Below are 72,089 nucleotides of genomic sequence, written 5' to 3'. Positions count from 1 at the left end.
TCCCACTGATGAGTACCTTAAATCTTAATGCGTATGGGGAGAGGGGAGCTTATGAATCTACAGAGCAAGATACAGACACTTCTTTCGCAGGATGGATTTTATACAATTAAAAATCAGCTTTTCTGGGAGCAGCAGCGGGGATTATTTTTAGTTTCAAATAGATGTGTCTCTGTTTGAGGTCTAATAATATGCAAAGTCTGAAACTTTTCCTGCCATTGAGAGGTGTGCATTCTCTAGTGACTAAGAGAGTGAGTGGCCTTTGTGGCATCTCTCTCATCACAGAGCTAACAGGGTCTTTTTCTTCTGTCCAGGCAGCTGTTTTCATGAAGATTGCAGGGACTTAGCAACTTTGAAATTGCTATGTTTCTACCAATTCTTGTTGGTGGGCACAAAAGTTCCTGGGAGGGGAAGGAAGGATGGGCAAACAGGGATAATCACTATGTAAGATCTATTTCCTTAGGAGAGCAGCTTAAAAAACATTTGTAAAGTGAAAATATCCCCCTTAAAAAAGCAAAACAAAACAACAACAAAAAAACCAAACCAAAAACAAACAGAAAGAGCAATGGAAATGGAAATCAGTGCTAATGATCTGACTCATAGGGGTCTCATCATTAACAGGAACTGACTCATTGCATTTGTTACAAATTGCCATAATGCTATTTTATCTGTCCTTTGTGTCTGGGGAGCAGAGCTGAGAAGGCCAGAAGAGGCTTATTCCAAGCATATATGGTAGTAGGCCTGGCTGGTCCCTTATAACATGACGTGGTTCCAGTGAAAAAGCTGTATGTGGCTTTTTGCATACTTGATTTAAACTAGTCCCTGATCTGAATACATATTACTGTGAGAGATAAGTCATATAGAAAGTCCTGGAGGTTACCACTAATACTTATATCAGTTCAAGGATAGTTGTGACCATACAAGAGATTGCCATGCCAGAGGAAACAAAATGTACATCTCAGGTTTTATTGGTTTTGCTGTGTGGGGCAGAGCCTGCAATATGCATCTGAGCTGTGTGATGGGCTATAGGTACATGGTACACAATACTGGCACATGGTACCTGGAAGGTTGTCACAGTTAAGGAGCATACCTTAGAGCAAGGCAAGGCACCTCCTAGAGTGAGGTGCCACCAGTACCTTGCACACAACCAAGGTATCAGTGCAAAAATATGGAGGCTGGAGGTGAGGACAGCATTATTTCTGATCCCCCTCACTCCGAGTGCAGAAGTAGAGCTCGAGTCATGGTTAGTCATTTTTTTTTCTAGTCCATTTTACCATCTGCTAGTCTGTCCTTTGCAACAGCTGACAACAGTGCAAGGACATGAGAGCTTCCATGTGATGGTTGTTTAAAAACAAACATACACTGTACTCTGTTGCCAAGAAGAAGTTAGAAGCCATGGCTGAGAATTCATTGTTTCAGATGCTACAAGAGCGGAAGAAAAGCATGGTGTCTAATTAATAATGAAACAAAAGGCCTAAATATAAGTCCAAAGAAAAGATGAGGGAGTAAAAGAACACAGTAAGACAACATATTTAACTTTATATGCATAGCAGAAGTCACCTAAGTTGTCAAGTCTTTTTGCAGTTATCACCACAAAGAATGGTTTTAATCTGGAGCTGGAGAAAGATGAAGAATTAATTAATATGGATAATTAAAGGGTGTTCCCTGGGGACTAAGGCTTTGTGGGACCACAGGAGGAGCGTGGGAAAAGACAAGGTAAAGATGGCGGCATCATGGACTGACCAGAGTAGAAAGTCCACCTCACTGGTTGCAGTTGGCTGGCAGCTACGCTGAAGCCGGTGAAAATCATGGAATATCTCCCTTATCTGACAGCCTGTGAAGTCACTCAACACCATGAAAGTGCAAGTTTTGGTACTGCATTCAGCTCACCTGCTGGGTAGTGGGCACTAACTCAGCAGCCTCTAGGGAAAGGGGAAGCGTCAAGTAAAAAAGTGGAAAATTAACTACTTTTCCCATCTCTGGAGGTAATCCTGGCAGATCAAAGCTGAAGCACCACAGAAGGCAGCTTGAGGAAATTTAAACTCCTTTACTACTTATCCTTTACTTCTGCAGCTGAGATCTGGGCGGCTGGCGGAGAATTCCCCATGAATACCACTTCCCTTTGAAATGCGTGCCCCCACTTAATCTGAGGGAGTCTAGATCTGCAGACATTCTTAAAAGGTCCACCTTTTGAAAGGATATCTTTAGAATGGCAATGCTGCCTGAAAACGGAAAGCTAATAAAGGAATAAACCTTCCTTCAGCTTTTTGCTGCAGTTACAGAAGAATGATCTTCCACCTAACGCGAGGTCTTGTACAATTTCTAGCTCTACCACCAATTTCCCACATGCTTTAGGCAAAGCACAATTTTTGTTCATAGATTCCATTACATAGGTATGATTATCTAATCTATATTGTATTATTTCTATACATTACATTTATGAGATATATGTTTTATTCAGTTCATGCATTTAATATATATATTCATATACATTCCTCTCACCTACTGTCTTATCCGTGGAGCCCTCAGTTTCATAAGGATGAAGTTTATAAAGACACCCTTTACCATAAGGGTTTTCAAATTTCATTTGCTCTGGAATTGCCACTAAACACGACAGCAGCTGCTCCTGGCTCTACGCTGTGACATGCCTCAAATCCCACCCTATCTATAGCTGTAACACAGAGTATTTAATCTCTCCGAACTTTATGCTGAAGAAGAGGCATCCATGACTAATTCTACTCCTCCTTTCCCCCACAGAAACTGACCTCCTTAACCTGTAGCTCCACAGCCAGGACTGATTAGCTGACCAAGAGGGAGGTCCTAGCCAGCAAACTGCAGAATCTGTGCCTGCTGTGTGACACACTAGTACAACTGCCAGGTTATTCACTTTATCCCATTCAAATACCTGCCTGCCTCCAGACAGGTAACTGTGCAAATGAGCAAGTGCCAGACTCCAAGTCTGTGTACACAAAAATGGTAGGGATTCTGTCTTTTCCCATTTATTCTTGTAGGTTTTATGCATGGCCAGGAGCAATAAACCTCTATGAGGTACCCATTCGGGGTTGATAAGTTAAAGAAAATCAGTCCTATAAATAAAGCCAATTTTTTTTTCCAAACGCCTAGGATTTTCAAGTGCATTTTAACAGTACAGCTAAAGGTTACACAAACAAGATTATTTTGAAAACTGTTGTGCGGGACCGAGAACGAAGACACTTCCCAAAGCCTTCAAGTGGAGTTCACCCTAACAAAGCACCCATTTCAGAGACCTTCAAAGGGTCCATTCATAGGCAATAATTTTATGGTAAGTAGTATGTAAATTCAAGTTTTTTCACTCTTGTCATTCTACTTCATTACAAAATAAAAGGGACCAAACAGAAAAAGTCACACCTTTAGTGAGAAGATGTAGTGACTTGGGACACACAGACAGGAGGTTGCTCAAGGCTTTGTTGCCCTTCTGTGGACTGGCACCAGAGACTGACAGTTAACCAAGTTGGTACACCTCTGGTACAGCCTGCTTCTGTTTGGTGAAATCTGGTCTCAAATGAATACAACCTGACAGCCAGAAAAGCAGATGCTTCTAGTAGAGGACTCCTAGTGATGAATAAAATAACCTTCAGCAGGTATCTACTAGTGTCTTCCTTCATATTTTCTTGAAATTAAGTCCCAGACGGGTAAGAATATCCTAATATTTCAGAGGCAAAACAATTTTGAAAAGTTCTTTTGAATTCCAAAATACTGATGGCACTGCCCATTTCAGCAGTTTAATAGCCAAGAGAGACATCACAAAGTGCCTACTGTGTGCCACTGCGTGCCTGACTACAAGGTAGCTGCTGGACAACACTTTTTACAGTAAAATAGGTCTAAAGAGAACATCTTCTGAGAACAGAGAACGACAGAGTTAGAGCAGTAGCAAGATACAAGGTTTCTTGCATTTGTGTTAGTTGTCCAGATTAGCCAATAAAGCCTGAATCCTCAAAAGCATTTAGGTGTTAACTTCCACCAGTTTATGGACACAAAGATATTTTACTTCTTGGTACATGTGTAAGCTTCATCTCCATTTCTTGAAAATTTTGTTTTCCTTTTTGTAGGAAATCTACAAACATTCTGTCATAGGTTATTGCATCTAAAAATGTCTTGAGGGAGTTTTGGGTGGTTTTTTTTTTCATTGTAGACTTGCTGATGTACAGAACTATCAGGAAGGGTAAGCAAAGTAACAAGCAAAATCCCAGTCCTTTAAACCAGCAAAACACAGTTTACAGTAGTGTCCATCTCCAAATAAAATTTCTGCTCTCTTTGCTCCCATCATACTGTACTGTTACACACACCATGATTACCACCTGGAGGATTGTTAGGCTGACACCTCACAGAAATGGTAAACCACTAAAAAAGAAAAACACTCACCCAAACACCATAAAACTCAAAAGATTAAATTTCCTTTCAAGGAACAAGGTGGAGTGAACCTGCTAGTTGCTTTACATTCAGTTTGCACCTATTTTATGTGACAAAGGATGACTCTCTGAGAGTCAGCTGTAGCCATTGTAGTTGTGTATCCACCTGAGTATCAAATCAAATAAGAATTCTGAATAACACTAAAGTGTCACACTAAATGATTCATTTTTATCTATAAATGTACTTAAGGATGGGCTACCTTTTAGAAAAATGCTGAACTAAATACTTTAAAAGATGGTAATCCCAATTTGTATAAATATTTTTCTTCTGATGTCCTTTTTCTTATAGCAGGTAGTCTTATTTAAATCACTCTCTTGTTTCAGGGCTTAAAATCATTTGATGATGAAACATTTAGATAGAATTCTAGGATAGTGGATATATTGCATTCCTGAAAAGGGTAGATTTTCATTTCACCTGCACTTATACCATGTGTATTGGTATTTTTGCTACCTCTATCTTCATCTTACTTGCTAAAACCTTCCCTTTGACATCTCAAGCAATAATATGTCCTCACAGTCCAATAAAATTAATAAAATTAATAAATATATCCTCCTGATGTTAAGGATATGGGAAGTGAGGCACGTGAAATTGAAGGCCTTCTTTCTTTCCAAAAACACTTGCATGTATTCAATATATAATACTTATATGTATTATAGTACTCTTATTGAAGTGAGTTGGGCCATCCAGAAAGCATGTGTTCAACAGCTTGCAAGAGGGAAGGAACTTCTATGAGGACACAGAGAAAATTAATAGCAGTATGGGGAATGGAATAATTTTTTTTCCATTTTAATCATCCATGCCATTTTCTGAAACACTTCTTTGTTCTGTACAACGTAAATAATGACACAGCCATTTTTTAGATATGCTGTATAATGTGTCCAAGTCCTTGAAAAACTGGATACGGTGCCTTAGTATCCATCACCTTTCCTAGGATAGGGATTACTGATGAGTACGTTAAAAAACAGAGGCACTACTCTCTTTGTGTATGCAGAATCTCTGTTTACCTCTGCATCTTTTTCTCCCAAATGACTTAAGTAAAATTAAATCAGGAAAAAAAAGATAGTTAAATGTTAACTAGTTCTACTGTTAATGAGCAGTAAAATTTTAAAGTACAAATCTGAACTAGGAGAAAAATATATTCATAGAAAAGGAGATTTCAGATGTAAATGCTGAAAATAATGCATTACAGAAGATGACTACAACTCTATTTTTTTTTCCCTTTTTCCAGTCTGAATTAGCATTTTGTTCTTGGCTGCAAAGACACCATAGTGTCACAAATACCTTCCCCTTGAGAGATACGTGGTCAGATCTCTGGATACATGAATTGGTTTATTCTTCTTAATACCTCTAAAAGTGCTAATTCTTCAGGTTCAGTGTAATTGTTAGCCTTCAGAAGGTTCTTCTAAGCTCTTGTCATGGACTGAATTGCTTGGAAAAAATGTGAACTGGTTCACTGGTTCGGGCTGAAGTAGATTCCCATGAGTACTCTGTCAGCCTTTTTGCAAGCTTCAGTTTTGAGAGCTGTTGGCAGACACTTTGGACAATATTCTGTCCTGCAACAATCCCATGAATTCCCGTTCTTCTGCTGAACGTGTAGTGGTTTGAATAAAAGCGACTGCATCCTGGAGGGCAGAAGCACAGTTGTAGCATGTAACGCTGACCTTCACATCATGTAGTGCTAACTGTGGCACTTGTATGTAAATCTTTTACACATGGCTATGGAAAATTGTTGCTGGTAGTGCATTTAATGTTATTTTTCCACTGATCTTGCCTGCCATGAGATTAAATGTCATGCAACCATGTACCAAATCTTATGTGGTTTAAAATAAGCATACTGGTAGTCCACAGATATGTAAGTGGAGTGTCTTCATTCATTGTGTCTAAGCACGAGTCCCAGCAAGCTCTGATGACAGGATAAAATTTAGCTAGGGGTTACGCACCCTTTACATCTTTGTCTTTTGAGACTAACACATCCCTTGCAAACACACTGGGGATCCCTACTTGGTGAAAACACTTACGTGGTGTTTTCGTATGTCATAGTTTAGTCTCTTTCACTGTACATACCATCAAAAGGCCTTTCCTGTAACAGTCTCTCTGCATTCACTTCAGAAATTATTTGCCAGCTATGCCATGCTGCACACACACGTGCATGCACACTACTAAAGGTGCTCCTTTAGATCTGCCAGGAGACCTCATTGCACCCTTTCAGTACTTAAAGGGTGAAGAAAGATGTAAGAAAGATGGGGACAGACTTCTTAGTAGGGCCCAATGTGGTAGGACAAGGGGTAATGTCTTTAAAAAAACATTACAATGGGCTAAAAGAGGGTAGATTCAGACTAGACATAGAGAAGAAATTTTTTACAGTGAGGGTGGGACAACACTGGCACACATTCCCAGACATGTTGTCCCATCCCTGGAAACGTTCAAGGCCAGGTTGGATGGGGCTCTGTGCAACCTGGTCTAGTGGAAGGTGTCCCTGTTCATTGCAGGGGGAGTTGGACTAGTTGATCTTTAATGGTCCCTTCTAACCCAAACTATTCTATGATTCTAAAGCAACCTCTTTGGTTTTGGCTTTGTAAAACCCAACCGTGCGGTCAGAGTCCCAGAGAAAAAGACCTGGAGAGATATGTATGAATATACTGGAAGCAAAATCTAGTCCATCAGCTTACCAAAGAGAGGATCAAATATACCTAAAAGATGAAAAAGCTTGATTTTCCTAATACCTTCACTCCACGGAGAAGTTGTATCTCTTTGGCTGCTCTCATATGGGAGAAGGAACACATGGGCTGGCAGAAGCGTATTTATATTATTTATATGCTGCTAGCACTGAGCTAGAGGAAAGCTAGAGTGCAACAGACACTTTTTCATTTGGAAAAAGCATAAAAAGCAAATGAGACATGGAGCGAAGCAGCAGAAAGAATAGGGACCACTACCACCACCAACTCCTCGGGCACGGAGAAGTACAGGAACAGCAAGCGAACCATATGGCTTCAAGGCTTTCCCTGAGGAGCGACGTAGCAAATGCTGGAACTGGGGCACTGACGGGTACCCTGAGGAGGTAAAGAATGCTAACATTCTCCTCGTGTAAATAGAAGTTGTGACAAATCAGCAAGAAATGTCCTTCTGTCTTTTCCCGTCTTGTCTGCTAATTCAGGCTGTTAGTCCTAGGTGCAAACGGCGGACTTCACGTGAAGTGATACTCCCGTTTTAACAAGTGGCAAAATGGGTGGAGTCACCATTTGAAACCCACCAGGCACAACCATCCATCCATCCATTAGCCCAGCGACCGTGTTGCCCAGAGTCCCACGCTGGGCACGGAGAGCCAGGGGGGAGAGGCTAGGGTAACACCACGCGAGGGCTTCTACACCAGGGCTCTGCATGGCGCCCACCTCCCCTCACACGCATCACTGTGGGGGTACGGTCGGGTCCTCAACTCCTGTTGCCTACCAGCAGTATTTGCAACAGCCTCCCCCTGCTTCAGAGGACAAGCTGTCTTGTTTCCTTCACCCGTTCTCAAATGGGTGAGCTAGGATCACTCACTTTTTATTTCCTAGTGTCAGATCTTGCAGGTGCATCTGGGCACAAGTGCTAATAAATTCAGATGCTGGGAAAAGTGCTGTCTTCCAGTTGCATTTGCACGGCATCTAGAGAAACAAGGCTTTATCCCTGGCAAAGCCTCCGAGCAGCATCACAAGACAAAGTAAGACTGTCTTTAAAAATAAATACATCGTGGCTGAAATGCACTTGCACTTTCAATTTTTAAAGATTAACAGGTGTGACAAAAGATCACAGAATTTCCCCTACTTCATTCCATTAAGAAGTCCTCACATTTAACTCAATGCTTCTGTGTATTCTCAACATGTTTATTCTCCATGCCAGTACTTTCTTCCAAGGGACACAAATCTAAAAATATGAACATTTTCCTAACAAGCCCTACTGCTTTTTATACTCGTAAACCAAAGCATGTAGTATGTCTACTAATATCTTACCTAATTATTATCTTACCTAATAATATCTTACCTACTTATGCTATTAATTCCATGACATAAATACTGCAAAACAGAGACAGACATTGCTGAAGAGGAAAAAATAATTATACAGTGACATTCAAATTTTATAGTATGATGTCAATGTGAGTAAGTTTGCCTTGTCTGTGTAACCTTTCTATGTAACTCTACTTATGACATCTTCTTGGAAAAATGAGAACTTTTTAAAGGAAGCATAGTAAACCACTAGCACCTAAACCCACATTTGTATATATTTTGGAGTGTTCTTTTAGATGGAAGACTAGCTTTAGTCTACCTTACTAGTAAAAGCTACAGTCCCCAGTCTTCTGATTTAAGGAGGAGACTACAGTTTTGAGCAGTGACGTACCAGTTTTCTAGACACTGAACTACTGGGGTTGCTGGGCATCTAGTAATCCTCAACAATAAATGTGCATGGCCAGTGGCAAAAGCATGGCTGACCTACTGTACACTTGAGTCATAGTTTGTGAAAATGAGTATCTTGTAGTCACTGATTAGGAATATAAACCTGTCATTATGGACAAGTCATATGTGGATTTGAGGCAAGAAATTTAAAAAAAGAAAAATAAATCAAAACCAACCAGAATCCACAGGTATGTTTTCAAACCCACAATACAACAGCTCTTAAACATCTCTAGAAACATTCAGATCCCTGTCTGGATATATTTGGGAAGAACAGGCTGTTGTTTGTAAGCCTTTTTGTGCGTTTTCCGTAAGAGCTCTCTTTGGTTTTCACTTATTTTTTCTGTTTATTTCAAATCCTCTTCTTCGTTTTTTGCCCTCAAAGTCTTGTATAATGGTCGATTTGCTGGAAGAGGTATGCTGCTTGCAGTTTCCCATAAGAACAATTCTTTTTGCCTCCTTGACTCCATAAACCTGTATCTATCCATATTGCCCTCACATGCTTCATAGCCCAATCAATTGGCAGCACAGGTTAACTGCACGAGCGGCGTTAGGAAGACTGCAGCCAGCAGGTCAAAAGAAGTGGTTATTCCCATCTGCTTGGTATTTGTGAGACAACTGGAATATGGTGTCTACTTTTGGATATGAACAAACTGGAGAGAATCAGCAGAGGACCACCACAATGGTCAGGGGCTGGAGAGTACCTGCCCTGTGAGGAGAGGCTGAGGGAGCTGGGCTGGTTCAACCTGGAGAGGAGATGGCTTTGGGGGTCCTAATAGCAGCCTGGCTGGTCCTAGGGGGGGGTTACAAAGAAGACTGAGCCGGCCTTGTCCCAGAGATGCTCAGAGAAAGAATGAGAAGCAATGGATAACAAGTTGCAGCAGAGGAAACTCTGAGTGGACTAAATGAAAAAGAAAAATGCACCTTCTGAGGGTGGTACAGAACTGGAAAGAGAGCGGAGGAGCTGAAGGAGCTCCTTGGAGATTTTCAAAACTTAAATACATCCCTGAAATCCTGACAAACTGGCCCAACATTGAGCAGGAGGTTAGACTAAATGACCTCCAGTGGTCCTTATGACCCAAACTGTTCGGATTCTGACTCTAATCTGCCCCAAGAAACCCTGTCCTGATTTCCACCCTGCCAGCAGGCAACAGTTCCTTCCCCCTAGGCACTGCTTCTTTCTGTCTTACTAGTATGTGGCAGATGAACGGCATCAAACGAACCGAGACACCTCTAGAAATTACCAGGCACTTGTCACAGCATTATTAGTGCTATTTCAGAGCCACTGCATCTGCGTGCATTGAAACATAACTCCCCTGCTCCTCTGAGTTGATTTCAGTCTTTGTTCAGAATGAAGTTACCAGGTGAGATGGAAGATAGGAATAGGAGAGGGGAGAGTCTCTTCCCAGGTGACTGCAGGTGGAGGTGTCTCTGTTTTAAATAACTCTAGGATGGATAGTTAAAGCATATAAGCACGAGGGGTAGTCAGAGGTAGATTCGGCAACTGGTTATTCTAACCTGAATCAAACTAAAAGGGAGTCACAAATAGCCATTGTGTTTCTGGAACTTGAGGAAATGCCCTTCATTTTTCTCAGGTAAGTTAAATTCCTTGATGCACAGGGGGGAAAAAGCCAGTCTTGATTGAGTCAAGTCGATTTTACTTTTACCAAATACAAAGAGTCAGCTGAAGAGAAAGGATGACCTTTGTTTGATGAAAAAAACTTCGATACCTGTTATTCGCTAACAGCAGGTGTCTTGATGCAAGCTTTTAAAACAGAAATCCTATTGTCATTTCCACTGGCTTTAATGATGACATTTTATTTCTAAGCTTCAGAGTTTAGTCCCAGGCTATGGAAGTTCAGTACCTCCCCAAAATTTCATACTGTGTCTTTCCTTGTGGGCCCTAATGGTAAAAAGACAATATTACACTGCAAAGGGAGGAAAAAGCCAGAGGCCTAGTTCACTAAGTGCATGAATCAAAACCAATACAACATCCTTAAATGTAACAGCCCAGCAGCCCTGAGTTTGTGTGTAGCTGTGATTCTGAGAGCCTGACTAACTATAAATTATATCCATCCCTATTCAAACAAGTCCTCTTCCTCTGTTTAGGAGAAAGAGGGACGCTGCTGTATGGGACATACCATATTGAGCATAACAGAGCTTTTCATTCCAGGAGGGCTATCCGATTTTGGTTTTACAGTTTTATTTTACAGGTTAGACCACAGCAGATGAAGTGCTTTTCTACCTTGACTGAGTTGCAGCATTCGTGCATCACAGTATCAATGCATGGTGTGCCACAGGAGGCTCCCACAGGCTTGCTGGTCATCAGATAACGTATAAAAATATTTCCTCTGCATCCCTCTTACCCCAGCACACTTGGCAACCCCGAGAGCTGCTTCTGCTTTGGCTGGAGCGTGGCAGGGATGTGACACACTCTGGTTCTGCTGGTACTACAAATAGCAGATTCCTGACAGGAAAATTGAGTTACATTATCCGTAATTACAGTCTCTGGAATTCCATGCCAGGCAAATGAGCTCTCAATGAGGGCGGCTGCTGTTGCATGTGAGGGATCTGTTTCCCAGTCACCCAAATAGGAGTCAGACACCACACGGTTTCTTGTCAGTGCTCGTAAACAAGCAAATACCTGACTCGACTCAAGGACAGCAAGGCCGCCTTGCCTATCATGGCTCTCCTTTGTTGCCTGGCTGGGGATTTATTGCAGAAATTTTCTAGGCTTGTGATTGCCAGCCCTTAAACTACATTGCTTCTCTATGTCTACACAAAAAGCTTTGCATAAACATCCATCACCTGTACTGTTCCTGCATTTGCTTTGAAATGCATGAGGCTTCACATCTTCGAGTATTTTGATATCTCCTACCAAGTACATTTCTGCTATCCGCTCTCCACTACCAAATTGTCATGCACGTATTTTAACCCTTCATTCATTTGTTGTAGAATGTTTTATGTGTTTGAAGTCCAGGGATTCCCCACACTGGTATAAATCTCCCACAAAGAAAATCTAATTTGTTAATCTACAAAGGATCCGGGATGAATACATATCAGCATATGCTGACAATTTCAAGCAAGGGATGGTGAATTCTGTGTTTTGTGCTCTGTAGGTACTGTAAACACTGACAACTTCTTACTTTCTGATATTTCAGAAACTGCAATACAAATATACTGATGATACACAGAGTTTGAAATCTTGACAATCTGCATTCGGTACCATCCAAGAAATCAAAATCCATGCCTGGAAAACTGATATATACTGTTTTCTATTCTAGCACAACTTTACTGTCTTGTAGAAAATATCACAAAATTAACTGCTGTAAGTGGATTGCTCTCTTGTAATGCTACTGCTGCTAGCATCATAATGAAAGCCTACCGCTCTTTTATTGATATTTCAAAATAGCTCATTTCTTAGGACTTTAAATACCAAGTAACACCTAGATTTGTCAGATTGTGAAGGCAATTGGTGACTTTGAAGAGAAAAACTCTATGGCAGCACTGAAGTCAATATCTAAATATGCTTTAAAATCCAGGGCATTACAAAGATCAAGGACAGAAAAGGTTTGTTAGGTCCAAGATTAAAGAACAGTAAATACAGGCTTAAACTTGGCAAATCCAAAATTGTTTGAACTTTCCCAGGATTTGGATAAGGTGTCTGTTTGGCCTTTTAAGTATCAAAGTGTGAGAAAATAGATGGATACAAGGTAGGGTTTGGTTTTGTTGTTTGGTTTTGTTGTTCTTTTTGTTTGTTTGTTTGCTTGGTTTTTTTAAAACCACTTAAGCAATTTAAAAGAATTTCTATTGATTTGCATTTATTGGACATCTCTCTCACTGTCTCTTCCCCTCCTTGCTTGCTGTATTTTTGCTATACTTATATTTAAGTATCCCAGACATAAAATATCTTTAGCACAGTTATCTTAACTACCGTGAGCTTGACAGATCAGGGAACAAACGGAGGACCTTCTGAATTAAAACCAAGAGCTGTTACAACTTAATGAAAAGAGCCCTGTCTCTTTAGCTAGGGCTGCAACAACTCACTAGATCAGTACATATGGTACCCTGGGAGTTTGATTACATGAGGCTATCGTGGTGAACACCACTGTCATTTTCAAGAGATAACTCTGCACATAGACATTTTTCAGCAACATTCATATGCAACTCCTTCAGCACTTCACATCAGAGAATTTTTGCTCCTGAAGAATGTAGCAATGTAAATACAACTGTCTGAGTGCAGATGGGAATTTAGAAGATCATGAGAAAAATGTGTTTCCTTTAAACGAGTTTTACCTGCCAGGGCTCTTTAGTGAATAAATTAAAAGAAACCTTTATTCAATAATTCTTGCTCTCCCACACTCCCCCTCTGCCCCATTTTAAAGGAAAAGCTTTCTTCCCCGTTCCCCCCCAAAATGAAAAGGCTAATTTGTAAAGCAGAGTGCTAGCAATTTAAAACTTTGAGGAGCAAGGGATTAATATTTACAGCTAGTTCATCTCGCGTATTTAAACCGCAACCTATCACTAATCTAGTCTATGGGGAGGGACTTTCTTTATAATAACCCCTTTGTGTGCCCATTTTCCAGCTCCCTCTTTAAAAGGAACTTTCATGTTGTCTGGTGGTTGTATCAATTCAGATTTGATTTCCAATTTGTGTTTTCTAGAAAAATGCCTGGACCCTTTAAAAAACATCTCTCATGATCTAGTTATTTGTTCCTTTCCTAAGGACAGTAGGTTGAAACTCATACTGGTGATGTGCGTTTCACTGCTCACCACTTACAGGTGTTTTGAGTCCTAATTTGATGAATAATAGGGAAAATGTGCAGTTCCATTTTACGTTATCATGTATGGTTTTTTCAAACAAGAGATACAGTTGTTTCCTGACTGCAGAAAGTGTAAGTCAGGTTGCACAATTAGTGAACCTGAGTGCAGAAGAAATAGTAATGACTGGTGCTTACTTCTTTTGTTGCTCTTTCAGTCCATAGTATTTGAGAACGGACAAAAGAATACATTGCCCTGAATTATTTTGGAGAGGTATTTAAAAGAATTGTCTCAATATGACTGACTTTATTCTCTGATTATGATTCACTAAAGTAACTGCATTTTAGACCCATGGTCTAACACTTTACATATGCTTCTCTCTGGAATGCAGCCTATATTTTCCCTCAGAAGCAGCTCCTTACGTTCTAGCTGTACTTTTTTTTATAGAATAAAATGAAGGAACATGTCCTGACAACACAGGTCATGACTTTGCTAGTATCTGCTTCCCATTTGCAACCCAGCACAATGAATTTGTTAAAATCTGCTGTCTTTTGTGTTCCATAACGTTACCCAATGAGAATTCAGCAGTGAAGGAAAGCAAATCTTGGGCTCAGATCAATTGCTTAATAACAAGATGAACAACTCACGTTTGATGAAACTGTCCAGAAAAATGAAGAATAATGAAGGTCTATGTCAGAGTTTCTACCTGCACAGTATCTGTCATATTCACAGAATCCTTCAGCAAATGAGAAGGAAGACACAGAGAAGAAAGGTTGTACTATTTTATAATCATGAAAGATCACTCTGGCCAATGTGTACATTTTGATGATTCTATTAGTCACTTGTTAAAATGAACATTATTGATGCCTTCTTAGGATTCAGAACTGTGCTGAAACAAGGTTATTTTTTTTTCCTTTTCCAACTTCATGTTAAAATAAATGAAATAATTCCTTCAGCTGCTATCCCATTTCGTCAAAAGTGAATGACCTAAACTAGAAGCTGTTTGCTAAAATAAGACATAATGAAAACACTGTGATCTTGAATTGTAGTGCCAAGAATGGCAGCACTCAGCCACGAACTCAGTTGATAGACACAGATCAGACATGCAGTGACAACCCACAACAAAAGCATGGAAACCAAGCACAAGAAACAAAGACATGGCAGGAGGGAACATATTACTAAAATGGTCAATAAGGAGTAGCAGGTGAAAAAGAGAGTAACATTTTGACTTAAGTAGGCTTAGATTCAGAGGAGCAGAGATTTCACGCTTGGCCTAGTACTGCTACTAATTTCTTCAGAACAGCCTTCTAGCAGCCACCCCTGAAGAGCAAATCACTCTGGAGGCAGCTTACCAACCTCTTCTCACCAAAGTTTAAAAAGAGAGTGATTCTGAACCAGCTGCTACTTGGGATGGAGGAAAGCTGGAGCAACAGAAACCCTAGTAATAACAAAAATGGCAACAAAGAGGGGTGAAAATCACAGACTGATACACATAAAAGGAACAGCACAGAAATGTGAAAGTCAGATCTTCAGCAGCAGAGAACATCTCTTCTTTCTCAGGACAGCTGCTATCTCTTCTAATGAGGCCCTAAATGGCCAAAAAAAAAAAAAAGAATAGAAGGTTCAGTATTTTTAAGTTTATGTCAGCTAGTAACCAGCTATCTTAAACTTAGTTCAAACTAAACTCAGCAGCAAATATCTGATGAAAAATGCTGATGTACCCATGATTTGCATCTGGACCTTTGGTGGCAACATCCATCTGACAAGCATCGTCCATTTACATTAAATTCGGTGCTATGACCAGCACCCTTCTTCCCCTGCCTGCATTTTACAAGGAAGAGCTGAACATCAGTCATCTCCATGCAGAAAAGGGTGTAGATTCTGGCAATACAGTAGCTCACATGTAGACCTGAGCGGGCAGAGGTGCTTCCTAGAGCCCTAAGTTAGGCAGTGAGATCTTGAGAAATGTTAAGACTTCCTCCTTGCCTTTTTTTCCACACGTTTTCTCATGGTTTAGCCCTCAGAGGGCTGCACGCTGTGTGGGCTAATCTTAACTACATTTCCTCTTGGCCTTCTGGCCTGCACAGGGTCCATCTTCAACTGCTGGCTTTCTTCAGAGTTTGCACTCTGCTATAAGCCATTTCACACTGAGGCACCGCAGTGCTTAGTTTTTGGAAGAGGAAACTGGTGTACAAATTTCAAACTGTCCATTTGAATTCACCGCTGAAAAGTTGGCTAAAGATATTATTATTTTGCACAACAAAATTCCAGACTTGTTATCGATATGTAACCCACATACATCAGTCCTTCCCTCCCTTGTCAGTGCCATCAGTGACTGCATGGCTTCCCCTCCCTGCTGCCATCTGTATTTCCATGAATGGCCTCATCCCTGGTGTAACAGTGTCACTAACAGGCCAGAGCTGAGGAGGACAGTGGGATGACCAACATTTCCTCTGTTTTCTGTAGCTCTTTCTGCTCATATTAATGGATAAATAGCTTTTCCTCAGCACCACATATAGCTGCTTGTTTGGTTATTTTTAAGTACCTCTGAAAACCTCTCCCTTTTCTTCCAAAATCAACTATGGGACACGCAAAAGAATCACTTTGCCTACAAATACATTTTGAACATAAAAAGATAATGTTATTTTTCAAGACCACTCTGATTCACAGAATGCTGCTTTTAGACACGTCTCCCCACAACAAATAAGAAGCCTAGAAACTACTGAAGTACATTCTTTTTTATTCTTATTTTATTTAATAAAACCTGTCCCTGTCAAGATTCCCTATATCCACTTTTGAGGCTTTCCTGCCTAGGCAGAAAACCTGTTACAGCATTTATAAGACAGGAAGATAAATATTTGTTAGGCATGCAGGCAAGTCAATTAAATAAGTTACTTCAGCCTCCCAAAAAAATTTTTAAGCAATAGTCATCTTATCTCTGCAAGTTGCCACTACACTCATTTCGAACAAACATCTGTCCTTGCCTTATGAGAAAAATGGGTGATTTAATATTTGATTAGCAAATACTATTTCAGAGTTGTCCATGTTTTTAAATGGAAATAATACTGCAAATTCCAGTATTGATTTCAAGAAGCTTTGTGCTGCATTATTTTTGAATTCATACTGTATATCACACTTGCAAGAATTCATTAATATTTCTAGGGAAAGGGTAATAAAGCCTGTACTTGGGAGAAAGGAATACAGAAGACAGGATTAAATGGCTCTCATTATTTTCTCTGATAACATCAGCTTTATTTGGAAACAGATTCTGGCACCAATTATGCTTTTTTAGCATCTTAATAATAAAAGTAAACTCTGTGCTCACCATCTGAAAATAAGCAAGACCTAAAAGCTTGTCACAATGAGAAGGAAATATATTTGATTGCTAAACTATGCCATTACTTTATCTTGCTCTGGTTTAATGTTTTGGAGAAAGAAGATTTCAGAAGAGCATTACATCGTAAAACCTACTTACAACCATTCCATATTATTTTTGTGTATTTCTGACTTTCTAATTTGTTTAAAGTAACCCAAAACATTTTGTCTTTGCACAGACTTTGACCTTATAAGATTGTAGAAAGCAAAGAAAATGGACAGAATAGGGAACAAGATATAGAAAAAAATAATAAAAAAAGAGATTAAAAATGTGCAGGACTGGTTGGTGCACATTATTGTTATCAAATGGTTTCCCTTTTGAAAACTGGTTACAGAGAATCCAGATGCACACAGCTTACTTTAATAGCTGTTATGTTGCCAGAATAGAACCTAGAGGAGGAAAGCTCTGTGGCAGAGACGGAAAGCCACACAAAAAGGTGCTGGAGAACCACCAGCGTGAAAGAGAGCACTTCATGTGAAAACAAATGGTGATGTTCTGCATGGTTTGAAGGATCGTCCTCTGGCTCAGGCACTAGGCTGGGACTCGGAAAATCTTGCTTTGGTTTCCAGTTTTGTGACAGTCCTTCTCTGACCTTGAGCTAGGGAGTGTGTCAGTTAAATTCAGCCTTTCTATCAGAGAGTAATAGTGCTGTGCTCAATAGCATTTCATCTGTTTCGACTGCAAGCTTTCTGAAGCAGGAACTGTCTCATATTGTGTGGTTGTACAATGGCTTTAGTGCACTTGGGCTTCTCAACTGGGGCCTTTAAGCTCTAGCAAGAAGGATAAAGCTGATTTAGGGGATGGGGTTTTTATTCCAGTTTTCAGCTGTGCTTGATTAGTTCAGATCGGACTTTGGGCATCTGCTAATCTTCAAATTTAATGCAAAATGTAGAATACTGCAGTACGCTCAGGAATTTGGGAAATATATTTACTTTTCTTTTGTCTGATTTGAAATCTGATTTACCTTTGTGTCAATTCAGTGAACCTCCAGAGTACCTGAAGCCCCTCCAAGAAAGGAGCAGGTCAGAAAAACAGTGAGTTTAACACAATGCTGTGGATGCTAAAAAGAGTAAAATGAACAGTGTTCTGCTTGTTGGACTTAAAACTCCGAGATGGGTAGCATCAATTTCAGATGATTACAGCTCACTTTCACCTCTTATCAGCTGTTGGGAAGAGGTTGTAGGACTCACAGGGGAGGTTGTAGGACTGGGAGGAAGACCAGGACTAAGAGGAAGGCTCCCTGCCTACACAGTCAGGTACACCCTTCTGCAGCAAAGGGAGAAGGTTTCTGCCACAGAGAGATGTTGTGGGGATCCTTTTGCAGTGGAGTAGGTGAGAGAAAGCCAAGAATGAGAAAAGAAAGCCTGAAGGGAATGAAGCAGATGTGGAGAATAGGAGACCACCAAAACAACCTGGGAGCAGACAGCCAGATGGCTAGGGTCACAAAAAACTCACCCTTGGGATCCAGAGGGTGTTGTGCACAGTTTTTGAAATCTGAGAGCTATTGAAAATTGCTATATTAAGAATTCAGCCTGAAAGAAAGACTCACTCAACCAGGACAATAAGAGAATGTGGGACAGTTTTGCTTACAAACGTCTTATTTAAATTTGGTTTTACTTTGAGCTTTTCCTGTACTGAAAAGAGTTCAGAATTATGATGCTGGATGTCTACAACATACAATCCTGCTAAACCCTGCCATATTTTGAGAGTCAAAGCCCTTTTCACTGTTTATGGTGCTCACTTTAAAGAAATGATCCAAAGCAGCACACCAATCCACCATAAAGCCCCCCGCAAACTCAGGGACCCATGAAGAGCTGTTGTGTCAACACTGTGATCAAGGCAAACAGTTTGGAAGAAGACATGCCACAGGAAATGGAACTGACCTACTAACTCTTGGGTGCCCACAAACTCCACAGTGTACATGACCTACCTTCAGGGAGTGTAGCTAAGATGACATTCAGTCTGACCTCATGATAAAGGTTACTCAAGACAATTTCATAGGTTGGTTTCTTTAAAAATAAAAATATTTTAGAGTTAGATCACCATTTGGAAAAACAGCAAAATCACTGAAGTAAAATCACTGAAGGAGCCAACTGTATCAGACACAGAGAGCTAAATCATGTGTTCGCTAATTCAGGTATCACTACTGAAACCACAAATGGCATTCACTTTCTTATATTATTGGAAACATTTTAAAGCTTTATTTTTAAGTGTTTTAGTCGGCTATTTATCTGGGGCTTGGGACCCACACAATTAATTGAGAGGATTTGAACCTTTATCTTGCATCTCCCAGGAGTGTGCCTACAACCATTATTCTGAGGTGGTTCTCTTTTTTCCTGCTGTTACTTTTCCAATATGCATAAAATACTTAAAAAGTCATTTAAATGGAAAGAAATAACCAGGTGGTTAAAAGAATAGTTTTCATGAGTCTAAAGGATGGGTCATGTATATGTAAGGATACTCAGCTCTGGGAGCCTGTAGAAAGCTAAGGCAATCACCTGAAAGGTGAGCACTTTGGATTCTGATTCCTAGTGAACTGAAGTCAGTGGAGTGATTAAACCACAAAAAACTTCATTTAAAGGAGAAGATCAACACTGCCTTTTTCAAAAGGCTCCAAATTTTGCATTTGTCACATAAAAAAAAAAAAAAAGAAAAAAAATTAACTTCCAAAACTACCTTAAATCTGACAATTTCTAGTTCTGAAAACCAGTGCATTAGAGGCATTTGAATATTCCATTCTCCTTCTACCTACAGATGTCTTATAACAAGGTGTAAAACAGGAGAAGTAACAGATGAGTCTGTAAATGATCCAAGGCTGAAAAGTAGGTTTAGAGTTTGTTCTTTTCTGTTTTTTTCTTCCTACTGCAATGGGGTGATGTCAAGAAGGGAATAAGAAAGCCTATTGTGACCTAAGCTGTGAGACAGCTTAAAAAATCTTCCACTCGCTTCAGAGAGATGATTAGAAACCCTTGAAGTAAAGAAAACCATAACAGATCAATTAGACTTTCCAGCATGCAGAACAAGGTTAATAGCAAGGTTTACAGAAGAAGATGTAGCCACCAACAACATAGTGTCACAGACAACATTTATACAAGCAAATGGGACGCTCGGCAATTTTACACTGAACACAGGAACACAAGCCAATTGCACATCATGATCTGGAAAAGCTGAGTGACAGAAAAGTACAAAGCAGTAAACCTTGGTGTTGGCAGGTACAATCTTATCCCCACGAGTTTCATAAGCGAATAAGTTGGAGGAGAAATAATTTGCAATACTACTGGGGGAGGAGGTGTTAAAAACAAACAGGTTAAGCATTCAACAAGGTACGCCTATTAGAGGAGCCCAAAACTAACAAATGGATGTTAGTGTCAGACTTCTACCCTGACTTGTTGGAAGACAGAGTAAAAGCAATTAACTACCCCACAGCTCAGGCTGCTAGGAAAGACAGAGACTAAAAAGAAGAGCTGGATGTGTTCACTGTGAGGAATGATAGAGCAAATAGGAAGAACCGAGGAGGTAAATTCTCTGAAGATCATGGTGGGGAAAAAAATGAAGCCTTTCACATATATATAGGCCCAAAAGAATTATATAAATACGTTTAAAAAAGGGAACATTTTCTACTACCTATAAGGGGAAAAGTTTCTGAACAGCTGTCCAGTGCCAAATATTTTCCTATGCCGAAAATGTCAGCAAGGTTCTGGCAGGTGCCTTGGAAAAACAGAGCCCACTTTTATGCACACTCAGCATCCCCTTTGGGAGACCCGTTTCCGCAGGCTGTACTGGGGTTGTGTTTGGCACCTGAGGTGTTTCACAGGAAACGACAACAAGTTTTTGATGGTATAGAAGGGACTATAGTCTAAATAAATGTTTTAGTGTGATGGAGGGCAGGGGGGGAGGGAGGGGTGGCTGCGGTAGAAGAACCTCTATGCAGGTTCAGAAAGAGCCATAGACTTGCTGGCCTAACCCTAAAGAAAGAAAAATAAATTCCACTTAAAGAATTGGTAAATAAGGGGTAAAAATGAGAATATGTATGATGTGCAGGCAAATCTGGTAAGTCTTTAGCCCCCATCAGCATGCCTGCCCCAAATACAAAAAGCCAGTAAAACAATGTCACGGAATGGTGAGCCACTCCTAAAATTTGTGTCTTCTGCAGTTTTGCAAAGCCTTTAAAAGTCCCAGCCCGAAGACTGTGACACCAAGTGCAAAAGAAATAGGAGGAGAGATAGGCAACTGTTTAAGGTACCTTACTCACAGGACAGGCGTCCCAGAAAGAATGGAAAGAGAAGCCTTTGCCTCCTTTCGCCACCTAGACAGGAATTGCTCCGTAATCAGTTATGACTCATTTACCCCATCCTAATGCTAAAATATTACCATAGCATGTTATGTAGCCTGTATAAAACTATAAATTCTGCTGCTATCAACTCAATTAATTTACTCTCGGAGAAGAAATGGACTGGCAAATTACAACCTACGGTACTGGCATTTCACAAATGAGCAAGTGTGTACAGGTGCGTTCTGGAACCTTTCCAAGGAGGGCAATACTGCTACAATGCATAAAAAGTGAAGAAATTAGACGTGTAAAAAGAACCCAGTGCATTGCCAAGTCTAGGAAAAACTTTGCCTTTGTTAAAACAAATATTTGTTTTTAAGCATGAGAGATGGATGTTGAAATGAGGCAAATACACCTGGCCCCCTGAAAAAGTAGGACTGTCTGTCTGAATCAAGGAGAGGACAACCAGAGACTAAGGCAGGACAGATGTCTAGCAGCTGGATGGCACCACAAGTTTCACGATGGCTCTGCTCTTCAAAAAAAGGCCTCTTAGGCGAGTGGTCCTCTAGAGTTTTCAGGACTACAAGAACATGTCTGAAAATCTTGACTCAAGTGTTTGCAAGTATCATTGTGGATTAGTGGTTTTGGGTTTAAAAGTTAAATTCCTAGTAAAGTATGGTCAAGAATACTGAACACAGTCAAGGAAAAGGAGAGATTACATGTAGCAGTGTAACCAACAGCACAAAAGCATACTTTCTGTTTCCTGGTCAGACTAATAAGTATTGGATTAATACTATGTCTACAATATAGGAGGTGTTGGATGCAGCTGTGAGTATCAAACCCAGATAATTACAGCTGCAGTTAGTTAAGGCAATTTCTTCTATAGCATCTTCCTGAAGTTGAGACACAATACCTTTCCTTCCTCCTTCTGTGGAGAAATCCCACCTACGCACATACTGACCAATACTTTAACACATGCATCTGTGTGAATCCCCTTACAAACCTCTCATTCTCTCAAAAGTATTCTAAATTCCTTATTTGTGATATTTGAGATAAATGTTCTGAAAGATCTTCATTTTTGTAGTTAGATAACTTTGACTTTTTGCTATCTGTATTTTGGTTTGTGTGTGTGAAATCGATGGCTTTTAAGTGATTTTTCCCTATAGCTAGCTCTTATTTTGCTCTAACAAAAGCTAGTAAGAGGGTTTTCCATTAACATAAATGGGTGCAGGATCAAATCCTTTAGCGTACCACTCAGGAAACCTTCTGTTCAGCTTCTGCTCCTCAATGCATTTGGATCACACTTTCTAAGCATCAATAAAGACTGATTCTTAATTGAACATGGCCACAAAAATCATACCATGATTAGTCTGGACATTTGCTTCCCTGTAAGGTGAAATCTTGCACTGATTTGTTATCATTCCATCATGGGACTACTATTTGTGTGTTGAGAAGACAGGCACGCAGATGTGTTCGGAGGAGCAATGTAACTTCTTCTAGATGGGACAATGTTCTCTGGCTACATCTGTGCTAGTAATTTTAGCAGTGCTTGGGAACTTTCCCAAGCCCAGGAATGTGATCATCTCTGCTATTAAACCAAAAGAGCGGTGATTTCAGCCCACGCCAGCTGGCACTCCCCCAGACAATTCCTGGCCACGGTCTGGGAGCCAGCATGGACCATGGACCATTCCCAATAGGCACTTTGCATACAGACACCCTGGTTTTGGAAGCTGAGAGAAGCACAGACAGAATCCATTATCTGCCAGGTGGTCTCAGTGCCCAAGTACTAGCAGACAAATGCAACTTAGAATTACAGACAAGGGTTTTGTGTCCTTAGGGACCACTTAACTCACCATGGAGAGATAAATATAAATTTATAACACTGTTCTGAGTTCTAATGATTTAAAATGCATTTCCATACCAGTTTGTTGTAACTCAAAATCATTATAAGCTTATCATTCTTCTTCTTTATTCGTTTATTATTTTAAAAGAGGAACCCAAAACTAACCACATCATCTACTTTTATTGGCTTAAGTGAGTAATTTTTCAGCTTCGAGTTAAAATCAAGGGGAGAATCAATATGGGCATCGCTGTAATTGAAAACCAGTGGGTGATAATTCTGTACTGAAAACAAGATAATAAGAATAGAGATGAAACACTGGCAGGGGAAAAGAAGAAAAGATTAAAGATACGATCTCAATTAAATATCAACTATTATTAACATTATATTAAAAACTTCCCCGTGTTCTTTTCATATGCTGTATATTTTTTCTTTTTTCCTCTAATGGATGTTAAAGAAAAGAATAAATGAAATTATGTGAAAATATTATAAAACAAATTCAGACAGAATCAATCAACTGTGTCCTTAGCTGGTAATTTATTCCTAATATCATTGAATAGCCCCCAAAACATGAATATTTAAATCCAAATCTTCTTTCTTACCACTCTCTTTACATAGCCTTCCCTTCTACCTCCAGCTAACAATTCTAGCAATAAGGAATTATCTTCCCATTGCTCACAATGAAAGAAGAAAAGGGAGGATTCAGCTTTACTCCTTTACTCCTTTTTTCTAACAGACCCGGTGGTTCCAGCTCTGGACTTCAATACTCAGGAGAAAGGAAGAATTTATTCTCTAAATAAATGGCTAGTAGGCCGAAAAAACTATTTTGTCTCTAGACTAATCTGTATTTCAAACAACCCAGTGATAACAGTTTAAGAGATAACCCATTTTGCTTTCAGGCCTTTCATATTCAAAGCCATACTAAAGGGGACTTCTAAAAGCTCACTGAGAACAGACAATGATGAGACCTGAAAATTCATTTTAGTCCAATTAAAAAAAAGTAAGAAATTATTAAAATTAAAAATTCATCTCCACAACGAACATTGTCATTCAACTTTTAACAAGTCAACTTCCAAAGAAAGAAGAAAGTCATATATTTCTTACTCTTAAACCTATGTGCAACAATATAAGGGGAAGGCAAAGGAAAGAATAATTCCATTATAAAATGAGGGAGGACAACAAACAGCGGATGACGACAGGCTCGCATAGTCTCATGTCTTTTCTTACTCCCATCCTCACACAAAATGTTAGTTATGACAAGATATGCCCACAAAAATTAACATTAATAATAGAATAAGGGTAGAGATCAGACTAGGGAAGATAGAGTTAAAGGACATTTAGGTAAGCTAAAAGTATCGAAGCCAGTTCTCCAGGTGAAGTTTGCTGTGAGACACCTAGTTTACTACAGTAGGGTCTGCCTTAGAGAGCTTGTGGAGGGTGGGAAGAAAAAAGAAGGGGGTCCCAGGTGGTTGAAAAAGGTCAGCCCCTTGCCTCTTTCCATTATCTAAACTTCCAAACCTTTAAGGAGAGCTTAATCCTCGGTTCTTCTGCATATATGACTCACAGTGAAATCACCAAAAGCTTATTAGCAGCACTGTTAAATGTACACTGTTGTATGAACGGCTCATAAATCCTCCTGCAGGGCACAAATTTTGGTTTTAAAGTGCCTTTTATCCACAGGCGGCTCCAGGTGTGTCAGTGATAGTTCAGTATAATGACACCAGCAGACTCAGCCCTTGCACGAACAGTTTGTCATTCAGTCCCAAGCAGGAGAACAATTCCCCAAATCCCTGTCTAGCCACACTGCCTACCCAGATATTGTGTGGGTTACAGTGGAAAATGCAGATATTGTTCTCTCCTTTTGTGCCTTTGCACATGAATGGAGACTAAGAGGAATTTGCTCATACCGCGCTTGCCAGGGGAACCATAGAGAGGCAGGGGGAAGTAAACGGCACCTTTTTTATGTTTTCTTTGGATGGAGAGAGGAGAATGGGACGGTATTGTGTCTGAGACACGTTTCTTTGTCAGCACGCCTCCTGGGACCGCACAATGGCATATCGTCCCACATGCAGGACTCAGCCTGCAGACGCAGAGGCTAGTCTTCAGCAGGAATGGTCATTAAATAAGACAATGGTGGTATCAATATATCTGAATATGTTCTTAGGTACTATATAAAGAAAATAATCTCTCAAATAGAGTTCAGGGTTTTAAAACGTACGGTACATATTACTGATTTTAATTATAGATTCTTTGAAGTCTCTTTCAGTCATTTAGGGTAATCTGTGCCTTTAGAATACTAGAGACTTATCACTTTGAATATTACTGACAAGATTGCTATTAAAAGTGCAATCAGCTTTTTCATTTTTACAAGTTGTGTCAAAATGGTTTAAACGTACTTGAATTTATGAGAGTTACCTTTACTCTTCCTCCTACAACAACGACACAAAGTCAGGTGTCACACTATTGCCACGGGAAAATAATGCCCGAGCCAGCATGAAAAGAGCACAAAACTCATGTTAAGGTTCTGAGCATGCCCAGGATAAGAAAAATACTGGTAGTTCCTCAGTTCAGCGCTACACTGAGCCCTTGTAGGCTTGATTGCTACACCTTCTCCTTAAACAAGCTGTTCTCCAAGTATTAATTATGATGTAGTTGTAGCCATGATAGTCCAGGCACCCAAGCAGATACAGTTTGCAGGATGAGATACATCTTCTTAGATCAACTAACTCCACTGTCAAGTTTACAAGCTTTTGTTCAGCTAAGCGTACATCACAGTTCAGGCTCATCACAAGAACCTTTTTCTGAATTTTTGCACCCAAAAAGTGGCCACACAACCATGCAGAGCTGAAAAGATGAATATTCTCTCCCACGCAAAGAACCATAGAATCACAGAACCAAGAACCCATGCCAAGCTCAGAGATACTATTCCACTTCCATCTAAGCTCTTTGCTAACAGCTGAGGGTACACCGAGCACCGCAAGGATTTCTGGTTTAGATTATCTCACCAGCAGCAAACAGTCTTCTCAAAAATTGCCACTGGAATTCATGCCATGTCACTGAGGGAGCATCCTCAGTGCCTTCATCCCCACAATGTCCACTGAGGCACAGAAGAACATTTCACCTCTCTACAGGTGGGAAGTGGAGGCCTGAAGTGATATTGTGCCCACATGAGTTGTCCATGGGGCAGAATCACAGAATCACAGAATCGTAGTGGTTGGAAGGGACCTCAGAGATCATCGAGTCCAACCAACAAAAAACAAACAAAAAAAACAACAAAAAAAAACCCCACAAAAAACACAAACCACCACCCACCACCTAAACACACAACAACAACCACCAAACCAAAGACCATCACCCACCCACACAGCACCCCACCACAAACCAGTAATCTTGGGCACTAGAGCATGCCCTGAAGAACCATGTCTACACGTTTCTTAAATACCTCCAGGGATGGTGACTCCACCACCTCCCTGGGCAGCCCATTCCAATGCTGGATAACCCTTTCAGTAAAGAAATGTTTCCTAATATCCAACCTGAACTTCCCCTGGCGCAACTTGAAGCCATTACCCCTTGTCCTATCGTCTGTAGCTTGGGAGAAGAGACCGACCCCCGTCTCTCTACAGCCTCCTTTCAGGTACTTGTACAGAGCGATAAGGTCTCCCCTCAGTCTCCTCTTCCCCAGACTGAACAACCCCAGTTCCCTCAGCCTCTCCTCGTAAGACTTGTGCTCCAGACCCCTCACCAGCTTCGTTGCCCTTCTCTGGACCCGCTCCAGCACCTCAATGTCCCTCTTGTGGTAGGGGGCCCAAAACTGGACACAGTACTCGAGGTGAGGTCTCACCAGTGCCAAGTACAGGGGGACGATCACCTCTCGGGCTCTACTCGCCACACTGTTCTTGATACAGGCCAGGATGCTGTTGGCCTTCTTGGCCACCTGGGCACACTGCTGGCTCATGTTCAGCCGACAGTCGACCAACACCCCCAGGTCCTTTTCTGCCAGGCAGCTCCAGCCACTCTGCCCCCAGCCTGTAGCGCTGCAGGGGGTTGTTGTGACCGAAGTGCAGGACCTGGCACTTGGCCTTGTTAAACCTCATCCCGTTGGTCTTGGCCCATCGATCCAGCCTGTCCAGATCTCTCTGCAGAGCCTCTCTACCCTCCAGCAGATCAACACTGCCACCCAGCTTGGTGTCGTCTGCGAACTTACTGAGGGTGCACTCGATCCCCTCATCCAGATCATTGATAAAGATGTTAAAGAGAAGTGGCCCCAGTACCCAGCCCTGTGGGACACCACTCGTGACTGGACGCCAGCTGGATTTAGCTCCATTCACCACCACTCTCTGGGTCTGGCCCTCCAGCCAGTTTTTAACCCAGCAGAGGGTATTCCCATCCAAGCCATGGGCAGCCAGTTTCTCCAGGAGGATGCTGTGGGAGACTGTGTCAAAGGCTTTGCTGAAGTCCAGATAAACAACATCCACAGCCTTTCCTTCATCCAGAACATAGAGCAATTAATGATTTACCTTCTCCCGGGGTAAGGGTTACGATTTCAGGTGCTCTGCAAGGAGTCCCTCAGACAGGACCTACTTGGACCTGGAGGATGGTGGGTTCAGCACGCAGTGCTGTGCACAAGGTGCAGACCCAAGTGGCCATAACCAACTGGCATCTCCTCCACTGCTGCCCTCTGCACCTACGGCCGCAGAGCAGGGGGACACGAGAGACTCCTTCAGACGAAAAGGACTCACATTATTTTTCTTGTTACGCACCCAAACTATCTGAACACATTTCTGCCATTAAAAGCAACACTTCAGGACTTGGTGAGAATCCTTTTTCAGTCGTCTGTATTAAAATATTTATTTATCAATGTGAAGCTCTCCTCTGAACAACTTTTTGTGTAATTTACATGAAAAGCATCCCTTTAAATAATTTCCTAAAGGGTGTTTTAATAATCAATTGCTGGATAATTACTAGTTTCAGCAGGACAATTGCTGTAAATCATGGGCGTGAGGAGCCAATCTCTAACACCTCCCAGTTGTTTCTGCCTGTGCTAATGATGTCTGACTATATTAGCCCTTTCTTAACCATTTATAAACATACATAAATATTACATTATAGAATAAAAATTTTTGCTGACAGAGTAGTGTTGAATTAAGGTGCAATGTTTTAGAGCTTTTTCTGGTAGAGAGATCTCGTTAGCATGGATACAATTTTACCTGCATAAAGACATTTGTGTTGATACAGCTTTCTCTTACATGTTTTCTCTCTGAAAACTGGAATAAGCAATCCAAGCAGTAAGTTCTTCAGCTAATGTAAGTTTTCCTCTATGGTACATGACAATCCAGGCACAGCAGCATCTTTTCCAGGTAAAACTAACCTTCGTGTATACCCACAAAGAGGTAAAGTATATCCACGTCTGAAGCATCACCTGTGGCCTACAGAGCTACAGTGCACTGCAATGTCCCCAGCAATTAATTTCAGTATGTACTCAGATGCTTTGGAGTCAGACAGATCATTATGGACACATACCCTCAGGAAAATCAAGGAAATGGAAACTTATTTCAATAATCTTACCTTGCACACATACCCTTCTTTTTTTTTTTTTTTTAATTTTAATTGGAAGGTTTTAAAGTGATATTGGCTGATTTTAAATGCCTAATTATCTGTATATAAATGGCACAATATCATCCTTGAAGTGCTGTGCTTGGTGCCCTGTGCTGTTTATAATTTTGCATTACAATTATCATGCAAAGCATAGAAGGTGACTTTAAGCAGCTCATTTGAAGTGCTCTTTCCTTAAACACAATATCTTTTTGAGGCTATTTACATAGATGTTTATCTCCTTGTTTTAAGAAAAATCAGCCCAATTATAACTACACAAAAGTTTTTATTATGAATTTAATCCTGAAATGTAAATGGGCTATTGTAAAATCCATGCTGAAATTTTAATTTGTGTTTTTATTTGTGTCTGTGGATTAACAAAACATCCTGTGCTGAAATGAATCATACAGATACACAAAATATTAAATGATAGAAGAGCGTATGTGGCAAAATAGCTCAGAGGCTTGGAGTTCTTTTGACCTGTATATCATGGCTGCTGAAAAAAAAAGCATGCCTACTGCCCAAACAAAAAAAAAAACAACAACCCAGTCTTCTGCAGTGGATGTGTATTCCATTTAATGTTGCTTTCGGTTGCCATGGCTATGATAGCCTTAATATTGTAGGCTCACAGCAAGGTTGCAATTAGTATTTGGATTTAGAAGAGGGAAGATAATGATTTCATATCGAAACTTCTTGCTTAATACTCTTACGGACATAAAACTGCTTGTGGGTTTCAAACCAGCTATTCCTATGCTAAGAAAACAAAATGAAAGAAAAGAATCTGTATTATTTGGCTTTGAACCTGGTACTTCATGGAGTTATATGGCCTGGTGCCTTCAGAAGTCATCTACAGTTGAGTTTACTTATACATATATGTACATATACATGTATATACACACTGTCACAGGGTGGAATTTTATAACTTTATTCATTTGCCTTGTCGTAGTTCTGACACGAAACACTTGACACTCTGGGAAGTGTCTTTACCTGGTTCTTGCCAGTCTTTTCTCTTAAGGGGTAGTGCACTTCTCATTCCCTTGAAGTATTCTGGCTCAAAGTGCTGGAGTTTGGAAACTATTCCTCCAAACAGCACACCCTCGTCTCCCACTCCAAAGCTGATCCAGTTGACTCAGACCAACAATTTCAGTCTTATGTTGCTTACCGATGCACAAGCAGAGAATAAGCTCTGATGGAGAAGAAAAGATCTAATCCTTCTAATAGTCCACTTCTTAAGTTTACTTTACTCTTTAAACCTCTACCACTGCTTACCCTTCACGGCTGGGAACTTTTGTTTTCTGATGCTCGCATGACAAGCTGCTGTTTTAATGTATTAAGCCATTCTGCTGGGTTTTTAGCTTAACAACAAATCTTAAAGCAGTACTACTTCTGCTGTCTTTGACAGCAGGCATACTTTAAAGCTTCAGAGGAAAGGGTAAGGAAACCCTTGTGGACAGTTACATAAAGATTCACCCAAAAGAGAAACATCTGCCTCTTTCTGTCAATTTGTGCTGAGATTTCATCTTCACAATACTGAGTGCAACTCTCTGTGGTTCTGTTGTAAATCTTTTAATCTTCTCATCCCTTTAAATATACCCACTTCTCTTTTTCAAAAGTCATCAAAATTCAGGGCTCATAGTTATCCCACAGCAATGACTCCCATCAGTTGGCTACGTCATCTTAAAACTAGCCTTTCCTCTTCGCCTTTTTAATAGATTTAAAAAGATGTGGTAGATTTGCTCAGAATATTAGGGAGAAAAAGAGAGTAATCTGTTAACCTTCTTGCATCATTTTGAACCTTTGTCATCTTGAAACTTGCTTATTGTCCTTCCAAACTGAACACTAGGGGAAAGGATTTGTGACTCTTGAGTGGGTCTGGTGACTGAAGTCTTATGCCTATGCCTTTACTGTAGGAGTTGTGCCTGGCTGTGGTCAACAGAGGTTGTGGTTGAGCTTGACATGAATCAAGCTCTCTGTAAGGGTTTATTATAAACAGAACAACGCCAAAAGCGAAACCTGGCCATATACAATTTTAGGCAGATTAAAGCATAAACCCCATTTTTTTTCAGGAAAAAAAGCCCAGTTGATTTGAAGTGGTTTACCAGTTCTGTCCTGGCACACATGGGTCTTAATTTTCTTCCCCTCTCCTCCCCCTTAAAAAAAAAATAAATAAAAAAGAAAAAAGACAGTACAGGTTTCCAGTGTGAAATGGCACCAATAAGAAGATCAGACACTACTGACCTGCAGCCTCTCAAAGGCGGGTAACCCCAGTTCACCACAGGTTTCTCTGGTGCCCCAACTGTGTGAGCATGTGTGCATAGGGTGCCATTCAAAGTTGGCTCTAGATTAGTAGGAGGGTATTCATCTGCTTTAGCACTTGTAAATTCGTGGAAGACTCATGTCCTGAGGATGAATCAGGAATTCCTTCTCTACAGCTGAGCTCATGCTATGAGCTGGAGGAACCTGCTGGAGCTGTTCAGTTCCTTGCGTGCAGACCTCTGGGATCCCTTCTCAGCTATTCCCAGTGTTTCTTCTCCTCATTTCTTGAAACTCTGTACTGTGAGGAGGTCTTGCTTTCAAGTGACTTAGTTATGGTGTTCCACAAGAAAGGAACAAACATTCTAAATCTTTTTGTCCAGATTATTGTTATGATTTCTCTTCTTCTTGCATAACACGTTAGCTCCCCCGTTTCCCTGCTTCTCATGTCATAGTTTTTCCCCCACCCTTCTAGAAAGGAGTCCTTAGGTCCATCATACGTCTTTATATCTGGCTGTAGGAGGCTCTTGTCACTGTCCCGGCACTAACCTGTGTGGAATTGATACTTCTCAGAGGTCATCTTGGAGGGAAAGTCATGGGTAGATGAATACCAATTTGAGCAGGAGGGAGAAAGTTGAAGAAAGAACAAATCTTGCTGGACTTTGGTAAATATGTTTTGTGGAGCACAGAAATATACTTAGGCTTTCTCTGAACTCACTGAACAGATGTTGCTGGCAGTATGGATGCAGAAAAATAGAGCACATCTGAGGTTGTAAAACCCACCTGAGAATCAGGGTAGACACCTGGGCTCTCCCTGCTACCTGCTATTCCTGAGGAACAGGACATGAAAGCTGTCTGTCTGAGCGCTCCCATATTGAGGACAGGCTTACAAAGACCTCATTCCTGGAAAAAAAAAATATGTAAAAACGACTGCTTGTATATTTCCGTTAGCTGCCATCAGTAGAAGCTTCTGGCAAGTCCTGTCCAAAGCTTTTGACATTTTCTTGCTCTTGTAAAAGGCTTTGAAACCCTTTTCTAGACATCAGGTTTTTCCACTGACTGCGCCTCACAGCAAGTAATCCCATTTGCTTTTGCTTTTGCTTGGTCCAGCTTGAAACAGCACGTAGCTACGCAGCAGCCTTGATCGGGTAAACAGCTGGATTTCTCCTGCTGTATGCAGTAGCTGATGAGCACTGGCCACCTATTTAACTCCTGCAGTAAAAATGCGCTTGTCTTCCACACTTGTCATTTTCCAGGGATCACCAAATTCGGATCCTTTGTCCACTGTAGCCTTTTATCTGTCCATGTCTCTGTACACATCACATCGGCTTGGGGGTAGCTGCCCACACTGGGGATACTAATTGTTGCTACTGGTGACCTGACTGCATTAGCAAATTTTAATTCCTCGTACGTGGCCTCCCTCTATTCAGACAATTCCATTTCTAATAGCCTTTGCCTCCACATTTTCTGCAAATGTCATCTGGCCTGTGATTCCTGGGAACCAGCCTCTCTCATCTGACCCATGGGACACCCATGCATAGCCGGAACTTGGGTCGCTTCCAATTTACATTTTTTTTTTTTTCCCCTATTCCACATCACTAGCAATTGTTTTTTGAAATACTGCATCTGGTATATAGGAGTCACCCAGAGGCTGGGAACGAACAGCTGATGCTTGTCAAAAAGATGCATCGTCTGATCCACAGGTTATCACTATCTTTGATTCCATCAGCTGTGCCTGTCTCCAAACATGATTCTTCCCATGGCTTGCACTAGGCACAGGTCCTTATCTGCCTCTACCAGGGCCAAGTTTAGATTTGGCATAGCAGATTCTCCCTCACTTGAGCTATGTCCAAGGTACATGATGGAATGAAAGCCTTCATAAACAGTCTCTTCAAGGCTGTTCCTCCCCCCACTACCATCTGATTTGCTATCTTTGCCATTATTTTAAGAGGGCAAATCTTCCCTCTGTTTCCTTAGGAATGGTTATGAAAATAAAATAAAAAACACAGACACATGCATACACACACATACATGTGCAACACAAAAAAGAAAAAAGAATATTTTTATATATTTATATTAGGGGAAGAAAAAAAAAAAAAGAGTGCCTATAAGATGCAAAATCTGCAGTGAGAAATTGTTGGTAAAGAAGCTTTGGTTTCCAGCTAACAGGCACTGCCAGATACCAATACTTTCTTATCAGTTTAGCCATTTACAGAGAAAGAAGTGCTCAGAGCCCATCCACTGCCCCCACATTCCAGGCCTTTTCAGCACAGCTAGTAAATCTTTCCTCCACCAAATATGCTCCTACCATTTTAAATCTACTTCTATCAGCTGCAGTACCTGTCTGTGGATTTCAAAGAGCGATTGAAACATTACAAATAACAAATGTCATTCCCTTCTCTAAATTTGTTAGAGAAAACACAAGAGATCCATGATGGGACAAAACAAATAACAGGACTATCTCCTTGGGGAGAAGCTGCCTGTGCTGCTCCATACACGTTATTAGATGCATGCCTAATAACCTGACTCTCAGATAGATGAGCATCAGAATTTAGGAAGGTAGATATTGAAGATATGTGTACCATGTCTCACTTCTCGTCCTTTTAGCTCTAAAGAAGAAATTGAAGTGTAATTAATACAGGGTCATCTGCCTGAATCTTCAGACACAGAATTAGAGAGGAAGCAATCTGGCTCCCAACATAATTCCAAAGCGGACCTATCCTCTTCTGGTACTTCAAGTAAGGTGTGGGCAAAAATTATAGGAGTGGAGCTCAAAAAACCCAACCAAAGCAACCCATACCAACTTTCCCCTTTGTCTCTACTGGCATTGTAATGGTGTTAGATACCTGTGTCAAATTCTTGCACAAAGAATGCTTCACTTTCAGCACAAAGGAATATTTATTGCAATTATTTGGCAAAATAACTTTGCGAAAACAAATAGCTGAAAGAAAGCTTTGATATATTTGCAGGCATTTTATGAAACAAAAGGAAACGTAAATTCTTTGATTAAATCATACATAATGAATTATTCATCCAGCCCTTTTCTGCGCTAATCAGTTAACACAAGGTGATAACATGACTTTAGAAAAAATGAAAACAAAACGTAAGGAACTGTAAGGAAGTAAGCAAAATCTGAAATGTGAACCAGAATAGAGTATGCATAATGAGATAATGAAGATTCCTTTCAAGACAGAGGGGAAGAGGCAAAACCAGTACACCTGCTGAACAAAGAACAACAAATGCATCTTTCATGACCTTGATCATGTCAATTCCAAATAAGAAGACATTTGCTGGGGACATGCAAGAAATCTCAGCCATCTGAAGTTGTCCTGAGAGTTATCTTACCTGCACTTTTGCTCACACTGCAAAAGAGCCTGTTTAGAGTCTGGACAGCCCAGATTCAACTCTTTGATCTTCCTCTTGGAAGAAGGACTCAGCCCTGGGATTGACCAATGGACTCAGATCAGAAAGTCTTATCTGCCTTACTGAAAGGTAGATTTGGATGCAAAAAGTAAGAATCATGCTTTGAGCTAATCATAGTCTTTCAGGGCTGTGAACAGGCACCACTGGAGCAAAGAAGGAGCAAGTCTTGCTTATGCCTTACGTGAGCAGAGCAAACCCAGAACAGAGCAGCACTCCCCAGTGCACCAGCATACACGCAGAACTGAGATAAAGGAGAGTAGCCACCGTCAAAATCTGTTCCATGAAAGCAGGAAAACCACAACGAACCACTATTTGGCAGAACACGTTAACATGACAAAGAAGGAGCAAGAAAAGGAGATGTAAATTTTTACACACCAAACAGCTTGGTCCCAGAGGGTAGAGAAGGCTTAAACCCAAATTTTTGCCAAAGCAGACATAAATAGCCATACCCAAGTACTTGAGGTGCATACTCATCACAGGGGTACTGAGGCTGTATTACTAATCAGTGTAGCACAGAGTCCCATGCAACATGGCAAAACCTATGCACCATTTATATCAAGACTGCATCAACCCCTGGTGAGGGCAAGAATTCATTCACAGTACTCTGTGGGGTTCACTTTTGAAAGTTTGGAGCAGCACAGCACAGCAGAAGCCCTCTCCATCGCCAGTTAGCATGCTTTCACAAGCCAACCCCTGCTACTGAGCACTGACACAGGAGTTCTCTTCCAGAGACACGACTCCCTGATTTCACCATACGTAATTTCCCCACCCCTCATCATGTTATTGATAAGACCCCACGTTAGTGCAATGCCCATCACATCAGCATATAATTTGCTTCTCAGAAAAGCCCATAGCGACACAAAAAAATAATAATAGGTACGTTTAATTGAAGTTTTTTATACTAGAAGTACCAACAAAACCTCAAGGCAAATGTAAGTTTTTCTTTTTATCATTGCACAAAAATTTCTACATATGGATTTAGACTTCACTTATTCATGTTTCTTTAAAAAAACCCCACTCTTTCATGGAGTTTACCATATTGGTGAATATTTATCAAGAATGTCCTCTGATTTTCCAGACTCTTTTTCCCCTGACCCCTGAATGTCTCAGCTTGAACCTGCATGAAATATATGCATACAAAAATATAAAGAGACTCCAAAGACAGAAAGAGAAGTGGCATTTGGAATTCCAACCTGCTGAGAAATATTTACTCTTACTTCACTTGACTTAAAAGTAGCTGAAGGGAGTTACTCTGAACAGTAATTTTATGCCTTGTAAAAGCTATCAAAGTTGCACACAGATGCATTTTACAGAAACTCGAAGGAATGCTCACACTTCTTGGCAGGTGACTTAAGCCTGTGGCACTGTCTGGAGACAAGGTTGCAAGGGTGAATCAAGCGGTCCTGAAGATCTAAATCATTACATGAATTTAAACATTTTCTCAGCATCTGTATTCCCCAAGCCACAAGTGTGCTTTTGTTGGTTAAACCTTTCAAAATGCTAATGCTCTCTGAATGGCTACAGTTCTAAATCCTGTGGTGCCCAAAAGAGCTCCAATGCTAGCTAGTCCGCATACCTAACTAGTCCTGTTTCTGGACTAAGCAAAGACAGGTGATTCCTCTCAGTAAGATATTCACCTAAGACCTAGCGTATTATTTCTGGAGGTAGACAGGAAATATTCTAAAGAACTACTTTTTTTTAAAATAAAAACCACACCAAAACATACAGTCCTCTAAATCAGGTTGCAGCAGTTGCTAAGTTAAATTTCTACAAGCTGCAAATACAAATTGCTGTATTTATGCCAACACAGTACGTAGCAATGAAGATGCAAGCCTTGAAAAGAAGATCGTAGGAGCCATGCTCCTTTGTAAGTAGACTATTTTAATGTTTTAAAGTCCTACCTCCTGCTACTGCTAATCCCCCCCAAACCAAAAGAAGCAACTCTTAGTTGCTAGAAATGAATTGGAATGCACTTACTGTGAGATGCTTTGAATATTGCCATCAGAAATTATGTACCGTGCTTTCTTGCCTGCCACCCTTGCCCTTCAGCTTTGGCTTTTCAACTTGAGTTGAAATAGTTTCTTTTGTCTTAAGTAGCATTATTTTGCGCTTTATTTCTCTGCTGAATTCCAGAGGTCAAAATAAACCTTTAGCAAGAGAAATAAAATAAATATAGGGTCAATCTATTAATTGGATGACCTAGTAAGAACTTCACAATAAAATCTGAAGGCCAAGAATTTTCAAAAGCAGATAGAAATGAGATTTTTGTGTGGATACTAGTTATTGTAAGAAATCACCATTTTAATGCCTGCAGTCAGTTCTAACCTTGAGTTTACTTTAGAAATAAATAGATAACAGCAAGCACACGGTAAGACCTGCATAAACATCTTTGTTTAATATAAAATGGTCCCTTCTAAGAGGTGGGTGGGCAGCAGCAAGTTTTCCAGAAGGCAGAACTGAAAAATAACACTCTCGAAACTTGTGACTCTAACCATTATAGTGTAAGAGCATCAGATGGGTCACTGAAGACCCTTCATAATTAGATGACTGATTCCCAGTAATATCCACAGGAATTCCAGGACCAACTGGCAGCATGAATTAATAGGAAATGTTACTCCAAAATCCCCTTTTCATTTTCTAACATGTCAGGCAGGCACTCCTATGCCCAGCTGTATTGCAGATGGTTTGGTTATTCTTTCATAATTATAATTCATCTGAAGGTTACAGTTAGTTCTATAACAGCATTACATGCAATAATCACTTATCGGAAAAGACAAGACTCTGATTCTTCGGTTTTGCCACAAAAATGTTCCACCCATGAGAACACCCAAAGTGAGTTTCACACCTTACTGTGGGGGCCACCCTTCATGTCCAGGGTAGAAACAGGAGCATGGCTTGGCTCAGCAGGCTTGGAGCTCCTGGTCTCCATCAGCTCCTTCCTTTCCCTCATCTAAATTGGGGTAGGGAGGTAGGGAGGGGGCTGCACCGTTGCCCACGCGTTGCCTGGCAGAAAGCCGTGTAGGTTGGGTCTCCCCTACACGAGGCAAGGGAAAGCCTAATGGGATTCCTCATCAGTCAGTGCTTTGAACTACCTCCTCCCAGAGCTCTTCCTTATAGCGGGCTCCCTAAAGATGACCAAACTTAAAAAAAAAAAAGAAAGCCAAATTTAATTAGATTATAAACTAATTAGCTGGCTGTAAATGGAGAAAACTCAAAAGAGGGTAGGTAAAGCAGAACAGAAGTAAAAAAGGTTTATGCCCAAGTCTTCCCCTGTTAGCTATATTCTTGCAAGTAGGTCATTGCTTCTAAGCATGGCTTCAAACATATTAAAGGCTCTGCTTTGCAGCAAACTGCATAGGTACTACAATCCCCTCTGGTGCCCTAGGAACCACTCATTCCTCTCACCAGAGACCTGGCTCTGGGTTTTTACACCCTACTCTCTACAGCAGCCTATTTGTGAGCATCAGTCTCGAGCTCCTGCTCCTCACACTCACCCTATAACCACCTGATCACTGTGGGCTGGAAATTTCTGTTTGGTGAACAGCTGTTCACCATAAAAGGAGCAGCTCCACCTGAGCTACTTTTAGCTTAAAGGATAAAAACACCAGCTGGATGCAAAATAAGCCAGACATTGCCCATTAAGTCTTTATTCTACACTATTTTTAAACAGCTTTCTGCCTCTGTAACAGCTGGCTTTGTCCCACACCCACCACACACAGCCACTCACATGGACATGAGTATTCACCAGGCTTGAGATCATTGTTCTGACGTGCTCCTAGTACAAAGCACTGCAAAGGAAATATTCTGGATGGGTTTCTACCTTTGCCTTAGTGTTTTATTCTTCTGCTGAGTATCTTTCCTTCCATTTGGGGAAGTTGCATTTGAGGAAAGAAGGGCCTTGACAAACACTAATGAAAAAATCACTGGCCGTAGCCTCCTCCTGGGTGCCCAGCAATACAGCTAAACTATGAGCCACAGTTACAAAGAGCAGGTGCCCTCCTCCATCTGGGCACGTCAGCAACTACCACCAGAAATCAGGGAGCTCCCTCTCACCTCACTAATACCTTCTTGCCCACCCTGTTCTTGTCTAGTACCTTGTTTCTAGGAGGTGTCTACCATACAAAGTGGAAACGAAGGCTGGAGATTATCAGCTCATCGAGTACACTGAAGCAGGTTCCTCACTACATGTCACAGTAATGTCACAGAAAATACACAATCTGCCTCTTCACCGAGACAAACTAGAAAGTTTCCAACTAATTCTGAATCTTGACTTCCTTCTGAAAACCAGAAATAAAACTAACCATACAAAACAGCCAGCAGCTTCTGAATTTGAGTGGTCAACTGAGGTTTGAAGAGTTCTGGACTTTTTTCTCCTTCCTCTGTATGCCTAAATCCAAGCGTTTTAATTTGGATTTCTCTCATTCCAGAGGCCAATTGAAAAAAACTACCTCCTAAGAGACTGTGGTCATGTCTGTTTGGGCATATGGATGCAAAACTACAGGTGGGAGCAAAGCTGAGGAAAGAGATGCTTGGTTTTCCTTTTGAAATTGTTACATTTCCCCCCATAATTAAAAACTTACTCTTAACTCTGAAGATTTGGTCTCAGTGTCTGAAGTGCACCTTGTTGCTGAAATGTAGTCAGTTACCCTCTGAAAAAAGGAGTTATAATCTAACGGATTGAAATGCAGCAGCTCCAAATAGCAGCAGTAGAGAGGGATGCAGGGAGTGCAAATATACTGGAAATACTGGAGAGCTTCCAAATGTTTGGCATTAAAAAAAAAAGAATTTAAAAAAAAAAGCCACATGGCACAGCAATCTAAAGCCTTCTCTCTATAAATCAGAAATACATTTTTTTTTTCAAATTTGCTTGCAACGATAAAGTAAAAGCTAAGAGTACTGGAGGATACTGGATAGGTCAGTCCTAGCAAGACCATGTGTTTTTTGTGGGATGGCTTTGAGGACGGCAGCTGCCACAAATCAATCTGGTTTCAGTGCCCTCTAAGGAGCTCTGTGGATCCACCTCCCCTTGCTGGATTCTCTGCATCAGCTTTGTGGAGGAGTTGCAATGCTTTGATGAAAGCAAAGCCATTGAATTACTTTTGGTGATGACTCTGAATGTTAAACACTAAAAAGAAACAGAACAAGCTGGAAGAAGCCTCCCTTCTAGTATCAATTTTCCATTTCCTTTTGACCATGACAAAGAAGTTGCGGATTAGATGTTGTCTTAATCTCTGCTACCCAGATACTTTCTCAGTGTCCTGCAATTTCATCATGATTATGTCATCATGGTGGTCATGCCTTTGTAAACCACATAACAGAGATACCTTATGATGATGCTTATCTTCTTACTATATGTTTTCTGTCTTTATATAGGCTGAACCATATCAGCTGAATTATTCTGGAGTTGACCAGGTTGACCAGAGAAATTCTCACTGATCTGAACTATTGTATTTTTTGAAAAAGCAAAGGTAAAACAAAACTACCCTGAATTCTGCAATGTAGTGCAGATAGATAAATTTGCCTTCAGTTACTCTGAAAAGCCGAATTATGCTTGCATGAAAAATTGCTCATCCAAGTTGAGATCCAAGGTCTAGTAAAAAAACCTTGGTAGTGGTTGAAACCACCAGATGACCAAAGGGAGAAGTGAATTAAAAGGGGTCTATCCCCTTGTGGGTAGAGGGGGATGTTTAAACTACTCCAGGACGCATAGAATCCTTTTCAAAACAACCTCTGGGAGAAAAAAAAAAACGTTTCTCTAACACACATGCTAAACACGTACTTAAAAAAGCAGTTATTTTATCGAGAATCAGAGGGACTGGTTCTTGCTTCTTCATATGACAACACAGGTATATGGCCCCTAATAGTACAAGAGAGACTAGAACAAACATTTTTGTGCAAGTACTAGAATAGATGGCATGGTGAAGGCAGACTGGGAACTCTGGACAACCTGTACAAGTGTGTTTTAATATCACAGCACCCTTCAGGACTGCTTTAATTTCTTTTGGGAGCAATTCCTAAGCCCCATCTTTGGACCAGAACCCAGAAGACAAAACATTACTTAGCATTTTGCATACTTCTTTTCTATCTTTCTTTTTCCTCTGAACTTTACAAAACTATACCAGAGTCTGGATTTCTGTTGCTACTACAGATTCAGAGTGAAATAATTTTTAACCTCCTCATTTAAACTTATAAAAGCAGATAAAGGTTGAGGGAAAGGTAAGGAAAATATTTTTTCCCTGTGATGTGAGAGTTGCTAGATCATGAGGATAATAATAATTTTAAGACTTACAAACACAGAATGGGTAAGTACCCTATGTCACTAGTATTCACACTTGTAACAAAAGTTACTGTTTGATACGTCAGAAGAAGAAAAAAGCTTCACATGATGGACTTCATAGTACCTTCATCCTAATACTGAAGAGACTGAGTCACTGCCCCAGATGTCAAGTGTCCCCTGCAGAGAAACATAGTGACTGGAGACCTCCTTGTTTAGTCCCAGTTACTGTGATGCTATTTGTACTAGCAGAAGTGCTTAATTTATTTGTTTAAAAAGTTAAATAAAATCTGTAAGCCCTTTGTCTCAGTGTCATCCCACAACAGCCAGCTTTTGAGTACTTGAGCAACTACTCTCCCTGTGCTTCTTTAATGGGAATCTAAGCAAGAGAGAGGGAAGAAGAATAATGTCGATAAACGTTGATACAGAACTTGAAACGGCATCAACAGGAAAAAGTTGGCATGGGAAAATTAAGTATTTTCAGTACTTCCAGTGCAGCAGCTTCTGTTTTTTGTTATAAAATAATCAGAGGAGATAAAGACACATCAGAAGGTATGAGAACAAGGCTTATGCCATTAGGAAGGAATTTTTTGTCTTTCTAATTTGGCAAGGTTGCATTCGGACATTTAAAAGGCAGCCTTCATAGCAGATTTTCAAGCTGGATTATACAGTGGAAAGTGTAAACCTTCTAGTCAAAGTTGCAACTTGCTAAATTAACACACCTGTAGTTTTCCAAGGAAATAAAAATAGTTATACAAAACTAGTTCTAAACCTACTTCTGTCCTCGTTGAGATTTAGACTAGATGAGCTGCCCAGTGGGCTGTCTTGGAATATGAACATTCAGAAAAGGGTTCTCAAATACAAGCAAAGACTATGCTTGCTTAAAGGTTATTTAATTTAATTCTATCTATCAAGTTAGATGCTTTTTTTTTTTTCCAAACTAGATAACTGTTCTCACCATCATACATGAGTTACAAACATTGGTAAAAGGAATCAGCAATAATGTTGAAGAATGTTATAAGACTATATACAGAGTCTTCATCATTGCAGCACTAAGTGGTGTGATTTTTAACCACCAAAAGACAAACTGGTCCTGATTTTGTAGAATGAAGTCCCATAGGGAATTGGATATTGATTAGCCAGCAGCAGAAAACTATTCTTATTCTTTAATTATGGTAGCACTCACTTTAAACCCAAAATAATTTTAAAAGTGCCTGTCTTTCAGATATCAGAACACGACCCCATTTCTGATAGATTATGGGTTTTACACATCTCTGCCAGCACACTTGGAGAGATTTGGAGGGGATGTTGTTCCTCTGGTATATGGTTTTAACCCTATATGGGTTAATTTTTACAGGGGGAGTGCTGCCTGTGGTTCGTTTGAAGACAAATTTTGATGTGGCTTGGAAGAGTGAGGTTTGACCTTGCTACTGGCAGAGTGGAGGTTGGCTGCTCTGTATGTGCTGGGGTCTTTGAATGGGTATGCAGCAGCTCGGTTGTGGGAGGTGATTCTATCCCTCTACTCTGCTCTTGTGAGACTCCACCTGGAGTAGTGTGTCCAGCTTTGGAGTCCTCAACATAGAAAGGAAATTTTGGAAGGGGTCCAGCAGAGGGCCAGGAAGATGCTCAGAGGGGTGGAGCACCTCCTCTATGAAGACAGACTGAGAGCTGGGGTTGTTCAGCCTGGAGAAGAGAAGGCTCCAGGAGACCTCATAGCAGCCTTCCAATATCTGAAGGGAGCTACATGAGAGCTGGGGAGGGACTCTTTGTCAGGGAGTGCAGTGACAGGACAAGGGGGAACGGTTTTAAATTGGAAGAGGGGAGATTTAGATTAGATATTAGGAAGCAAGTCTTTACTGTGAGGGTGGTGAGGCAGGGAAACAGGTTGCCACAACAGGGGAGTTGTGGCTGCCCCATCCCTGGAGGCGTTCAAGACCAGGCTGGACGGGGCTTTGAGCAACCTGGTCTGGTGGGAGGTGTCCCTTCCAACTCTAACCATTCTATGATTCTATGATCTGCCCAACATCCCTGCAGGGTCCCAGCCTTGGGACCTAAGAGCTCCGAGAGAGTTTCGTAACTTTACCCTGCAGGGACTTAGGTTTGCTCTTCAGTCTTCTCCTACGTGCACTTAAAACAAGAAAGTCTAAAAAGCACAGAACAAGCCTCACCCAAAATCCCTTGCTTTTCAGCTGGAAAATCAAGAGCCAGGCCTAAGTGTGTCAGCAACCCCAGGCTGAGCAAATACTGGCCTGTTTGTAGAGACCAACTTGAACTTGGCCCTTTTTGCCTCGAAGCCAGACGCTGCACAGCTTTACCGTTTCCTAGGCATGCTTCGTAGTAAGTTATTTAAGTTTCTCATTAAAATTTGGAGAAACAAAAGTAAATGTCAAAGTATGTATCTTCTCTCATTTGCAATGTTGCACTGAGTTTATTTTTAAAGCCTTGCAACCAAGGAACCAAAAAGAATGCCATGTTCTCTTCGAAGCACACATAAAGTGCACGTATTTAAAAAAAAAATATTCTGAGTTGTCTCTAACGAAGAATTACATACTGAAAAAGTTAGCAAAAGACCTTGATATTCCATGAATTGTTCAGTTTAGTAGGGGCAAATGGTCAACAGAAATCAAGAAAAAATAATCCATCAAAGGTCACTCTCTGTTTTTCACCTCTAGATTGGAGCCTGTAATGCTGTATTTTTATTTCTGTGACACCTATATAGTAGAGTAGCCAATAATATATAATTCTACAGGAAGCTAGTGACTCAGACCATACATAGCATTAAAAAAAAATCCCACTGCTGGACATTGGTGCTTAGAATGTATTGGATTTTTAATACTGATTGAGCTTATCTCTAAAAAAATTTACCATTTCATTTAAGAAGCATCACTGCAAGACTTAATAGTTGCCCTTACCAGACACCTGCATAGCAACATAAATGCACAGAACATCTGAAATAGCCATTTGGGTACTTCAAAATTGGAATTCCGGAAATGAGATATTTTTTAAAAAATTATAATAGTTTTGAGTGTTCATTGCTTTTTTCTTAGGACCAAGGAAAGATGAATCCCTTTTCCAGGGGAGTCTAAGTCACAGGCATTAGCTGGGTGCTTATGGGAAGACAGAGGTATGGGTATCTGCTCCAAGCAACTGAGTAGGGAGTGGAGATTCAGCTTCAGCATTACACACTCCAGACCTCCAGAGAGCCAAGCAAGCATTCCCTCCGAACCCATCTGAACAAAGCCTTGCAGAGGCTAATGTTTCAATAATGTTTCAATAAAATGAGTTTTGCTCTACCAAAGTGCTCCGGATGGCTCTCCTGGGAAGCATTAAAGGGATGAAGAGAGGTAACACTCCTAGGAGGTGGAGAATCCGCTGGACAGAGAGGAGCCTTTTCCTTTTCTCTCTACTAAGTGACGTGACTGGTGCCACAGTATCAGAAATGCTGCAGAGCCCCCTAACTCCCACTCTGGTGTTTTAACTGGTGCATACCATTTAAAGATTAGGCTCCCTCCAAGGCCTTTCCTTTTGTAGTGAACAATTTAGTCTTGAGTATCCACTAAATCTAGTCTAAGTGTCAGTTTGAGATAGAACAGGAGGGTTCTGCAAATTTCTTTTTCAAACAACTTAAGGCTGTACTCCTCAAGGACTGACAGACAGACTGTAGCATTAAAGAAGCTCCTCTACCCTAATCAACTTTGTAAAAATCCAGAGAAACATATTCCTGTATAACTTTGACCAAGAGCTTTAAGCTCTGTGTGATGAATAGTTTCCCACCCCCACTGCAGATGTAGGCAAGAAAAAAACAGTTGGAAAGAATAGCTTTATAAACCTGTCACACTAATCTTATCATTTTCATATAACGCAGTCAAATTCAAAATAGATTTTAACACAGACTGTTGGGAACCCGACTATAAAACTTTTTTTTCTTCCATAAGAAATTCCTTAATGGAATTTTTAAGTTGGGGGGGGGAAGAAAAGAAGAAATCACAGCCTTTGTCCTGCCACGCAAACCTCCTCTTTTTAAAGACCTATTTCTCCATCTCTCTTTGCAAAAACAATAAATACATTCTTTCACACCAGGAGTTAAGAAGTATATTATTTATTGTAGTCAGGAGTTCCTTTCTCAGTATCCTGGATATGAGCTCATACCATATCAACAACCAACAATAGCTATTGTTCCTGCAGTTTTAAGGAAGTTTCTGTACTCTGTTTCCTGAACACAGTATGTAAACTAATACATACAAAAAAGGTGTTTCATATTATTCCAGGTACATTGGGCCCCCTCCATGTCAACCTGCTCACAACCTTTTTCCCAGAGTCGGAAGAGTAAATATATACTTGTGTTTATCCATTTGTGAATGGGAACAGGTACTCCCATCACAAACTATAGGGAAACAGAACCCAAAGAAACACAACTACGTGTTTAATTTGGAAAGAGCACTTTCTAGCTCTTGGCTATTAAAACTGGCTGCCCTGATGGGTTAGTTCTTTAGATAAATCATCACTTCTATAGTTTACTTGATTAAGGCGGATAAAAACCTTCAGCTTCATACCCATCAGAAAAGTTGATGTTTGTTATCGTGTAACAGCAACAACTCCCAGCAGAGAAGGTGTTGACCAAACTGAGTGACTGAGCTGTGACCTATTTTTCCACCAAACCCTCAGACCTAATATTCATATACCTTGTTCTGCATAAAATTTACAGTTGTGCCAGAAAGATGGGCTAAACATCTCCAGGGTGCACAGAAAGCAAATTAACCTTCTCAGAATGCAAAACCAGAATATCCCAGCGTGACCGAACAGGGCAGGTCTGCCTTGCGATTTTACCTCTTGCAATACTTCTGCCTTGCAATATTACGTATTTCTGCCAGTGAAGGCAATAACTGTTGGACTTTTCTTCACTGTAGCACAGTCTTCATCTTCTAGAGAAGGGACAAGGCATCCCACTTGAACCAGTGTATCTGCAGGTAGTGGACATTACTGTCATTTACTTATCCTCCCAAAATGCTAGCCAGTCCTCGGGCCAAACAAAATAGGGGTATTTCTGTGGGTCACAGTGAATGCTTGCAATCTCAAATCAGGTCTGGCAGCCTTGACCACATGCAAAGCTATGCAAATTGCTCTTTTAGTCCCCACACAACTGTCCCTGCCGGGCAGTGTCTCACCTGTACATTCAACAGCTAGCCATAACACAACAGCTAGCCATAACAGACCCACAGAAGAGCCAAGGTGGGAAGACAATCTCACCCAGCCCCCTAGCTCAAGCAGGATCACCTACAGCACATTGTTCAGGACCATATCTAGCCAGGTTTTCAGTATCTTCAAGGATGGAAACTTGACAGCCTTTTTGGGCACCACTTTTTAATGTTCTATCACCTTCACAGTAAAAAAAAATGTTTTGTCATGTTTAAGAGGAATTTCCTGTGTTAGATTTTGTGCTCAATGCCTCTCGTCCTGTCACTGGGCAGTAACTGGGAAGAGTCTATTTCCAGTTTACTCAAGGGAAGATGATGTTGATTTAACTGCTATGATTCTGCTACACGTCCATGCAATTCCCCACTGCTGCTGGAGCTCTGCCCCCTTGTGTGAGATGCCACCAAGACATCCAGTGGAAAACGCATCCCAAAGATCCCACCACGTTTGTCCTGGTTGTGGTGCTACCGGAGAACAGCAGTGAGCACAGCTCAGGAGAAAGAGAATAGAGGAATAACCCACAGTGTTAGGCTGAGCAGAATGCCATAGATGCAAGTCACTCTCAGTGACATTCTTGTTTGTACTTCAGGGAACTTCACTCAGACCCCTCCCTTCCAAGTACCAGTTATCACGGTAAGCTCCTACCCTCAGTCCTCTCAGTTTAATCACTGCTATGTTTACAATGCAAAGCTTTAGGAAAGGAGACTGTTTTCTGGTGAGGATTGATGACCGTGATCTGAACCTTAAAATAGGACGAGAAATAAAGACATGATAAAGACATTAACAATGTATGGTTTAATATATCAAGGCTGGGCAAGCCAATTAGGACTGAATAGAAAGTAAGCTAAATCTTTTCCCACAACTCTAATCCTTTCTGTAGGATTTGAAAGAGAATAAAAAGCCGCTACTGCTTTAAAAGTTACTTTCATGGTCATTTTTATGTTTTTATACTAATACTCATGCTCCTGCCAGGAGCACAAATGAAAGTGCTGAAATACCCCACAGCCTTTCCTGTGAGATTTACAGACTAATTTTACAGATCTAACAAGTTTGAATTATTGGGATTGGATTCAAATAAGCTTCTGAATTTGGGAGTATCTCTCTGAATCCAATAGGAGATCCTTACTATTTGAGTTTCCCTCAGCCCTATGGGAGCCACAGTATATTGTGCTTTTACTGCATGTCCTATTTAAGGGTTTAATACTGGCTCTTGGATCTTTTATTTTCAGGAAATCTGTTGAATTACTAACAGTGCCCGATTGACTCCTCTGACTGCTGCTGTTCTGTCCTGGTTTGAGGTAAAACAGAACTAATTTGAGCTAGGCCTCTTCTGACTAAATAAACTCTGAAATTAACAGCATATTGTTCAGAAACTGTTCACTCTCACAGTGATAAGACCTGATTATACCAAGGAATGGTGTGCAGAGAGGCCCCTGCTTATACTTATTGCTATAACAACCAAGGTCAGGTAAATTTGTTATTTGCCCCGTTGGAGGGTCGGAAGTGGAAAAGCGTCGAGGGGTCACACCTGTAGGGAGGAACGGACAGGACAGGTGACCCAAACCTGACCAACAGGGTATTCCATCCCATCCGCATCATGCTCAGTATAAAAGCTGAGGGATCAAAGGGTCAACTCTCTTCCTTCAATGGCCGACGTCCGAGGAGGACCCTGTCTGTTCGTCTGCCTTTGATCCCGATCCGAGCGCTCCTGACTCCAGATCTGGAATCTGGCTCCTGTCCATCACCGAGTCCAGCCTGGGACTTTCCCCTGCGCCGGCCGGTGACGTGATCGTCATCCTGGGAGCTTGATACGGTTTTGTATATACTGTATACATTTGTATTTTATTTTACTTTTTTTTCTCTTTCCTTTTTTTCTTATTTCATTATTTATTTATATTTTTATTAAAGTAGTTTAGTCTTTTTCTAAACTCATAGTTTTTTTTTTATCCCCCTCTTCCTCTCCTCTCTTTTCCTTAGGGGGGGGAGGGGAGGGGCCATCTGTCGTTCTGGTTGGTCAATGTGGTCAAAACCACGACATGTTCTCAGAGCATGAAGCCATAAAGTGAACTTGGAAGAGCAGAACGAGGGCAGGCAGAGGTAAGTACAACCCAGTCAAGTCTGGGATGCTTCGTCTGTACTTCAGCTGCACTTCCATTTAAGATTTCAGAGAACTCCACTATCGGTCCACCGGCAAGAAAAACCGCAGAAGGGAAATGAACAAAGGGAGAATCAAACAGGAAGATGAGACCACATTTCACTCCTGCAGCCTCTGTGGTCCTCTAACGTGGGATTCCCTCTCAAACACCTGCTCAGGAAGCGTTATGGATGGGACTGCAGTCCCTAGAACAATCCAGGAAAGATATTTTAACGTTAAAAAAAAAAAAAAAAATTACTCTCCCCAGTGTCTAAATTATGCCAAGGATCTCCCAATTCCTCCTATAAAAATGGAAGAACAAAAGGCAACTTAAAGCCCCCTCTATCCTTGAACTGAACTTCTTAGTTTTAGCTCATCAGGCTAGCGCTGAATTTTAAATTAAACACTTAATTGTCCATTTTCTCATTCCACCCAAAAGTGGAAGGGAAAAAATCATCAGTATTAATAATCAAAACCTACACAAAGAGAAAGTTTAATACATATATATGAATTGTGCCCTTGTAGACAAGGTTGCTGCTATCAATTGCTCCCTGGCAATGAATAACGAATTAACTTTCTGATCATCATCAGCTATGATTTTACTCTGCGTATGACATGAATTCTGTTCCCAAAGTCAGTGGGGACCTGATCCTTCAAACATTTTAGAACACTTTAAGTTTTGACCCTAAATATATATTACTTAACCTCCATGATTCCATCTTTTGTGAGAATAACTTAAATGGAGCAGTTTTAGAGAAGCTGCAAATGTGGGTGTTTGTGGTATTAGTGTGTACATTTGAAAAAAGTATCTATGTTAATATAGATATTTCTCAAGTGTAAATGTTGAGGTTAAGGAAAAATAATTTTTAAAAATTCTTAGGTAGAAAAGCAAAGCAAAAATACCAGTCCTCGTCTTTCTTAATCCATCCTTTCCACTGTAGGTTTAAAGTGAAAAGGAAAGTTAATCTTATTAACTTAAAATCATGTCTCTTTTTTTGTCATTTAGCAAAACAAAAGCCCAAAACATCATTGGTGGGGCTAGGCTTGGCTTAGAAATTGTATTTTTACATAGGCTTTGAAAACCAAAATCTGAAAACATTCCAAAGGAAAAAGGTTAATGAATAAGTAAGTTCTCTGGTTTTGCTCTGCTTCCACAGTGCATACACACAAGTGCGTACACACACACACACACACACAGATTTTAAAGGCTGAGTGACAGCTGAAAGCAGCTATTCCATACAAATAACATTACAATAAAACCTATAGAAAAGAAGACTGCAAGTGAACTAGAGCTTTGGGCTTAGTAAGGCATTTTAAAATATTTTTCATTCAGCTATTAATATTGTATTAAAAAAATAATAGTTTTAGCTCAAATTCCCATGTTTCAAAGCTCACACAGCTCTAACACTGAGGTTATCTTGTTTGGCATGAGAACAGCTCATGTCTACATTAAAGCTGGAAGCTTAGAAGTGACATAAACAGGCCTTTTTCTATAAAGATAAAAGGCTAAGCTTTAAAGAATTTTATATTTATAGATAAACGTTTCCATAGTAATCATTACAGTGAAACTTGCTGGTGTCAGCAATCCTTTGCATACAAAAATGGCTTATATTCAAATTAGCAGGAATCACAGAATCAGATCCCAGCTGCTACCTGAAAGAAGGGCTTTACAGGGAAAGTGTGAATGGGCGTCTCTGGGGTGGGCACCTGCCCTTATTTTGATCACCTCTCTGCTCCTTTCTGCCCTGTGTGCCACTACATAAAACAGGAGCTATGTTGTAGGAGGCAACTTTGCAGCACTGCAAAAAATAATTTAGGAGACCCAGGCGTCCTTTTCCATCTCTAATTTCTAAGCTTCAGTGGTATATATACAGAGAAATCAAAAGAAATAGGACAGGCAACAAGCAGAAGGATGGGTCAGGGGATGGGGAATGGTTTTCCCCTCACCTCTTCCCTGCGACTTGGATTCTTTTACAATATGCTACAAATTCAATCCCCGCTTTGGGAAGGTGTCCATTTCTTGTTATGTAGGGCAAAATCTCTTTCCTGTCGCCCTCTCTGAAGCAGAATTTTCCCGCTAGTGCTCAGCAAAGGCCTCTCTAAGTATTGTCCCACTGACAAGCCTTGCTGGAGCAGGACTGCCTTCCTATTACATCCCCTGCAACAGGCAGACTAGCATTTAAAATGATGGAAGTTATTTAAAGCAACGAGGCGACAGTAATCATGTAAGATAAGACTCAAACTGCATGTTTCTGGAGGTTTCTACAATGCCCTGAAGTCAATTAGGTTTTAATTAAAAAAAAAAAAAAAAAAAAAGTGACATGAAGGCTTTCAGTCTATGAATTTTTAAAACGCTGCTAGTTAATTAAACAAAGGAAGGAAAATATCACACTCCCTTCTTTGCAGGTGGCAAGATGAAGGAGAAGAGAGGTGAGGTGACTTACTCGGGGACGACATGGTAAGTCAGTGGTGCCTGGCACAGAACCAAGCCTCCTCACTCTGAGATTACATCCTACTCACTCCTTGAAGTCCTGGAGAAGGGAAAAGAAAAATAGCTAAGAGAGCTGTTCAGCTTTGAAATGAGAACACTGTGTGTGTGAGCCCACAGGCGTATGAACATATGCCATGAGAGAAGATGCAAGTAATACTCCCTGATCAGCAATAATAAAAAACTCCCTCCTCCACCTTTTTTCTTTACCAAAAAAAATTAAATAAATAAGGCAAACCAGGGAGGGGGGTAAGTCTGAGTGGTTTGCAATTAACGTACAAATGTTTCCATTGTAATTAGCGCGCTAATACCTGCCACTGTCAGTGCCTCTTCCCAGAGAGGGCTCATTCCCTGTTTCTCTTGGCACGGGGCTCTCTGACACTCACAAGAGGTTACTTTCACAAGGTGCTCCCTGTGCACACTCAATGGCCATTTTTCCCAGGTTTTTATGGTATCTTCGGAGACGTGTATCCAGTTGCTCGGCTCCTGCAGCGCTACAGAAGTCTGGGGCTCGGCTGGCAGAAAAGCAGCTCCCAATAAATAATGGAACTCTTTTGGACGGGGAGATGTTTGTGTTAACACCTAGCAGAAGGGAGGGAAAAGGGGGGCCGGGAAGAGCGGCCCCACACTTCAAAGAGGTTGCCCCTGGCAAGCGCGGGCGCCCCGCGGCCAGCCGGCTGCTGCCTGCGGTTGGCAAAGGCCTGCTGGAGCCATGGCCACTTTGGCTGCCAGCGGCTCCGAGGAGCTGGGCAGGATGGCTCCTGGCTGGCCCTGGCTCTCAGGTGCTGTCATGGAGCATTAGAGACTCTGTTAAGTAGAGAATGAGATGGAAAATGTAAAAAAAGAGAGCGGAGGGGCTGCGCTCCCGCAGGTTCGATGCGGCAGTAGCCCACTGGCTCTTGGCTTCAGGAAAAACACTCTTAGTTGAATTACTTCAAAAAATGCCACGTCCTGCATGCTGTGCTGCACTGCCTCCCTCACTGGAAAGACTCTCTTTCCAAACAGTTGCGTTCAAATCAGTTTTGCTGCGCAAATTTCCTTGTGATAGAGCTTAGATTTTTACCCCAGCCAGAAGTGTCTCAGCGGAGGTCTGCGTAGCAGGCTGCCCCTCTCCAAATACCAAACTTTCCTATGAGATGTTCAGCAGCAAACCTGAAGCGTTTCGTCTCCCCACTGCTCCTTCTCTCCCTTCTGTAACTGAGGATCAAAACACCAGAGGGGCAGGGCAGTCCTGCAGTGCAATCATCGTACTTAGAAATTATTTGACCTGGGCCAAGATCCGGGGAAGTCGGTGAGATTTGGATCAAGCTCTACCACTGGGACAGCAATGTTAATTATATTTTTTGCATTTCTGCAGCACGTGCCATCCCAGCATGTGATGTTTTACTGGCATTAGTTAAGACCCACAGGTTTCTGGTGGGGAAAAAAACCACCCATTTTATAGAGGAGGAATACAGGCTAATGCAGATCTTTTGCTCTTTGCTGCTCAGGAGATTTCGAAGAGAAATCTAGGAATTCTCAGTCATGGAGTCACGGAATTGTCAGAGTTGGAAGGGACCTCTAGAGATCATCCAGTCCAACTCCCCTGCCAAAGCAGGGTTGCCCAGAGCACTTCACTCAGGAGCATCCTGAGCGTCCTGTCACTGGGAACCACTGAAAAGAGTCCGGCTCCATCCTCCTTCAACCCACCCTTTAGGAACTTGTAAACATAGACAATGTCCCCCCCCATGCTTCTCTTCTCAAGGCTAAAGAACCGCAGCTCTTTGAGCCTTTCCTCATAAGGGAGGTGCTCCAACCCCTTAGTCATCTTAGTTGTCCTTGCTGTACTTCCACTCTCAGGGGCTACCTATGATGTAAATCCACAGTGGGTGTCAAAGCAGCTCCCTCTGAAGCCATCCCCCACCATCACACATATTTCTGGGAACTACCCGCCTTGGTGGCTGTACCTATGGGCATATAGTCTGTGCACACCCAAAGCTTCCAAACTCATACCACACATGCATCTGCACACCACCTCTGTGAGTATATGCACAGACACTCATAATTTTAAAAATTAGATCTCTTTTCCCTAACATTATTTACCACACAGTAGGGCCTGACAGACCGCTGGTTCCTCTCAATTGCTTTGAACAGGAAATAAATGCAATTACTTGCCCTGCTGGTCGGCAAACAGTGATTTTTGCGTTGTTGTGGTAGTTCTGTGTGTGTGTGCACGTCTGTGTGCATGTGTCAAAGGGACATAACTTCGGAGAAGAGCAGGCGCTTTAGTTAAATACCCTGAGATTCCACTCTAATCTCTTGTTATTGTGACTTTTATGAAATAAATCCTGCACTGAAATTTTCCATGTGTGGTCTCAATGGAAACTAACATATTATAGGAGGTTTGAAGAAAGTCTGCTTAGACATTTTAAGTTGCGAGAGTAGGATGGAAAACACTTTTGCTGTAAGTTCCAAATGTCACTTTTTTTAAAAAAATGGCCAAAATTAAAAACTTCAAACATAGTTTCCTTCAGTTTTTACAGCCCCTGTTGAAAAAACAAAGTCTGAGGCAAATTGGCCAAGGGGTTTTTGAATGACCACATTTGCAGATGCCGATTATTAAAAAAACTATGCCATCCACATTCCAGAATATTTCGGGATTCTCAGACAACATTGCAAGGGAGTTAAATGGACTCACTTCACCACTGTTTTTTGATGGAGCAATGCGTAATTAAGGACAGAATAACGAAACAGTCGGCTACTCTGAAATGCCATCTTAAATTATTTGAATAAGAGGTGAAGTAATAAATAACTTCACGCGCCACTTCATAGTGGCAGAAATGCCAAGAGTATCCCACTCAAATATAGGGAAAGATGCAATTCCCCCTTATGTTCTTTCTATTTCTTGATTTTTCCAGCTCATTTTTTTTTTCCTCCCCATGAATTGCCTGTCGCCCCCACCATCCTCCTTCACCTTCCCACACAGATCCTTTTTTGTAAGTAACTGCGGAACGTTCCAGCTACGCTGTGTGAGTTAATGCAGTGCGACAGAGGGAGAGGCAACATCAGGGAGTCAGAGATTTGAGAAGTTAAGGGGCTGAGTCCCTTAACTCAGTCGATAATTTCTGTGGGCCTGGCCCCACATTTCTCCCGCTCAATTAACTCGGCCGCGTTGCACGCCCCTCCTCTTTCACACCAGCTCTTGAAAAATAAATTTACTGTTTGTGACACTGAGTCCTGATGGTGAAAAAAGCCTCGCTGACGTCAGTATAGACAAAGCAAGATCCAGTACGATGGCCTCAAATAGATCCTGGGTTACAAAGCCTTAATTCACAATGCACCTTGAGAATGAGCTAATGGTTGAGGAAGGAGATGTTTTCCCCTCATATAACAAATTCAGGCCCCATTGGGAAGAAAATGCCCGTAGCCAGCAAGGCTGAAAACTAGGCAAATCATATCAAAATGAAAAGTGCGGGATGAGTGTGTTCAAAAGACGGGTTGATGTAGTGCTGGGAGATATGGTTTAGTGATGGTGTTGCTTTAGTTTGTTGTGTGGGTGTTTATTTTTGTCAAAATTAGGTTGATGGTTGGACAAGATGATTTTAAGGTCCCTTCAAACCTAGAAGATTCTGTGATTCTGTGACTGGGGCTGGGCTGCTTTGTTTGTTGTTTTTTGAGAAAACAACTAACTAGGAAAGGGCCAGGTACGGCCTGCGTACCACCACAGCTGCCTCTGTAGTTTGTGTAACTGTGGAGTAATTTCAGCTGCAAAATAAGTAGTTTTCTCCAGCCCCAGAAACGACCACAACCCTTACAGAAGGTACAAGTGCTTTGGTATGGAGCTGCTTTATGCTGCTCCAGGTTATGCCCCCATTTACACAAAGGCTAAAGCTGCATAAATAGTGTTGGATGTGCTCAAGGCAGGGGCTTTTCATGCCTGTCCTCCACTTTTCTTTACATCACTAATCTAAATGCCAACTAAACCTTCACCAAGACTAAAACTAAAGCAGTTACAACTATTTGCACCCAGAAGAACCTGACCAAGTTTCAAAATACATCACTTTCTCAAAGAGTTTCCCTGCCAGCTCCAGGTCCCACCTCACGCCATGGAACTGAGCCGGTGGGGAGTCAACAAGGATGGGCAAGTTCCTCCCTGTCTGGGGCAGCTTCCCTCTCTCTCACTTCAATGTGAGCCAACTGCGGTGGCAGCCCTAGGTTGCCTACACCTCCCCTAGCAGCATGGTGCCACCAGCCCTCCTCTGAGGTTGAGCAGCTTCTGGGCTGTAGGACCAAGCCCAGCGCATGGCTGTGAAGCCGTCTTTTTCCAGCACAGCCTGTCATCAGCCTCACCCCACCATCCATGAGAGCTCTGCAGTTCCAGAGAAACCAAGACTTGGTCCCACTCTCAGTGCTGTGGGACAAAAGGTTGGTTAAGGATATTTAAGCTTGTTTGGTTTCATTATCACTTCACAGCCCCCAGAAGTCAGTGGGGGAACTTCAGTCAGTTGACATTTATAGCAAGCTCAATTGTATACCCAGCGTTAACTTCAACGGCTACCGCGATCCATGATGATAACTCTACCTTCTCTTCTTCTCTAATCAGGGCAAAAAGCTACATAAAGCTTTGCAAGTATAATCCAAAACCAGGCTTAGATAGAAGGAGAGTTTCCAATTCTAGCTTGAAGTACTAAAAAAAATAAAATAAAACATACACATACCTCTACATACATACAAACAACTTCGTTCTGACTTTCCCTTATTTTTTCCCTCCTTTGCCTTTCCCTACAGCAGTTCTACCACAAAGGCAAGGGTATGGTTCACCTGACTGTCCACATTCCCATGAGATTGCCAGTACACTAGAGTCAGATATTGTCTGGTATCCATCTCAACAAATACTGTAATGGCCTTTCATCTGAACTTGTTCCTCATTAAATGTTCCCTTACGCATCACAAAACCACACAGAGAAGGATGGAGCAAAGGAAAACAAGCAGTGAAGTTTATGGCTAAAGTGATCTTTCACTTTGCTGCCCAAACCAAATGCAATTTTTTCCCTCTAATTTTACATTCTATTTTTTCCTCTAATTTTAGTCTACCTGAATGAACCCTTCCTTCATTTTGTTGAGGTGATTATTTTTAGAATTACGAATGTAAGTAAAATTTAAGATAACAAAGCAAAACACTTCAAATAAAAAAGGTCAAAACACTTATTTTCAAATTCAAAATTCCAATTTTTTTTGACAGATTTGTGAATTTGTTTCTTCTGGAGCTAAATATACAGAGCCGGTAAGACGTTTCACTGCAAACATTCTGCCTAGATCTGAAGAGAAGTTTTTTTTGTGTGTGCCTGAATTTTTTCATGGTAAGAGGGGCCATTTAGCAAGCCAGGACAGCGTTTAATGCTGGCAATGTTGCCCCTTTTGATTGCCAGTGTTGGCTAACCATCTACTACCTGATTGCTATCATTTTACCGTGGATTATATCATCTCCTAGCATCAATGCCAAGGTCCCCGAGGCTTGGGGGTCCAGAGCTTGGTGCAAGCATCAGACACTGTGCTACTCGGTTTGCATCAGTAAGTAGCAGCAACTTTCATGCAGAAATGGAAAAACATTCACGGACTTGGGCAATAGTCTAGCAAATCCCCATTAGAATCTTTCACCTCCCTCCTCAAATAAATGAAACCAAAGGACAAACCGATGGTGATCACCATGTGTTGAGTCATGGGCCGCTTTCTCAGCTGGAGCAGAGCAGAGCTCTCCTGCCTGCCAGTAGAATGATGCTGATTTATTCAAGTGAGGCACAGGGACCACAGTTTACCTTGCACACCCAAAATCCCATATAGATTTAATTTTTCTCTTCAAAGCCTACAGAAATCCACAAGTTAACACCTTTTAACATTATTCACTTTGAATTTGTCAGTTTTTCTGCAGTAATCGATTAACAGTTGTTTTCAAGTTAGGGTTTATCTCTTGTTGGCGGGTATATTTATGACACATGGTTACACCTACAAGAATACATTAAAAGTTTTTTGAGCGAGTTGGAACTAGAAAGGCAGACTAGTGCCTTGCAGTTGCTACAATCTTTGATGTCAGTAGGAGACTGCATTTACCAAAATCAAGCAATAGAGTTCTGTTTTCTGAGGTTAAAGCAGTCCGGGTTAAACTTTTAAAGAAGCCGAGTCAACACAAGTAACTTTCAAACACACCTTTGAAATGTTCAGAAGTATTAACAGAGCACCATGCATAAAACTTTTACCTGCGTATCTCCCCCTTGATTAACTTCTCTTTCTGAGAGAGAGAATGCTGTTTCTTATAAAGCATCCAGTTGAACAAAGGAGAAACAGAGCCTGAACTGTGTGCTCTGGGCACCAGAATCTGATGCAACTCACTTTCATCTCGGTGTAGTTTATCTGGTAGGCAGACCCAATGGAGGCACGAATTCCTAAGGATAAGTTATATTATACAGCACGTGACTGGGTTCAGCCAACTCACCAGTGATGAATTTGCCTTCTCTTCCAGAGTTTTACTTGCTTTTAAACAGAAACCTTCCCAAATGGAATTAGCCTGTCAGTTAAATCTTTACCATAGTTAGACATGATGTGAAAAAAAAAAACCCCAACAAAAAATATGTAAGTTACAGACCCACAGTCCAGCCTGCACGTCAAAGTAGACTAACGTGATTGTATTCACGCATATATACATACAGATAAAACACACCACCTAAGTGAGCTTATCTTTAACAACACAGGATTGTGACTTGGGAAAACAGAATTCGATTCCCAGCTTTGCTACTGAATTCTTCTGTGATTTGAGCCAGCACATGGAATGTCTAAGTCTCTCATTCATTTATGGAGACAAAACAGTCCTTTGGGGGCAAGGGCTGTCTTCACCGCACGCTTCTATATTGCCTAATGAAATAACTCTGATGTGAGGTGGAATTTTGTCATGTCACAAATAAGTTATTGATAGGTCTTTTTTTTTTTCTTTAATGCCAAAAATAGATCACAATGAGGGCAGTGTTGGGCAAATACTGTAATTAAGGAACAACATGTTTCTAGTTTCATTTTCTCCTGCCGTAATAAATACTGCAAAACACTTGTCTTACAATACTAGTTCAAAGCATTCCAGGTTGCAGTGAGCTACTTCTCTGTTTGGGGGATATCAGTATAATATATGCTGGTATTTTATAAGGGCTTTCTTCAGACATGCAGAAATTTGAGACAGAATTCATCAACACCTTTTCTCCGACTGCCAACGCAGAGCCGTGGCGGGGAGATGTGAAATATTCTGTGGCAGCTAGGGAACATAGGACCTAACTGGGGAAAGCAATCAAAACTGCACGGTGGTGCACAGGCTATAAAGCCCATGCCCAACTCGCATCAGCCAGCCTTGCTCTAGGTTGCGTCTGAGTCAAGTGATGTTATTTTAATATTTCTTCTGGAACGGTAGCAACTTCGTTAAATGTGACACTGCACATTATCCACCATCACTCTCATCATCTTCCTCTAGGATACACCCACACCCCTGGGTTAGAGAAAGCTGCAGAGCTAAAGACCCTCATTTCCCATTAACTACCAAGAAGAGACTAAACACTGCTTTCCAAACTCTGTGTCATGATTATTTACCGCACAGACCTCGGCTTTTAAATATGTGTTTTAATTTCCTATAATCCCAGCTCCTACCATGATTATGTGGAATTCCATTTATTCTATTTGTTCTATTTTAAAAGGGATGAAGTCATCTGTGCTGGAAACTATGACCTGATTGAAAGTACTGAAATGCTGCAATGTCTCAGACACAGCTCTGGCACATGAAGAAGTATAAATTAAACTCTTCTGCAGACATTTGATCTCTCGCTATGAAAAGGGATATTGTGCTTCCTCTGTCTAACAGTATTCTCTGTCCACTGTGAAAAGAACCCTGTTTGCACTTTTTTTTTTTTAAGTGTGGCATTTTTTCCACTCTAAATAGGGTTGCAAATTAGGCTTCGGCATGTATACACACAGAGTCTATATATTACTGACTGCTGTGAACTAAGGGATGCCAATGCCAGATCTCACAGACTCTTTAACCAACTGATTCGATCGTTACCAGTGAATCTAATCCTTCTGAGCTGGAGGACTGTACATAGTGCAAGAATTCCACAATTGCAAACCATTTTTGGTCATGAGTAACAGATCAACAGAAGGCAAGGCAGCACGTTAATCCAGTCAACAGTCATTGCTCACACTTATCTACAAAAAATTCCAGCAGCCATGCAAACCCTGCCCCTCTTAGCATTAGGTCACCAATTACAGATACCACTTCTTCATTTAAGGTAATTCTATGACCCTTGCAAACTCTAATACAGTTCTGTGCAGAGCGGTCTTCTTGCTCCAGAATTTTAAGTAAATGCTTATAAGCCTTGGTTCTTGCAACACGAGCTGTAATTCAGCATGTTGTGCAGTAAAATAATTCAGTAAAGCCATCGCATGCTAGACATTATTTGGTACAGAATTAGCTCAACTTGCCTACTCATGTCGAGATCTAGGGAAGCTTTGGTGAGAATAGCCATGCTGAAAAATAGTACTTGAGTTACTGCAGGGTTGGCAACAGATGAGGTCTGTGAACTACAGTGAATTCCCCCTTTTCCACAACAAGCCAGACAACTCATATTAATACTTAAGGAGCTTTTTGTGTCAGTAAGATTCACGTCAGGGGCAATGCTCTTCAGTGCCAACAGACCCCTTTGTGATTTCTGTATCAAATGCTTTCAACTTAACAACAATATTGGACAAGATCTTGAAGTGCTCAATACCGACCTGCCTTCGATCCCATGAAAATGGAAGGGAAAAAAATAAATAAATCAATCTCTCACTGCAGGGAGTGGAAAAAGACTAAAGACAATGGAAATATTCCTTTTTATAAATCTCAATAATATATTTTTTTAATATATTGACCCTTAAAAAAAAATAAATAGCAGTCCCTCCAAAAAAGCAGCTCATATACTAGTAGCTGAGTTATTTCTTTGCTGTATGTGGCTACCAGAAATAACGTGTTCCAGCATGGCACGGACCAGTGGCCAGGCAGGACAGGGCTGTGGGGAGCTGGAGACCAGCCCTGCTGCTGGGAGGGAAGGCTGGGCAGGTCCTCTCAATGCCCTGTCACCGACACAGTGAAACAGCAAGAGGGACAAATAAACTGCCTTAACTTATCATCCTTTGCAAGGGGCACAGTATCCAGTTGTAGGAACTTCTCTTCTAGTTGCCAGCACAGATAACTTCTTCAGAGAAAGACATCACCTCTTCTATTTTAATGCTAGAAATAACTCATCTCCTGCTCCTACCTCAAGACAATTGTACAGCTTTAGCTAGCCAAAAGATTTCTGTTGATGTTTCTACGTTAGAAGACTGAATTTTTGCTAGCCACCATTTTTAATAGCATGCTCTTTCCTTAAAGAGAGTCTGAACTTCATTGAAACAAAAAGATTTTAAGTATTTTAGCCACAAATATTTTGAGGGTACCTCTACTAGTCTCCACTTTTCCCTACATTTTCTACTGCTAATGGAGCCTTGCAGGGAAAAAAACCCCACCCTTCACTATATATTCCCTCCTTCTTTCATTTCACAATAATATGATTTGCAGTCATTGCTCTTTGATGTTCCTTTGTGCTGGGATTTTCAAAGGAAATTAGCTTCCCAAATACGATGACACTCAGCAGCAGAAGCTGAGCGCCTGACTTCAGTGGGTCCCACTGAACATTCAGGCTCAAACTCTAAAACTGAAAAGATACATGTCATCTGTGACCTAGAGACTGGCAGCTTTTGTGGCATTTAGTCCTGGCAGAGTTATGTGGTAGCATGGAAGAAATGGATGTCCACTGGAAAACTGAAACACTGTGATATATAACACATATCTCTTTAGGTGCTTTTTCTTTTTTTTCTATCAGATGTCCTTATGTCATCTTTGGATGCTTCAATATAAAATAAAAATCAGCTAATACAATCGAAATAGTGCAATACACAACAGCTGTTAAATTTCTGCTTCATTTTGCAGAGTCATTCCTTTAGTCTTTGAACACTATATTTGAGTGCTTTATTCCGAGGTAACAGCCTTCAGAAGTTTTTTGGGTGCCTTCAGTGTTGCTGGGTTTGTTTTGGTACAGAAAAAGCATTTTCAGTAAGTTGAAGCTTTGTGACTGGGCAGTTCCTTAAGCAAGAGGAGAGTTAGGATGTGGTCCCCAGTCATGGATCATGTTTTATATGTAATGATCAGTCAAGGGAAGGGGCGTTTTCGCTGGCAGCCAGAAGGAAGGGGAAACAAGTGTACTAATCAGTATACTGCCAAGTTAAAAAAAGTGGGTGAGGGTCATCTTTAAAGACAAGCTCTGGCAGACTTTGCAAGCCCTGTCAGAGAGAGAGTGGGTGTATGGCAAGCATCTGACCCCTAGAGCACCCAACAGGCCAACTCCAGGGACAAACCCAGGCTTTCCTGGAAACTGATATCCATCTGCTGAGCTTGAAGCACTTCTAGCAACACACCTGAGCTGAAGTACTTTACTTGATACCTAAATGTAAATAGCAGGAAATATCACCTGAGCGGTTTTCTCTGATCCATATTTCTGTCAAACCAAAATCACAGTCCAGCTTTGCAGGCTGCTTTTCTGTATGTGGCTGGTACAAGTGGCTTCCCCTGAGCACTGCAGAAAAGGAGGAGAAATAGTTCACCACTAACTGAAATATACTCGTCTCTTCATTAGAAATACAAACCCTTATGAGCTATGAATTCCTAATTGAAATTTAATAGATTTTATGAATAGATTTCCTGCTTTTTCTCCAGGGCTCTAACATTCCTAGTTGATGAAGAAGGCTTCTCCCCTTGCTTACAACTTTGCAATTAGCCATCTAGTCCTCGAGACGGTCACAGCAGCACTGTGTCAAATCACATTATTGATTTCAGTGCAAGAGTTTCTCTTTGAGTGCCTCATTTCCTCCAGCACCCAGAACATCTCAGAGAACCCTGTGGATATTGTCCAACAAGCAGTTTCCCAACTCTTACAGCTACCCCTGGTTACACCATCCTTGTCTCACTCCTGATATAATGATGGAGCCAGCATCCCAGCTATGTCCCCTTTACTGCTAACAGCTGGGAGGAATTTAGGAAGTAGTATGCCCATTTTTAGCTGGGAATACATTCATAGATTTTTCTAGTGCCATTTTAATATGGTTTTAGCAATCCAGAGCGCAGAGCCACAAAAACTTCCCAAAAGTACGTTTTTCCTGCTAACCAGTCGAACCATCATATATGTCTCCACGAGGATGAGGAAAAAACTTCTGACCAAGAAAATCCTTCTGATCAAGGATGCTTTGGACTCAGTGCTGCTGAGGACTTTATAGCTTCCTGAGCTGGAAAACCATAACAACCTCTCTGAATTTCACTGGCATTCATCCCATATGATGTTTGACTCCCCCAGACCAGCAAAAGAAGTAATTGTGAAGGTCGATATTTTCTGATCTCTCTAAATCCCATGTTACACATGTTGCTTTACTCCACCGGTGTCCACATGAATGAGAAAGGAAACACATTTCTCTAGAAAGGGTAATCCCAAGAAAATATGAGCAAAAAACCTGCATTGGGTCAGACCTTCTGGGTCACTATCCGGTCTCCTGTGGCCATAAGTGGATGCCTGGGAAAGAGTATAAAAAGGGAGCAAGAAAGTGATATTTCTCAAAATTACTCTCTCAGCTTCCAACAATTTCTTACTCGGAAACTTCCTGCTCTGGTGAAACCACGTGCGCTCTGCCAAAAATCCTGATCCCTCTGTCCTCTCTGCATAGTGTAGAGCCAGCACTGAGCCCAACAGTTTGGCCCTTTCAGTTCTTAAAGTAATCAAGTGGGACTACACCTAAGTGTGCCCCTACCAAGGTCTTTCCATACATAGCTGGCTTTTCTCCTGCCACACTACTGACTATCAGCGAGACATGTTGAAAGGCAGAGCCCTCCCACCTCCACTGCTGTTTGTCATTGATCCTACCATAAGTCATCCTTCAAAAGGTACTTTTGAACAAAAGGAACTACCATAAGTCATCCTTCAAAAAGAACCTGCATCAAGAGAAGATGAAGGATGTTGTGTCCTCCCATTTCCCTCCCTTCTCAGGAATGATGTGACAATCAGGTTGGCTTTGCCCAGAAATACCAAGATGTTATTAATAATATTTATTATTCCTTAGTGTTTTTCCACTGTCCCAGCAAAGCTGCTAGCCAGCTGCTTTTGAAAAGTGCATATGTAAAAAACTTATCATCACACTAAGAAAAAAGTGCTTAGTATCTAATCTGGACATAGAAAGGCATTATACAATTATTGTCAAAATCTACTGTAAACACGTCATTTGCCTTGATATTTGAACTGTGATGATCAAAGTTCAAGCTGTGCTCATTATGCACTTGTTGACAGGAAAAAGAGAAAGATGACACATGACATTATTTCCATGCCCCGACTGGCTCCAATGACCAAGTTTCTGGTGCAAAAGGCCCAAAGAAGAAGAAATTAAAATTCACTTTGGTTAAAAAAAATCACACGTCCAAGCCTAGAATTCATTTCCTATGAATGCTTATTAAAATTCAGCTCCACGGACGATCATGAAGAGAGTACAGAGTGGACAAACTCTGGCAGTGTGGGTTACAGTTTCAAACGAACATTAGCCATCCTTTTAACAGCATTCATTAAACCCTATTTTGCAGTATTAATCATAAAGGCTTCTGAGAGCTGTCTTTAAGTTCAATAACAAAAGTAATCCATTAATTGATGATGGAATGTATTTACCTTTAGACAAAAATATAATATTCCAACTATTATTATAATGGCCATTATTATTTTCTTTTAAAAATTTGTTGTACCTTTTAGAGGCACTTCAGTAACCATGTTGTTTCAGGATACAAAGGGCTATAGACCGTTGCCCACTCTGAATAGTCCTCTGAATAGGGCCTTTGTTTTGTGTGCTGTTTTGGTAGGAAATGGTTGCTATTTAGGTCTCCAAGAGGGAATATAAAACTATGCTCACCTAATCAAACAGACCAGTAAATACAGCAGTTAATCTGACAACTTCAAATTCCTGAATTGCATTTGGAGAAACAATTTAACACAAACAATCATTTAAAGCCTGTATTAATCATCCACCTTGGGTTACTAAGATCCATAATTTGTTTTAATTATTGTAAACTCGTGGTTCTAAGTGACATTTCTAGCAGTTGGATGTTTTATTAAAACCAGAAGAGAGAAAAGGTACCGTTAATCTTTTACATCAACAGAGTTGTAAAATAAAAGCAGTGCTATCGTATGCATCAGAAGGTAGACCTATCATAACTCTATATCTAAAAAATTCAACTATCCTAAGTGTTCTAAGTAAGGGGAATACACTTGCTTGTGAACTAAATCAGCTATTGTTCTCCACGGTGGCAAAATGTTCCTTTCTGAGCAACCCTGCATGGTGAATGTGGATCTGGAAGCATGGCTTGTTTTGCTTGAATTATTAACATTTCTACAATAGCTTCATAGTTACCTTGAACAGGTTCAGTGGGCACTTCAGAAACAAAAGGGAGAAAGGGAAAAGCATGTGCAAAAAAAAATTTCCACCTGGCACTTCAGTGCAAGGCGGAATGGCACTTTAAACCAACAACAGCAAAAGGCTCTCTCATTTGGATGTAGTCAAATATAAAGATATAACAACTATATTTATGTTTTGTGCCTCTCAGAACAATTGCAATAACAATCTTTTGCTTGCCTGTCCTTGCAATGTTACAAGGTAGTTTGTCCAAAGCTGGCTGTGTTTTTAAAGCATTACACAAACTCTTTCTTCCCTCGTAAAAAAAAAAAAAAATCCTTTAAAAGAGCCATTGTCACTTCTGGCTGAATGTTTATTTTACTGTCTCCTGCACAGCAGAGGGCATTCCACCTATAAAGAGCAATTATATAGCACTGGGACAATTTGAATACTCTAATCAATGCTAGTTAAAGTGCAGATAAATAAACTTTTATAGTGCCAGGGCTCCTACCCTCCATGGAAATTATTGTTAATTTATTGAATCAATAATCTTGGAACAATAAATTATAATGCCTTTTGTTTTACTAAACCCATCTTGCAGCATGTTTAAAAAGCACAGCTTTATAAATATTGCAACAGGCTAGGGGGAGATTTCCAACCAATGCTTTGTGTCTGTCCCATTATGTGAAAGATTAAATTGTAAAAGAAAAAAAGGGGAAAAAAAGGAAAAAAACCAACAAAAAACTTGAAGGTGCAGAGACACTGAAAAAATAAATCCTTAAATAGAGAAACTGCCTGGGCTGTAGCTCAGCCCTTTTTGGAGCTGTATTTTTTAACTCCTTCATTACTAACTATACTTTTATTATTTTATTCTGCATAAAGTGGAAAACACTAGATTTATGAGAACTCAGGTGTTTTAAGATACAGGACCAGAGACTGATCTCCACTACAGCATAACTTTGCAATAGCTCTATTAACTTCAGCAGCACAATACCAGATCTACATCAGTGTAACAGTGATCACAGACTTACCAAACATCTGAAAATATATTTTCTTTAGAAGCAATATCACTCCAGAAGATGCCAGTGGAATTAATTTAACCTTTAGAAAACATCACGTCATTCAGGCTAGTAGATACCATGTGGATGATATTTGCTTCTACATAAGCTTTCCTACTCTGTATTTTTGCAATACCTATTACAAGGAAACCCAAATCCCTGGCGCTTAAGATGCTAGGGTAATACAGTTAATTTTATTATGCTCTGGACCACGCAAAAATTTTTCACACAGCTGTAGCTCACTGATTCCAGTTTGTATCAGTTCAATAAGACAAGCAAACATAATCTTGTGAGGAACCGGTGCTTTTACCTTTTCCAGATAAAAAGAATTGGAGCAGGGACTGCTGGCTCTTCTGGTGGGAACAGCTTCAGATCAGCAACAGAGTCTGGTTTTTTTACTTCGAAGAGCTGGTTGGTTTGGGGTAAAGTAAGGTCTTAACTGTTGGTTGTGAGAAAGTTCCCCCTGAATTTACTGCGTCAAAATTTCATCCCAGTTCCTTTTGACTAGTTACTGTCAAGGTTTCAACACTGGGACACTTATTGATGAGAACCAGACCTTCAGCAAGGTGTAAATTAGCTTAGCTGAATAGGAATTAATGATTCTATGCAGATTTGAAACAGCTGAGCCCAAAGTAGCCCAAAGACAGTTAATTCTGTGTCTGTGCTGAAGAAAGAAACTACATGAGCTGCTATCCTGCTTCTGATCTCCTATTTTTGATGGAGGTTTTTGAAGCTGGAGCCACAATCCCTATCTTATGTAAGCTTTGCTTATTACACAATGCACTAAACATAAGTAAAAGTAGGCTGAATCATATGGGGACGCAAACCTGGCCAAAACCCCCAGAAATCTCTTGAGGTGGGTGTGAGGGAAATCAGCTGCTGTAATTATGATTGTGGTGGTGGGGGGATAAGGGAGCAGCCTGATTTGGCTGAGTTTGAAGCTGTACACTTTGATTTATAGACAGAGAGTGTATTTTGACTTGTCTTCGGATTGATAATTTTTAACTCTTGCTGTTTGCAAGGTTGCCAGTGCCCAGACGGGAAGCATCACTTCAAACACTGCCTACATCACCAGACAGCATCCATCCACAGACAATTTTTAATTTACTCCTTTAGTCGCTGGCAGGCTGAGGCCATTTTGTCTTGGTACCTCTAATCCAGTTCACCACTGCTCTTTTTGTGCAATCTGCTGTAAGCCGCTAGTACACTGCAGCTTGAAGCTCCATGGCATCATGCCTTTTTTATCCCCATACCGTGTGCTTCTCCGTCCTTTTTTTTCCTGACTTATCAGCAGAAAGGAAAAATTTCCATGGGAGTTGTTCCATGTTCCATGTTTCCATGTTCCAAGAGCAACAAAGATGGTGAGGGGTCTGGAGCACAAGTCTTATGAGGAGAGGCTGAGGGAGCTGGGGTTATTCAGCCTGGAGAAAAGGAGGCTGAGGGGAGACCTTATTGCTCTCTACAACTCCCTGAAAGGAGGGTGTAGAGAGGTGGGGGTCGGTCTCTTCTCTCAAGTCACAGGCGACAGGACGAGAGGCCTCAAGTTGCCCCAGGGGAGGTTCAGGCTGGATATTAGGAAAAAATTTTTCACTGAAAGGGTTCTCAGCCATTGGAATGGGCTGCCCAGGGAGGTGGTTGAGGCACCATCCCTGGAGGTGTTCAAAAGACAGGTTGATGTAGTGCTGGGAGGTCTGGTTTAGTGATGGTGATGCTTTTTGTTTGTTGTGTGGGTGTTTATTTTTGTCAAAATTAAGTTGACGGTTGGACAAGATGATCTTTAAGGTCCCTTCCAACCTAGAAGATTCTGTGATTCTGTGACTTGAACCGTGCATTTGATGTACCCACCTAGCATTTTTGACAAAGTTGTACACTTAGCTCCATGAATTGCTTATGGTGCGGAACTTGGCTCACGAAGTCTGGGACGTTTCAGGAATCCTTGGATGAAAGAAACTACATAATGAAAGCCGTTTTTGGCAGGAGCAGCATCTATTATTAGGGGACTTGAGACTGCACCATTAAAATCCCTGGGAGTTTTGTCGTTGATTTAATCAAGAAGAGGAAGCCCGTAGTTGCAAAGCTACATCCAAAATATAAATATCTATCATTTTTTAATAAAATGTGTAGGACAATGCATGCTTGTAGCAATATCTGCAGATATGTATTCACAAGATAAATGATGGTCCAAAGCTACTATTCTAAGCTTTCCCTATACTTCATATTTAACTCCTCTGCTGTCTCTGCAGCAACTGTATACAATTATCTTCACTCTAACGGCATCCCTAAAGCAGATGTAATTAGGGATCTTTGGAGCCAACATATGCATATCTTAATTACAGAACCAATATGGGATACTATTTGTTCCAACATTTACCATCAAAAAAAAAAAAAAGTCATGGACATCTAATTTAAGAGATCATTATTTTTTATGCTAACTTTGATTAGAATGTACTCAGCTAAACTGGTCACTCTAAATATGACACTGAATTGTTACTGGGGAGAGGAGGACCTCACAGCACCCATCCTAGCAATCCTGGGACAAGACAGAAAACCAGACTTTTCACACTGAACAATCACTCGTAACAGAAAGTCGACATCTAAATGTTGGATCAGAGCTGTTCATGTACTCATAGCAGTTGTAAGTTGCTTCTAAGGCGCAAGGTAAAGGAGAAGCAGACCCTTAACCTGCATAACTCAATTAATTGACTTGCTTGACTTCTTGATTTTCAAAAGTGTTTTCAACAATTTAGTTAGCCTTAACGCTACATGAGAGGAAAAACAAAGAGTTCCTGAGTTGCCGAAATCCCAAACTTTTCTTATGAGTCAAAAAATTAACAATAGACATCACAGCATATTGAAACATGACATACATTCATGGGATTGGATCAATATTTATAAGCTAAACAAAGAAGGGAAGCAAAAAAAAATATGGAAAATACTGGATGTGTAACTACTTACTGCTTACAGCATCTGTATATTTTTTCTTTGAGCTGTCATCAACGAGTTCTCTGGAACTCTTTTTGCATCGTATGTTTTATGTAGAGGAAAGGACACCTTCATTCCATGGGCTAATGCCTGCAGAAAAAGGAACAGGAAGCAGAAATTCTCAGTTTTCAGTCTCCAGTCTGAGACTAGTCTCCTCATTCTCCATTTCTCTGTGTGAAATTAGGAAGTATTAACACTTAGTTTCCTCAACAGGTGGTGTTTGTAAGCAGTACAATTCCATAGTGATCATATGCTTCACAAATGCCTTGTAAATTAAACAAACCATTTTTACAAATCAAGCGGGCCTCCGTGCAAGAGTCATTTTCGATGGGAGTGAGTGCACAGTAATTACCCCCCAGTTGATTCGTTCTTATGATAAATGAAGACTTAACAATTGATAGCCCAAATCTCCTTGTTTGTTTTCCAGTTCAAACTCTTTACCCTGTACTTCCCCATCATATTTCATGCCTTCCTTAATTTAAATACTTTTGTAACAGCTTCACTTTCTTCAGATTTTTAACGCCACTTGTTACAGATGACCTGTGCCTCCCTAGGGACACCGAATATCATATATTTATCTTTAGTGGTAGAAGCATCAATCCTTTCAGATATTTAAGTGTGAAGACCAGAGGGCTACACCAGAATACTGTTCCAGTTGGCATGACCCAGGTATTGTTGTATTTCTTGCATCCTGCTTTAATTCAACAGCAGGCTGTGAAGGATGGAGATTAACAGCTCCAGTTAGGAGACGAACCAGGGAGTGTTCTGGGGGGAACTGGATCTGTCTTTGACTTCTTGGCTCAGACAAATTACGCTGCCGATTTTGCCGGTCCTGAAGCCCAGATGAGCAACTGACCAATAGTAGTTTTTCCATTTCCTTACATCTGAAGAAGAGCAATTGCCTGATAAGTTTCCATGAGGAAAAGCCTGATACCCAGTGACACTGTCATTCAGGTGGTCAAGCTCGGGTAAGCTGTATCAAGCTTTTATTCTTTTAAAATACCTCCTGATTAATTTTATGAGTTTTGTTAGGTTTTCTTACTGACTGGATTAAGCAAAGTTTTATCTTATGGAAATTGCATCAGATTACTTGGAATATTGTTACCCACATTCTACCAGGGCACTTACTGGGTAAACTGTAGGCATCAAGGTTTGAGACATTTCACCTCAAGATTAGTGGCTGGGCAGAGCAACTGCACATGACAAATACAAAATATAATAAACAAAGTGGATGTGACAAGGATAATTAAACAAAGCAATGTATTAAGTCCTGAAATATATAAAATATATATCTGTTGTTAATGCTATTACAAAACAAGAGTAAAACGTAGAGAATATATTGCAGTTTTTAATATTTGTGATGTTCTAGATAAAGAAAAATATTATTTTCCACATCTACTTTATGCCACCCATACCAGGCAGTGTATGACTGAAGAAGCTGATAGGAAAGTGACTTGCAAGGGGTCACCTACCGGGACTGCCAGAAGCACAACTGGGTGCCAGGAACACAAACTTGCATCTGAAATCAAATGATAACAGCAATAGAACCCACTAACCGCTCAGCATTTTGCATCTCCAGAAACAGAGGCAAATAAAATCTAATGCTGTGACTGATAGCTAAGAGGCGATGGATAAATCCCCAACAAGTACGTGTCACTGGTCAGAGGGCAAGCTGCTGAAAAAGCTGCATGCTGACTAGGAAAAGCAAAGGAAGACCTGGAGAAGGAGAGTGTTCAAGGGAAAGGTGAGGGAGTATAACTGCAGTAACAGCAAGAGCAGCTTGACTGCCCTCTAGTTCATTGCCAGTTCTTGATCAAAGCTTCGGGCATCATTGCAATAGGAGCATTAAATAATACCAATCAATAGTGAAGGACAACTACGATCACAAATAATTTCCTTCCAACTGTGAGGGCAATGCATGTCCCTCGAGTGCCCAACATCACACTCTTGACTGACATGGTGGGCTTATCTATCTGAATACAGATCATATCCAGCACAGCATTACATCTGAGTGCTGCCCAGCCATTTTTAATTAGATGACAACAGCAATCTTCTTCTCTTTTACCACCCTGATTGGTAGGAGAAATAGCTTGATTTCTTGAAGACCATTTTTCTGTGGCTTACATTTGTATGGATATCCTGCACATTTCTCTGATCTGGAGCAGTATGCACATATTTTAAAACTTAATCAGTGTCAGCTGAATGAGGAAGGACCAGTGCAGGTGCTTCGCATTGGACCTGAATGATGCTGGAGTGGCTCCCTAATCTATGTTAGTGGGATCCCCATCTTAGGTTGCTCCCTCAATAAAATCTCTCTCCCTCGGGTGGCCGTTTCATAATTCAGATGAAAAGCAGATCCTGTGGCATGCTGGATCACGTGACAGTCTTCGGGTACTTTGTCAATCATTTACTTGTTAGGACTGAGAACTAAGTGGGAAAGTGCAGTAACACCAGATGTCCCCCTTTTGCCTTTTTTCTCAGCAGATAGGTCAAGATACTCTTCACTTTATTTATCAGCCAAAGCATTTTTTCAGGGTCAGCTCTATTTGAAGAGCAGTATGGATCCCTGGTGCACAAGGAGTGGGAAAGCCAGCAAAGGGACAGTGCATCGGCGTGTTCCTCAGCTTCCCACTGATGCTGTTTCAGCCTTAAGCAGATTTCAGCCGCTGCTTGTGAAGAGGTGAGGGTTGGGGAGGCAGAGAACCCATGCCCTGCAGGGCTCTCCCCCAGGCTCAGGAAGGCTTTCTCCCCACTGGGATGAGGTGACACTGTGGCACACCTGACCATCCTGACCTGCCACCCCCACACACACACCTCCAGCAGTTTGCTTCGCAGGCAAAGGGTAGACATGGACGATTCCTCAAGCTGTCCCCAAAACACTGCTACAGCTACACACAGTAAGCTCTCTCTGGCCAAAAAGCTGGAGGCGGGCAGGACTTCTGGCTCCCAGCACAGCCCAGGGGGCTCTGCTGCCTCCTTCCCAGCTGTGCCTTAGCCAAAGGACAGCCCCAACGCTAGCCCCAGGCTATCCATCCCACCAGGTCAAACGTTCCTCTCTAAACCACCAGCCAAGGTCTGTTTTTCAATACAGCCTTACACAAGGGGAGGAAGGGAAGAGGGCAAAGACGTAGGAGGCTCATGGTGATATTTCTTGCTTAATATTATTGTGTTAATTCCTTGTTTGTCCAGCCGCTGAATCATCTGTGCCTCCTCGGGGATGTGGCTCCAGCTGCTGTGAAACCCAGTGGTGAAGGCAGAGCTGATTAACTGTGGGCTCCCCTGCTGCTGAATCCAGCCAGCAAGCCACCTACGGGCCATTTCCCCGGCAAAATTTGTCTGTTTGTGGAAAATCATAGATGGATTTCCTCTGGTTTTGCCTGCCTTCCTCCCTCCCTCCCTGCTGCAGGGAAGGCTGACATAGCCAGGGTGCTCTTTGGCATCAGGGAGAGCAACAGCAGGAGCTGGCTTCTGCCCGTCCCCTGCTACAGGTCCCACCAGGGTGTAGGGTGAGGAGGAAGAGGAGGAAGGCTCACGCCTATAGCGTGGAAGGAGTATATTTAAAGCTGTCAGGGGAAGAGCTGCAAAGGAGACCTGTTAAAATCCAGATTTCCTGGAGAGGGATAAAGCACATGGTCTGGAATGAGCGACCACCAGACAGACACAGAGACCACAGGCAGCCAGCACGAGGACACACGGAGTTCAGCCGCTGAGCGAGGATGACCGAGCAGATTGCTCAGCACCCGAAAACAAACCCAAACCTTAGGGTTTGCTGCTTGATGACTACTATGTAGCCTCTCCTTTCTTGCATAGGAGAAAAAATAAAAATAAAAAATCCCTGAGTGATGCAATTGTTTTCCTTTGGCTTCTACAGAGCGACCTTCCTTATCAGATAGAGACTGCACGCAGACAACAGTGACCTGTGCTGGTCAAACTGGAGATCGAGGATTGCACTGAAACCGGGCTATTTAAGAGGGCCCTTTTTATTGCTACAGGTAGATCAGAGGTTGTTTTGAAATCGGACTCATCCGTTCACACGATTGCCCAGAAGAGGCCTTTGAAATACTCAGCCTGTTGG

The sequence above is a fragment of the Calidris pugnax genome, unplaced genomic scaffold (assembly GCF_001431845.1).
Source record: "Calidris pugnax isolate Ruff unplaced genomic scaffold, ASM143184v1 scaffold316, whole genome shotgun sequence".
Taxonomy (NCBI): domain Eukaryota; kingdom Metazoa; phylum Chordata; class Aves; order Charadriiformes; family Scolopacidae; genus Calidris; species Calidris pugnax.
This window is presented reverse-complemented; position numbering follows the sequence as displayed.